Source organism: Bubalus kerabau, chromosome 4 (genome assembly GCF_029407905.1).
Source record: "Bubalus kerabau isolate K-KA32 ecotype Philippines breed swamp buffalo chromosome 4, PCC_UOA_SB_1v2, whole genome shotgun sequence".
NCBI lineage: Eukaryota > Metazoa > Chordata > Mammalia > Artiodactyla > Bovidae > Bubalus > Bubalus kerabau.
Window position 1 is genome coordinate 26,307,353 of NC_073627.1, and position 67,207 is coordinate 26,374,559.

General features: G+C 52.4%; 5 protein-coding genes and 1 long non-coding RNA gene across 10 annotated transcripts; 1 reads left to right on the top strand and 5 right to left on the bottom strand.

The window, feature by feature from the left end:
* Positions 1 to 3,684: 3,684 nt before the first annotated feature.
* On the bottom strand, positions 3,685 to 6,294 carry HOXB2 (homeobox B2). The gene is made up of 2 exons (XM_055576095.1): positions 5,770 to 6,294; positions 3,685 to 5,002 (listed from the first exon to the last, which is right to left on the bottom strand). The coding sequence occupies exons 1-2, from the start codon at positions 6,140 to 6,142 to the stop codon at positions 4,320 to 4,322; spliced, it is 1,056 nt and encodes a 351-aa protein (XP_055432070.1). The 5' UTR covers positions 6,143 to 6,294; the 3' UTR covers positions 3,685 to 4,319.
* Positions 6,295 to 7,487: 1,193 nt separating this feature from the next.
* On the top strand, positions 7,488 to 14,997 carry LOC129649096 (uncharacterized). Of its 5 annotated transcripts, none has more exons than XR_008712970.1 (6): positions 7,488 to 7,887; positions 9,586 to 9,669; positions 11,127 to 11,179; positions 11,589 to 11,639; positions 14,320 to 14,524; positions 14,722 to 14,997. It is a non-coding gene; the product is annotated as an uncharacterized LOC129649096 (long non-coding RNA). The 5 variants fall into 5 exon arrangements; XR_008712967.1 differs by having other exon boundaries at positions 7,489 to 7,887; positions 11,589 to 11,651; positions 14,301 to 14,524; XR_008712969.1 differs by having other exon boundaries at positions 7,489 to 7,887; positions 14,301 to 14,524.
* On the bottom strand, positions 10,825 to 25,123 carry HOXB3 (homeobox B3). Its single transcript, XM_055576098.1, has 4 exons — positions 24,904 to 25,123; positions 16,765 to 16,852; positions 13,257 to 13,852; positions 10,825 to 12,415 (listed from the first exon to the last, which is right to left on the bottom strand). Exons 3-4 carry the CDS (start codon positions 13,702 to 13,704, stop codon positions 11,583 to 11,585), a joined length of 1,281 nt encoding a protein of 426 aa, XP_055432073.1. The 5' UTR covers positions 13,705 to 13,852; positions 16,765 to 16,852; positions 24,904 to 25,123; the 3' UTR covers positions 10,825 to 11,582.
* Positions 25,124 to 35,935: 10,812 nt separating this feature from the next.
* HOXB4 (homeobox B4) lies at positions 35,936 to 38,778 on the bottom strand. Its single transcript, XM_055576097.1, has 2 exons — positions 38,238 to 38,778; positions 35,936 to 37,418 (listed from the first exon to the last, which is right to left on the bottom strand). Exons 1-2 carry the CDS (start codon positions 38,692 to 38,694, stop codon positions 37,120 to 37,122), a joined length of 756 nt encoding a protein of 251 aa, XP_055432072.1. The 5' UTR covers positions 38,695 to 38,778; the 3' UTR covers positions 35,936 to 37,119.
* Positions 38,779 to 51,442: 12,664 nt separating this feature from the next.
* On the bottom strand, positions 51,443 to 53,902 carry HOXB5 (homeobox B5). Its single transcript, XM_055579990.1, has 2 exons — positions 53,341 to 53,902; positions 51,443 to 52,661 (listed from the first exon to the last, which is right to left on the bottom strand). Exons 1-2 carry the CDS (start codon positions 53,900 to 53,902, stop codon positions 52,414 to 52,416), a joined length of 810 nt encoding a protein of 269 aa, XP_055435965.1. The 3' UTR covers positions 51,443 to 52,413.
* A 1,918-nt stretch (positions 53,903 to 55,820) lies between these two features.
* Positions 55,821 to 59,658, bottom strand: HOXB6 (homeobox B6). The gene is made up of 2 exons (XM_055576099.1): positions 57,872 to 59,658; positions 55,821 to 56,842 (listed from the first exon to the last, which is right to left on the bottom strand). The coding sequence occupies exons 1-2, from the start codon at positions 58,284 to 58,286 to the stop codon at positions 56,583 to 56,585; spliced, it is 675 nt and encodes a 224-aa protein (XP_055432074.1). The 5' UTR covers positions 58,287 to 59,658; the 3' UTR covers positions 55,821 to 56,582.
* Positions 59,659 to 67,207: the final 7,549 nt, after the last annotated feature.

Genomic DNA, 67,207 nt, shown 5'->3' on the forward strand with positions numbered 1-67,207 from the left:
ATGGACTACAGCCTGCCAGGCTACTCTGTCCATGAAATTTTCCAGGCAAGAATACTGGAGTGGGTTGCCATTTCCTACTCCAGGGGATCTTCCCGACCCAGGGATTGAATCCGTGTCTTCTGCGTCTCCTGCACTGGCAGGCAGATTCTTTACCACTGCACCACCTAGGAAGCCCTTAAATAAATAAATAAACATTAAAAAAAAATGAAATCTAGTACATCATTGCAAAGAAGTTTGGTGCCTCTTTTTTTATAAAATGTCCCACTTCTTAATACTCATATTCATTGAATACCTGGCGCCTGGCACACAGCACTACAGCTAATTACATACTTGTTGAAAAGGTTTCTCGGCCTGCTCACTTAATTAATGCTTGGGGCATGATTGTTGGTGTAAATAGGCAAATTAAAATTCATTAAAATGGCTCTACCAGATACTTGGGAAGTGGGTTATCATCAGACATCAAAAGTCACCACCTCCATTTAAAAGCACCTGACACCAGGTGCTATAATAAATATTTGATACGTTGTTTGTGAAGACTAATGAATATACTTTTGGCATATACTGATGCAGAGAACATTAGAGTCATTTAGTTCTTCCATTTATTTTACAGTTGGAGAAACTGAGGTCCAGAAAGGGGAAGAGACTTACCCAGGCATAAGTTTTTCAAAAGTGTAATGACTCAGGATTAGAGTGATTGCAAATAATTTCTCAATCTAATGGTCTTTTGCTTTCACCATAATATTAATGGGCCATTCTTCTTAAAAAATGACTCACCAAGAGTAGGGCAGACTGACCAGCAGCTTTCAGGACAGCACTGAAGCCTTCCCACTCCAACCACAGCCAATTTATAACCAGTCTGTCCTACAGACCACTTAAGAGGAGCCATACCACATCAGGATGGGATAACTGAGTGCAGCCACCTGGCACTGCCCTCTAACCTGCCATTGACGGGGGGCAATCTGCTGCCTTGTCTAAGAACTCCCTTCTCTTTGCCTTCCTTCTCCATAGCCAGCCTGGAAAACTCAGGTTAAAAAGGATGACCCTAGAGATGAAACAAACAGAAGGAGCTAACTTAGAACACAACTTAGGCACCCTGAGTCCTGGTCCCTTACGAATTCTAAATTGCCATGCATTCCTTTGAATTTGAAATCAGGTGGAACAGAAAAAAGAAGTCATTTCTTTTTAGAAATGCCTTGCCTCTTTCTTCTTCTCTGGTGGCATCAAAGATGGTGAGTTTCATGAACAGGAGACAGGAGAAAGAAACAGAGGCTGTGTGTTGCCTGTAAAAACAGCTCTAACTCCTCTCTAATAAGCAAGGGAAATACTGGACCTTCTGATTTCCTGGATTGGTTGTTTCTCACCCCCAGGATGCAAAAAGTACCTAGATCTAAGCAGGTAGATCGAGCCTTTAGTTGGGCCCTCCCAACTCCCACTCAGTTGGGCAGGGAAGATTCAGGAATGATGCAGCCTCAGGCAGAAGCTAAAATTCAGGGCCCTTTGGGTCTCTGGTTTGGGTTGGGGAGGATTGGAAGGAGGTGACCAGATAAAGTGGGTGAAAAATTGTTAAACATGGAGGAAGGCAGGAAGCAAGGTGGCACTGTGATCCAGCAGTACTTCCCAGACTTTAGTTTGCCTGTAAGTTACTTGGGGATCAGCTAAATTGAGATTTTGATTCAGTAGATTTGGAGTGGGGCCTAAGAGTCTGCATTTCTAACTAGCCCACAGGTAGTGCTGATGCTGCTGGTCCATGGAGCAGCAAGTCTCTTAGAAAACTGGAGTCTCAGAGGCCCCTGAGTATTACAGACCAAGCCATGATTCCAGGAGGTGAATTCTCTCCAACGGAGCAGAGCCTGTATTTTTGGCATTGATGAAGTGTGCTCTCCTTTTGACCAAAGAAAGCTGAAAGGTGGGCAATTAGCAAGATCCTTCTGGTATTCTCCATCTTTGTAAACAATCTGCTATAGCTGAAAGAGCATTTTTAATTAGACCAAATTATCGTTTGTCCATAGAAATCAAAACCCCAGCTGAAATGTCTGTTTTATTTTGTTGGTGTAGAGATGGTTATGTGCTGTGATTTTAAAGAGGTTAAACACTGCCTATAGGCATATTTTATGGAGAAATAAACACACAGCCCAATGAGATGTATAGTGTGGTTTTACTATATTATATATTCACTTATTTATGGGGAAAATAAACACATAAGCCAACAAGCTGTATTATTACTTTAATATATTGAAATTATTTCATATGTATATATTTTATGAGGGAAAATAAACTAATAAGATACATGATATTATTATAATAACACATCTAATTGTTCTATATTAATTTATTTATGAAAGAAATAAGTGCAATTTAACATGGCATAAGATTATTTAATGCAGGAGATGAATTCTATATTAAGACAGTTTAAGGGATTAAATTCCAGCTGAATAAGTTGTGTGTACTGCCCATACTGAAAGACCAGATTTTAAAAAAAACATGCAGGGGTCTGTTTAGTCCTGTATGTCACGACCTGTGTTGGCTCCTGGCTTTTCCTGACAGTTGTTGCCTTTGAGTGCCTGGTACTCCAAGTCCCCATCCTGCTGGTTCAGGGGAAAGTCTGGGAGGTCCGGGAATAAACTGCTTTTCAAGAACAGCAGCATCTGCTGGGGAGGTAGCCCTGCGGTGTCTGTTTCTGAGCCCGAGAAGTATTAAATAAACCTAAGGAGGATGGATGGCTTTCCAGGGCCCTTTAAATCTCCACGTTCCCCGGAACAAACCAGGAGGCAGGTGGAAAGATCGATCCTTGCCTCCCGCTTACTGGGTTTGCAAGAAACCTGCTAAGGTGAGGTGAGGGATAGGAAATAGTGCTGAGACGGCAAATGAAGTTGTTGGCAAAGACAGGAAGGTCTGCATTTGGAGAACGCTCTAGCCGGGCATCAAATCCCAGAGCGAAGGATCAAAAGTCAGATTTGGCGAGGCAGACCCAGCCAGAAAGATCCGCCATTCACCCTCTCCCATTCCCACCCCCTCGCGGACTATCTGTCCGGCTCGCATCCTCAGCATCCATTGGGCTGATTTTTCAAACAATACAACACAAAAACAAAAAAGGAACCCGTGAGACAGGGCTCCCTGTCTTCACAGGCATCGGGATGGTCCAAAAAGGTGAAGGTGGGTACGGGGATGGTCCCGGGGCTGGCCGCGCGCATCCTGAGGCGGCTGTCATGGCGGCCACAGTCTCTTCCCTCCCCTCCCTGCCTCCCGACCCCAGCGCCATTTTGAGCATCTTCCTGGCTTCCCTGTCTCTCTCTCGCTCTTCTCGCTCCTCCTTCGCTTTATACAAGCCAAGCGCCTCCCAACGCTGCCCGGGCCTCCAGGAGCTTGTCGCCCCGCAGCTCCTCGGACGCTCCTCCCAACCCCAGGAGCCTTAGGGTGACCCGAAGAGCATTAGTGCCCGCTCCCGCTACATTTTCCACACGGCCTCCTTTCTTGTCCACTTGGGAGGCCAGTGACCATCCCTGGGTACGGGACCCTGCTTCTCAAGAAAACTCCCAACCCTACCCCACTCCTTGGCCCTGCGCATGACCCCAGACCTCGAGTTCCCCAGGCGTCCGTCCTGCGTCCTGGAAAAAACTCCTCCATTCCACTTGGGGCACTGAGGCGAGAAGCCTAGGAAGCCCTAGGCACCCTCCCAATCTAGCTGAACCTCCTCGCCTCCCATCACAACTCTGAAGCCGGTGCCTGAGATCTCTTCTTGCTCTCACTTCAGTTGGCAGCACACCCTCTTCCTCCAAGGGGCCCCTTTTGTAACACCCGGACCTACCCGGCTCAGGGCAGAGCCAGAGACAGAGAGAGGGCGGCCTGGCCTAGTGGGTGCGGGGAGGAAAGGGACTGGGTCCCAACACAAACACTATCTCGTTTCCGTATTATAAAGACATTTATTTAATCTATGAAAATAATGTACAATAAATACTTTCCCCTTTTCCTATTAGTAAAGAATTTTAATAAATAATCTACGGCTTAAAAAAAAAAAAAGACAGAGGAAAATAGGTTCCTCTAGTTCTTAAGAAAGCACACCCCCGCTCCCCAGAGTTTAATTATTCCTGAGATTTCGTTGGAAAGACTCTACCAAACGGATTTTTTTATGTGTAATTTGTAAAAGACGCCCGTGTGTCCAATATTTTAGAGAAGAAAGGAGGTGGATTAAACGCTAATTCAATAATACCTGAATTTTAGCAAAACACATAAAGAAGTCCATACGACTTGGGGAGGGGGGTCCTTGGGTTTCCCCGCAGGCTGCTGAGGGGGGCCGGGGGTCGAGAGAAGGAAGTGGGTTATTAAGGGAACTGCAGGTCGATGGCACACAGCGTGCTGGTGAAGAAGTCCAGCTCTTCCTCGGAAAAGGGAACCGGGCTGTCCAGAGAGCCCTGCAGACTAGGGGAGAGGCCTCCGGACAGCTGGAGACAGGAATCGGCGGCGAAGAAGCTGAGGTCGGGCAAGAAAGGCGAATCCTGCCGCTCCGAGAAGGCGTCTTCTGGCAACGGCTCGGGCTCCCGTCCGCCGGCCCCGCGCAGCGCGCCGCCCGGGCTCCGCGCGTCTGCGCCCTCCACGTGAGCGGCCAAAGGCCGGGGGCCCGAGGCGCCCGGAGGCCCTTGCGCGACCTCGGGCGGGAGACAACAGGCTGCTCGCGAGGCCTGCAATGCGGAGGGGCGGCCCGGGCTAGCCACAGGCTCTTCGGCTGGCTCGCCGGTGTTCCGCAGCGCGCCGGGGCAGGCTGGCTCCCCGTCGGGCGGCTCTCGGTGCTGCGTCTGCCGCTTGTGCTTCATGCGCCGGTTCTGGAACCACACTTTCACCTGCCTCTCGGTGAGGTCCAACAAGGCCGCGATCTCCACGCGGCGCGGCCGGCACAGGTACTTGTTAAAGTGGAATTCCTTCTCCAGCTCCAGCAGCTGCGTGTTGGTGTAAGCGGTGCGCAGCCTGCGCGCCCCGCCGCCGGCGGCCTCCGGCAGTCCCGGCCCATCTGCGGGGAAAGCGGGCTGGGCGTCAACGCGGGCCGTGTCCTCAGCCCAACCTCAACTCGGCTGAAATAAAAGACTATCCCATCCTCCCAAAACAATGTCAGCGGCACCCCCAACCTGCCCGCCTACCAAAGCGGCTCGCTCCCACGGCTCTTGCCTTTTTTCTCGTCCCTCTCTCTCTCCGCCAGACCCGGCCAGAGTCAGCGCGCAGCATTCAGAGAGCCGCCCACGGACCATGCAGGGGTTACGGAGCGGCTCCCCTTCGCCCCCAGAACCTCAGAGCCCCTCCCAGGTCCTCCGAGTGGATCCCTCATTTCAGCACTTTCCAACTCAGCCTGGGGAGAGGATTCATAAAGAAAGATTGTTCCTCACCTCTTCTCCTCCCTAGCCTCCAGCTCTCAAATTCCCCCTCTTCTTCTAGAGCTAGATTAAATGGGATAGAATCTTTTCCTGCCTCCAGATTCGACCCCATCCAACAATACTCCTCCACACAGCTAAATGTGAAACCTCAATCGAATCCTTTTCTCTTAGCAGAAAAAGATGCTCTTCCCCAACCAGCTTCCAAAATCTGCTGTAGGGAAAGGAAAAAACCCAAAATGCTGGCAGCGGCCAGGCCTGAACCAAAACGATCTTTTCTGCTTTCTCGTCCCTGGAATCGACGGGGGCAAGAAACCCCAACAGGCTCGACACCGTTTTCTACCTCCCCATCGCTCTTTCTCCCCCTTTTTTTCTAGCTGCCCCTCACCCAACCCCTATCACGCTTACCGACCTGCCGGCGATCCGACCCCGGAGGCCGGGACGGAGGAGGCGGCCGGGGGAGACGCGGCGGATTGGCTGGGTTTCTTGGCGGATTTCTTCTCTTTCATCCAGGGGAACTCGGGGGCCAGGGGGGCGGCGGGGAGCGGCGGCAGAGCGGGCCCATCTTCGGCTCGCTTTTGGCTCCCGGGTCTCTGAAGGGTGGAGGCGCCGGGCTGGAGGCTGGGGAAGGTTTGCTCGAAAGGAGGAGGAGGAGGAATTAATGTCGACTCCTTGATTGATGAAGTTTGAAATGTCTCCAAGACAGCGGGGAAGGAAGTCAGACACTCGGCGAGCGATGGCTGGCTGTTTATAAACCCAATCTCCCTCTCAAATTCAAAATTCATGGCTTTCAATGGTGGGGGAGGGGGCCTGCTGGGGGGGCGTCAGGAGGGAGGATCGGAAGGGCCCCCCCCCTCCTGCCCCCCCCAGGTTTGTGTGATGCAGCGATTTTGGGAGGGGCAGATTTTGTTTTCTCTTTTTTGTTTTTTTAAATTTTGGGCCTTTATAATTGTATATTGCTGATAAATACAAGCGTATGGGGACTCTCTCTATTAAACCCAGGACTCCGGCGAAATTGCAGGGAATTGATGGTCACGGGACCCGCCTTGGCCAATCACTCGTCTGGGCCTGGTAGAAAACAGAGCATTATTTGCTTTAATTGATTCAAAAACTCTAGAGGACCATGACCTGGACACCATGAGCTCCCCAGTCCTACATGCCTGCTCCCCATGCCCCGCTTTCTCCAGAAAAGCTAAAGGAACCTTTTATTCATCCCCTTCAGAGGAGGGGAGGTTCTAGAACCCAGGAAACAAGAGAACCTAAGGGAGAAGTCTTCCTCTTTTTCAAATATTTTTAATACAGTAAAGCTTTCTTTATAAGGCCAGCAGCATTCCCTGCCCCCACCCCGGAAAAAAAAGAAAGCTGAGTGAGGATCTCAATATGGGAGGAAGAGGTAGTAGAAAGAGGTTTTCCCCTTTGGGAAAGGTCTGTGTTACAATGCAATAAGGAAGAGAAGAGATTTACAATCATCAGCATCACTATACCCAACCCACCCCCCAAAAGCAACAGATAAATCTTAGAAAATCGACAAGCACTCCTAGGCTGACACAGAGGAGTGAGATAGACAGTGAGGAGCCCTTTTGGGCCTCTGGCCTGTGGAGCTGTGAAGTCTTCTCTGCCCAGCATTTGCAGCACTGCCCCTGCCCCTATGTCTACCTGCCTCCTTACCTGGAGGCATCAGCTCCTCTATGACACCCCAGCAGACAGGGTCTAAGATGCACATGCACCCTCTCAAGCCTCAAGCCTGTATCTGCATCTATATCCAGGAACAGGACCAAGGTAGCCCCCAGTTCGACTTAAAGTAACTCTCAAACCTCAGGTCAATGTATTGGAAGGGGGTACTCCCCCCCACAGGAATGCCCTTGCCCTTTTCGTCATCCCCAACAAGATAGAATTCTCTGAACATGGAGGGGGTGCAAAAATAATGATCAGAGATGATATCTCATTTCTAGCCCCTGGGGAAATTGTTGTTTTTATTTCTTTTCAGAAGTTCAAGATAGTATGAACTTTAGGGAGTGCTGTAATTTACTGGAGGGACTGACTGGGTACAAGACTCACGGCCCCAAGCAATCGTTGGAAAACTAGATCTCAAAGCAGAAAATGAAAAGTCGATCTGGGGTAAGATTTTTAAGTAAGTGGGTCAGAGGGACCGAGAGGAGATGAGGCGATCAATCTTAGCCCCCTGACAGCTCCCTCCGATGGCATCAAAGAATTTGTTTCTTTGGGAAAGCAGAGGGAACAGCCGAAATTCCCCATCCCTTTAAAAGGCCTGGAGGTGGGGGGTGTTAGCGAAAGAGAAAGGTGATTCTGGGAGAGCAGGGAAACAGATGGGAAATGGGGACAGAGGAAAGGCGCTGGGTTGGGTGGAAAGTTTTTCTGGAGAACTCCCACGACTCCGGCCTCCCCTCCCCCTCCTTGCTTGCTGCCGCGGAGCAAGGAGGAGAAGGCTGGTTAGCAGAGAAATGGCAACTACTCGGCCGGGAGCTGGAACTAGAAACTTTCTGTCAGTGTAACAGCCGCGTGGGTGGTGGTAAGTATTCATCCGTGTGGGTGGTGGGGGGGGGGGGTGTGAGTGTTTAAAAAGGACACAGAAATCTGAGGAGAAGGGTGGGGGTGGAGGAGAGCCAGGAGGAAAAAGGGGGAGCTGGACGTGGGGGCTGCAGGGACAAGGGACGGCAGGCTCTGGAGGGCTCAGATCCAAGGGAGCTGCTCTGAAAAACTGGGCAGACTAGCCTGAGACGGTTGTGTCCAGCTCGGCTCCAAAGAAAGTAATTTTTGCCACTTGGAGGTGAGGACGGGGGTGGAAGTGGGGAGTAGGCACAGAAGAGTAGTTGTCTGCAGGATGTGCAGGGAGGCCTAAGAGGGGTCTCCCTCCGGCCCCCACCTTGAGAAGCCCTGGAAGTTTTTTCACAGCCTCTCCAGCTGGCTGCAGGGTTGAGCGATTCTCTCCGCAACAACTCCGGCTGTCCCTGCAGGAAATACGGCTCTCTCTAACCCTGCTGACAGATTTTACGGCCAGATTAGAGAACAGCAGAAAACTTGGGTGTTAAAAGGGGCCAAGAGAACCTTCCTTCCCAGAGTCGCCGCTTCCCCGCCCCCTTGTTGTGTTGTGAATCCTACTGTACAGATATTTTCCCCTCGACTTTGGCTGCTTAGCTAGGGGCGGAAATCTCTAAGAGAGAAGGGAGGGGGACACCAAGCCAAGGTGGCCCTGATTTTTCTTGTTTGCAATTCCAGTTTCAAGCCAAAGCTCTGTTTTCCAAACTCAAGTTAAACTTTCTGACTTGGCCTGCCTCTCTCCTGCTAGATAAATAATCAGTCCACTCTACATCTAGAGCCAAACATGGCGCTTCATCTAGTTACATCATTCAGAAAATGTTATTCAGGGAAGAGGAAGAGAGAGAGAAAGAAAGAAAAACCCTTGAGCGTTGTTATTTGATCCCAAACTTTACACGCTCTTATGCCTTTAAATTATAGCCTGACCCAATGCTAAATTGCTTGCTGCTTGGATGAGCCTAGTCCAGTTAAAATCCTACTTGGTGGTGGTGTGGGGGATGGGGTGAAGAATTCAGGTTGCTTTTTTATTGTTATTTATTGTTGCATAAAGACTATAATTACTAACCTTGGACTGCCAGGATACAACATAAAAATGAAAATCAGCCCTGGCTTTAAGGCTGAGGGCCTGGAACGATTCTCACCGACACGCCCCCCACCCCCCCTCCACCATCTCTACCACCAAATATATGCTCCTAATTAAGCAATGCGAGAGCATCGCTTACAATTAGAATTATGCAACTCTTCAGCAAGCAGCCATCGCTTCTCTTTCAACGAATTAGCTCCATATTTCAGCTTCCCTGTCTCCTAGCTCTTATCGGCTTCAGCGACGCGGCGGTGACATTTCATCTTTGACAGACCCTCTCTATCCTCGCTCCAATGTGATAAAACTTTTATGGAACCACGACTAAGAAATGAAGTTTTCCCAAGGATCGTGGAAACAGAGCGGCACATTAGCCTGGGGACCGTTTTATGTATACTTGGATCCATAGCTTCTCCCACCCTCCTCCTCTCCCCTTACCCTGGCAGGGGAAATCAAACAGGCCTCCTCTCCCTCTGCCCTGAGTTTTATTTAGTGATTTAATTTCACTTTAGTTTTAAGGTTTGACCTGAGAAGTCTAGGCCTCAGAATTTTTTTTTTAAGATTAATCATTTTCCTTTGTTTTCATTTTAGACCCAATGGTGGTTGGGCTTCGGGTCACGTGACGACTTCTTTGTAGCTCCGGAAGAGAACTGTGAAGTTTAGGTTGAAGAAGCAGTAATGGGCCAGATTTCTGTTGTTGTTGATGGGTTGGGGGGGGTGGGGGGAGGGGGCAGCGAGGAGGCTGTGGCCAAAGCAGCAAAAAGACAAAAGGTCAATCAATGAGGAAAAACTGAGAGGCAAAGAAGCCAAACAGAAAAGACCTAGAGAGAGTCCCCTAGTCTCCCTTTGCCCCAAACTTGTTACTTAAATCTTAAGAAGTTGGCAGAATGTTCCAAGCTTGTGTGAGAAAAACCAAATAAACCTGAGACACAGATGGGCGAGGTAGGGCCCTGAGCAGGGGAGCATAAAAAGGCCAGGATAGGGTCTTCACCATTCTTCTTCCCTTGGGGAAATCTGGCAGTCAGAAGCCTGCTGCTCTGCTATCTAAATTGGACCACCAAGACAAGATAAAATTGATAACAGAAAGTTTATTCAAGAATTATATGACAGACAACCCTTTTAAGTAAGGAAAAAAAGTAACTACAGAAGAACAAAGAAAGTTCCAAGAGGGAATTAACTCTAATTCTACAAATTCAGGACTATACAGTGACAATTAGGAGCTGAGTTCATGCCTTTTAGAACTAATTACAATTGTTCATAAGTACAAGTTTAACATAAATCTATAGCTTTTTTCTAGAGTACAATAACTAAAATAGCTGGTTTTACATGACAGGGAACACAACGTCCTTTATAACAATACTAAAAAAAAAAAGTACAATTTTTTCCTTTTTTCCTCATATAAATACATAATATGGTAGGGGGATAAATAATACAAAAAAAGAAAATATTTTAACAAGCTATAACCAATAAATATATATGAAAATGTTCACTAGAACACACGTTTTTTGAGCAATGCTGGACTCCTGCAGGCCCAGGCATCTCTCACAGTTGTTTTTATATCCATTAAAATGTAAACTCTAAGTGCAACAAAAGTGTCCTGCCCAGGGTTGAGCAAGGCACACAGGCCCAGCTGCAGCCCCCGCCTGGGACAGTTTGTCAAAATATACCCTGTTTTCACGTTAAGTCAAGAGAGCAACAGAAGAAAAGAAAAGTGTAGAACCTCGCTGTCACCGACTGCTTTCTATGAAGAGAGGGGGATGGACCTGGTGCTGAGATGGGAGACAGCGGAATGGGCAGACCTTTAGTCCAGCGGAATGGGCAGACCTTTAGTCCTGACAACTTGCCTGCCCTCACCTCCCAGCTTTGCCATAAAAGAAAATATATATATATATATTTATAATATAGACAGCTCTTTCAGGATCTCTCACCATCCCTGAGCCCTCTGAAGAGTGTAATTGATAGGGGTGGGGTATGTATATTAATGTCCTAGAGCAGAAAAATATGGGACTAGAAATGGAGTGCCCAATCAACCTTCTCCTATCATGGGAAGAAATCTGAGGATTCAGGAAAGTGGGAGGGGGACATGCTTTGTGCCCTTGGTTTTGAAATGTATTAAAAATTTTTTTTTAAAGGAGAATTGCCAGGAAAGAAAAATCAAGATTTGGGGGAATTAACCACATGGAAGGTAAGTTGGTTGGTTGGCTGGTGATGGCCTAGCCATCTTGTCTGTTTTTTAAAATGTGCTTCTTTGCCTGTTTCCCTATCTCCTCTTCCTCTACCCGACTCCCTAAGGTGGAATTCCAACTGGATATTGCTGGAGGCCTAGGGTTGATGGGGTCATCTCCAATCTGCTGTAGATTCCTTTCCAATGGGTTGGCAGGCAGACTAAACAAGAGCTGCAGGACTTAAAAAGCAACCTCTCAGGCCAGGGGGAGGGGAAGGAGCTCCAGGCCCTTTCTTCCCAGGAAGCCTGGCTGCCATCTCCCTGCCTCCTCTTTCAGACCTCCCGACTGCACCCAACTCCACAGCCCCCGCCCCTCCTGGGTCTTCTCCACCCCAAGACCTGCCCCTCAGCCGTCCCTCTCCCATCACAGGTGTGTTAACTTGGGCGCTTCTTGGATTCTACCCTGAGGAGGAGGCGCATGGTGAGAGGAGAGGTCTGTGTAGGTGGGGTGGGGGTCGCAGGGTCCGTGGTGCTGGCTGGGGGCCATAGGAGGCGCCCCGTTGTAGTCCAGGTTCCCCGAGGGGTGGTGGGAAAGGTGGTTGAGGCCGTAGAGGGAGGGGCCGGCAGGGGGCGGCAACGGATCCGCGTAGCCGCCCCCGCCCACGTACACGGGGCTGCCCTGCATGGTGGGCGTCCCGTAGGCGCCCCCGTTGGTTTGAAGGACGTGAGGCTCGTAATCGGGCGCCGGGGTCTGGGGATACTTCTGCGGGGCGCCGCAGCCTTTGAGGGGGGGCTGGTAGTTGGAGGGCAGCGCATAGGCATTCTGGTGGGCTTTGCCGAAGGCGGGCGGGGACGGGCTCTCATAGCTGGGGGTCATGGAATGCAAGGCGTTCATGAAGCCGGCCGTGGACTGCATGGGCTGCGAGGGGCTGCCGGCTGGAGAGGGGCCCCCCGAAGACGAGGCCAGGCCCTTGGCCTTCTGGTCCTTCTTGTATTTCATGCGCCGGTTCTGGAACCAGATCTTGATCTGTCGCTCGCTGAGGTTCAGCAGGTTGGCCATCTCCACGCGGCGCGGCCGGCACAGGTAGCGGTTGAAGTGGAACTCCTTCTCCAGCTCCACCAGCTGCGCGCTCGTGTACGCCGTCCGCGCCCGCTTGGAGGCCGCAGACCCCGGGGGGCTCTTGTCCCCTCCTCCGCCGCCGCCCCCGCTGCTGCCACTGCCGCCGCCTCCTCCGCCGCCGCTGCCGCAGCCCTCCGCTGGACCCGAGGGGGAGGGATGGGAAGGGGAGAAAATGAAATAAAAGATAATTACTGAACACGCCGAAATTGAATGCATCGTTTCTTAATAAATCCAGGCCTGGACTCGGAGGCCCCGCCGCCCTCCCCTTTGCGTCCCCGCCTCCTCCTCTCCACCGCCCCCCGCCCCCACCCGCCGCATTAGCGGACACTCTATAATAGTGGCATTTATTAAGAGACCTGTTCTCCTCTCACTGCCCCAGCTTATGAAAATTTGATCATGTCACGCAGACAGAGCCGCATGGCCATTTATTTAGGGCTGGATTTTCTCGCACACGCTTTCTCCCCCCTTTTATCCCTAGTTCCAGGTGTAGAAGACACTCCTCCGCCCTCCACTGCGCCCCGTCCTGTGGCCCAGACAGGTGCTTGAGGAGAGCCCCTGGGCGAGTCTGGACATTCTGGGCAGGGCACGGAAATGGGGGGGGCAAAGAGGTTGCCATGCCTGGAGGCCAAGACCGCGGGCCGCCCGAGCGATTGTGATTAATACCCACAGTAGTAATACTTAATAACAATCAATCGTTGACGACTCTGCGTCTACTGGCAGCGACTCGTGACTCTGCGGCCTTGCAAAGGGCTGAGGCCGAGCACCTGGCCTTCTGGACCTCTCAGAAGTTCAGGTGGAGGGGGGCAGGACGGAGAGGGTGCTGGCGGGGTCAGGGGTCGCCAGGTGGGGGGGGGGGGGTACGGGAAATGCGCCGTAGCTACCGCCGCCGCCTGGGCGCCTAGGGGCTGGGTGCTAGAATAACAGTGACATTCCTGGCCGGGACAAAAGCTGACGACGACGAAGCCAGAGAGCCGGTACCTGTGCCAGGGGAGCTGTTTTTCAGCTTGGACGTTTGCCTCGACTCTTTCATCCAGGGGAATATCTGTTTGGTGAGGGTGGAGTTGGAGCCGGCACCGCACTTGGGGGGGCCGCTTTTGCTGGGACCGCCCCCGTTACTGCTGTTGCTAGTGGTACTGGTAGGTGCGGCGCTGGGCGGGGGCGAGCCGGGCGGGGCCGGCAGGGGCTCCGAGGCCAGGCCCGGCCTCATGCAGCTGCCGTTGAGTTCCTTGCCCTTGGCGTGCGGGGCGGCGTTGCCCAGGGACTGCAGCGAGCACGCTGAGCGCTGGTAGTCACTTTCCAGGTGCGTGGCGGCCTGGAAGGGGGGCTGAGGGGGACCGTCGTAGCCGAAGCCATTGCTGCCAGGGTATGAGGGGTAGCCTCCGAAGAGTGCGGCGGCGGTGTTGTCGTAATAGGTGGCTTTCTGCATCGCTGGGTGAGGCCCTGGTGGTGGGTGGCAACTTGCAAGGGCCAGATACCCTCACGACCGGACATTGGCACCCCTTGGGGTCACGTGGCACGCCGGACCCCCCCCCTTTCTGCCCCCCTCCTCCCGGGATCTGTTCGTAGCGGTTGACCTGCGGGGTGAGAGAAGAGACACGGGGAGAAGAGGACTGGGGCTCGAATCCATCTTAGGAACTGAAAAGGGAACTGACATCAATAGGGTTTTTCTTCTCCCCCACCCAACATCTTCACAGCAGATGCTGAGGCCACTTGCTTGGCCTGAAATGGATTTTTCTTATATCAGTGCTTTAATTTTAAAAGAAAAAGCCCACCAGTTTTCATCTTCACTTAAAAAAAATAAGGACTCCACTCCTTTGGGAACTCCCTGGATATAGAATCTTACTATGGCAAGGGCCATGGCTTCTCTCCTGCCTGCCTATTAGCCCCTGACCTCTCTTCTCTCTCCCTACACCCGCCCCCCAACTCTGGGATAGGGTGGCTCAAGGCGGGGGACTCCAAAATAAAAGCATCATCAACACCCTCCTCTGAGCTGAGAGGCCTCCTGCCTTTGCCTCCATCTAGGTCCCTTTCATCCAAGCAGAGTCTAACCTGGAGAAAAAAACTGAGGCTGAGGATCGCTGGAAGAGGCAGCAGGAAGAAGCAAGTTGAGCAGGGAACCTTCTGGTGTGAGGGAGCCTCTCCTTACCCTCCCATCTCAAGAAGCAGCACCCTGACCCAAAACTTCCTGAAGATTTTTAACCTCCAGAGCCAGTGGAACTGAGCCGCCTCCATGGCCTTTGCTGCAGGTACCGTCACCTCCAGTCTGAGTGTTTGCTAACCAAGTCTGGGATCCCACAGCCAGCGGCCCCCATGGGGCCCCCAAATGGAACAGGATTGTTTCTTTGGTGGGACTGGTTGGTGCTGTGACCATTTGGCTAGGTCTTCCCCCACTCTGTTTTTTTTCATCAGGCATAATTTTTTTTACCCACCCTTTCCTTGACAGTCTGCTTCCTTTGATTTTTCCAAAAGAAGAAAAGAAGAAAGAAACTGGGTAACTGCTGGACTTTTCTACAAAGAGATGGGAAAGTGCTTTCTAAAACAGAAATTTTTTTCCCCTAAGAAAAAAGAAAGTAAACAAAGCAATCTAAGCAATATTATCTGGGCTGGAAACTGGGTGCCCCTGTTTACTGAAGTTCTTTGAGGCCAAAAAAAAAAAAAAATCATTAGTTTAATGCAGGCTTTTAAAAGTGTGCTGGAAAAATAAAGGTTCAAGCTGTCACAGGATTTTGTGTATTTCTTCCGAAACTTCTGACTACATCCCCCCAAGCTCACCAAATCTGTCTTCTCAACTCCTCACCATCACTTTTCATAGAATCTTTAGATTGACCCTCTCTTCTGACATATGAGTTTGGACTAGTTAAATCTCATTCAGCCCAGCTAGTCAACTCCAAAGAAAACTAAAAATAGGAAAATAAAAAGGGAGTCCAGGTGAAAGAAATCCCTCCCACACATAAATCCCCTTCTTAATGGCACAGATTTATACTCAAAAGGGAGCTGGGTAACTCTGAGTTCCGATTGGTTTCTGGGAAGAATTTGTTTCTGGGAAACACACAGGGGTCTGCAAAGCAGGAGGTCCTTCCAGGGAGGAGAACTGGAGTTCAATTGACCAGGCTGACCCAATCCCTTTATTATTATTACCATTAGCCTCTGATGATTTAACCAAAATTAGCCTCGGAGCAGCCCTGGTTGAAGGGGGAATTAATTAACAGGCATCAGTTGAGTTTGTTATTAATAGATAAGAGAATGAAATAAAAACGTTGGAGGGGGTTGGCTGGCTGGGCCCTGGCTTTATTTAGTCTAAATGATTGTTACAGCAGTAATGATGATGATGATGATGATAGTTATAATAAAACAATAATTTGACTAGACGCCTGGGGCCGAAATTCCTGTCGCTCCCCCTGCAATGAACTCGCAAACCATCACAGAAACGAGGCCAGGCGAGTGTGGGAAGCAAGAAGCTAGAGACGTGATAGGAAAGAATGGAGGCTCCACCGGCAGCCAGAAAGGGCCGGGAAGGTTTGTGGATGGAGTTAGTCCCTGGCTGCCGCTGTCGCCGCCGGGCTGTCTCGGCTGCTGCTGCCATGGTGCCTGGCGACAAGCTATGTTGGCCAAGGAGGAGAAGAGAAGCGTTCAGGACGCAGAAACGATTAGCAGCGGCAGGTTCCAAGCACACCCGGCCGAGGACCAGCCCTAGGGCGGCAGCAAGTTTGGGCGCTGAAGGTAACTAAATTAAAAGGCGCCTTAGCAACTCCACACCGGGACTTTGTCAGGCCCGGCCGGCCGGAGGGCGCACACAGAGGCCCGGCTGATGGGACAGTGAGAAGAAGGAGAGGTGCCCAGGGGATCCGAAACCTGGGGATCGAGGAAAAGCGGGGTGGGGTGCAGTTCTACCAAGCCAAACACGTCTATTTCCCTTGCCTCCATGTTGAAAAAATCCAGGCTCCATCTGGCTCCTCGGGAGAGAGAGAGGGAGGGAAGGAGACGGTGGCTCCCGGCTTCCCCCCAGGGTCTCACTGGAGAAGGGCGGTGAGCCACCCCAAGAAACCCACTTTTCCAAGCAACCCCCGCCCCCAAAAGCTTGGGAGAGTAACAATAGCTGGGAAGACCAGGGAGAGGGGCTAGGCCACCTTTCAGGACTTAAAAAAAAAAAAAAAAAAAACATAGAAAGAAGAGAAATAGAACAAAAAAGGAAGAGAGAAAAAAGGTTAGGCTCTTCTTAGCAGCCGGGCGAAAATTCAGTCCAGATCTGGCTGCTGAAAGAAAAGAGAAGAGAAAAGGAAAGAAGCAGGAAGAGAGAGGGAGAGGGAGAGAGGGAGGGAGGGAGGGAGAGAGAGAGAGAGGGAGAGAGAGAGAGAGTCGCTGCGTGGAAGGAAGCTTAAAGCTTGTGAACTCTTCTTGAACCGAGATTGGAGTCATATGGGCCATAAATCATTGAGACATACTCTCCGCCATTCACAAACTGATAGCCTATTTCAGTCCAGCTTACCTTAGCCACCGACGAGGGGAGAACAGGCAGACATAATATATATTCACATCGAGCCCCAGCGCGAGCGGCAGGCGAGAAATCTCCCCTCCTTGAAGGCAAAGGAAAAAAAGACCACTGTTTAAAGCGGCGTCGCCCCCCTCCCCAATAGCCACCCCGGCTGGGGAGCCCGAGGGGCAGACCGGCTGGAGAAGCCGCTCGGCGTCCGCTTCAATTCACTCGGCTTAGGAGCGGGGGTGCGCAGGAGGGAGGGGGTAGGGGAGCGGGAAAAAAATAGAAGATCGAAAGGTGCTCGGGCGGCTCAGCTCGCCGAGAATCCAGCTCCAGGCTCCGGCACGGCCAAGCCGCCACAGTGCGGTTGCCCTATAAGACTGGTACGCCCTACTCTCCGTAACAATGGCCTCTGCTTTTGCACAGGGAAAAAAACCACACAGACACACACACTCACACACACACACACACACACACACACACAAGCTCTCACACACCCCCACCTCTCCCCCTTTAGCAAGCTTAGATGCCTGATAAGGAAGGAAGGTGATGGTGGTAATGGGGGAGGGGGGCATTTTGAACGCCCCCCCCCGTTTAAAAAAAAAGACTGAGAAAGGAAAGAAGGTAGAGCTTTTAAGTTTTGCTTTTGTTTTTTAAGGACAGGTAAATTTTTAAATTCAGATTTTGGTGGGGGGGGAAGAGGAGCGCAAAGACAAGGCAAAGCTGGTGGAGTTCACAGCTCCCCACCACCACTAGTAAACCCTTCTGTCTAAGCGGAGAAGTAGCTTAGCCTTGCGGGGGTTGGGGGATGGTTCCTGGGTGCCCCTCTGCATTCATTTGCAGTGGGAATACTAGGACTTTTTTTTTTTTAAAGTAGTTTCACTCTTGCGGGACTGACTGGTGGCTGAGTCTCAGCAGTCTCTGTTTCTTCTCTCCCCCACACCCTCTATTCCTCCTCTCTCCTGGCAAATCTCCTGGCCCAGTTTCCAACCTGGGGTGGGGGAACCAGACCTTTCTTTTCAAAAACCCCCTCCCATTTTTGAGAACAGACAACAAGCGGTGAGTGATTATTTCAAAAATCCAGACCATCTTGTAGGGGAGGGGGGTTGAGGAGAGGGTGACAAAAGGAAGACCTTGTGTTTAGCTTGAGTTCCAGACACTGCTGGCAATAGAGAGGCTGTAAGAACTTGACGAAGAAGTTTCTGTTAAGATTCTCACCTCCGGATAGGCAGAAGGGGCTAAGAGGTGATAAGGACATTTGTACTTCTAAGAAGATTCGAAGAACCAGCAAAATGCCTTAATTTTTAATGCACTGGCAAAAGAGATGGAAGATAGTTGTTTTTATTATTATTATTGTTCAGAACAAACAAATCTGTTTACTTCTCTTAGCTCTGCAAGATTTAGGGCTCTTGAAACAAGTGACGAAAACTACAAAAGCTCAAGTTGTCTTAGAGTGCATTTTAGAAGGGCAGGGAAAGGCTAGGAGGCCTGTAGGAGGAAGACAGGAGGCAAGAATGTAGGTGTCTGCAGATTTAGGGCGGGGGTGGGGAAGAGCCATTCCTGATGGAAGAAAAAGACAAAAAAAGCACCAGGACTTTTCCAAAAGCAGGAGTGTTTGCAACTTGGCAGAACTGCTGACTCCGGGCTTAGAGGATAAAATAGAAGTCCGGCAGTTTCTCTTTTCTACGAAGGCAGCTTGGAAAACTTGTTCTCTTAACTCTACATAGACAGAGCCAGCTACTACCCTGTGATGTCCTGGTTAGAATCCTTGGCTTTTGCTTTTTCCCATCTGGATGGACCAGGAGAGAAGGGACTGGGAGAACAAAGGTGAGAGATGGTTTCCAGCTATTGTCTCCCTTCCAGGAGAGGGTGGCGGTGTCTGGCAAAGCTTCCCTCACACCCCATAGCTCCCCACTCACTGGCTTTGCTTTGGGCTGAGAAAGGGTCCTACTGTCTACTCTCATCAGGTGTGGCCCCTGGCCTCCTCCAGTCCCCACTTCTTTCAAGCCCACTAAGTCAGGCTTACTTCGTGGGCTGGAATAGCCAGTTTCCTGGGGCCCTGATGAACTGGTGTGGAGAGGGGGACTCTGGCCTTCTTAACCTCCAGCAAGGAACCCATTGAAGAGTCTCCTATTGTGAGGTCCCTAGGATCCTAATGCCTGCCTAGAGAGTTGGTGGCTGAGGGTTGTGGGGAGGTGAAGATGGAAGGTGGAAGCCATTTTTCTATGTTTATTAGTATCAAGAAAAGAAAATACCCAAGCTGGACCCACTGCTGGGGCTCAAGCCAGGACCCTCAGAGAAAGCAGTTAAGGCTACAAAGAGTCTGTCCTGAGATCTCCAGACCCTGGTTAGAGACCTGTTGGATTGGACTTTATGTAGCTCTAGGCCTGGTGGGTCAGTGACTCACTCACCCAGGCTTCTAGAGGTTTAAGAGACCAGCACCTTTGGATCTTTTCCTCTCCCACATTAAAAAGTCAAGAATGTACCTCAGACCCTCCAACTCTTCTAGCTGTTACTGCCACTAGAGAGAGAGAGTCATTGTGAAGTTAAGAGGAGGATCTGGTCACTTGTGGGACCTGCACGGCTTCGCCACAATGAGTAAGAGAGAACCCAGGGACATCCAGTCAGTTGCGGGCCTGCAAGAGGATCAGCCTGGAGCTAAGCCAAGGGCAGAGGAGTTTTCCAAACACAGCAGTGGACCCCTCCCCACTCTGAGCCTGGATTCTTGTGGTCCCTTCTGGCTACACAAGGAGGTGGAGTACAGGGGAGTGGGAGCGGAAAAAGAGGACTGGGAGAAAGAAAGCTAACTTGGAGCAAATTTTGAGAGGACATGCACCCTCAAATGCAGTAGGAAATAGAGTAAGGACTTCTTAAGTAATTCTGAGAGCAAAGCCCCTTCCAAATGCTTGAGACACAATTAGATCCCAGTTTGGTTTCCTTCTGGACTTTATTATTCCTTTCCGGAGATTTCTGGTTGGCAGATAGCCTCTTTTGGGGGCTGGGAGGATGGGGGATGAATGGAAGAATGGCAGCTCCAGGGCACCCTTTTCCGAGGTACGTCTGCAGGCTAGAGACCTTCCAAATTTTAAGCGACAGAGTGGGGCAGTGAGGAGCCTGGGCAGGAAACTTGGGGTAGGAAACACCAGCGGGGCTGGAGGGAAGACTTTGAGGTCTGGAAGAGGAGGAGAGAGGGATTTATCATCCCTGATAGTGAAGTCATAATTTAGGGGGAGACTAGAGAGAGGAGGGAACAATCTCTCCCTGGATTTGAGCGGAAAAACTTGGGCAACTTACCGTGTTTGTGTCTGTGTGTGTCTGTGTATGTGTGTGTGAGAGAGAGAAAGAGAGAAATTTTTTTTTTAATTTAAGAGAAAGATTAAGACACAGAAACCTTAGAAATTAATAATAAAGGCAAAAATCAGAGAAAATGCCCCCCCCCCTTCATAGACATTCTTTCCTGTTTCCCCAGAGCTAGACCACTCACTCCTCCACTCCTAATCCATACCCAGTACCAGGACACTGGGCCCTTAAAATCCCCTTGAGCAATCACGGGGAGGGGGGCATCCTTGGAGGCCACTGGAGATGTCTGTTTCCCTCTGTGCCCAAAAAAACATTAAAGAACAAACGAAAATTCTCCTCTCAATAAGGGCAAACTGGCTGGTTCCTTTAAAATCGATTTCTGGTATCAGCCGTGGGATGACCAAGGGATTTTCCCCACCCCCTGCCCCAGCCTAGCGCCCAGCTCAGCCAGCCCCAAATTTGACTTGCCCACCAGGCTCCCTGAGAAGCCAGGACCTGGGAGTGGGGCTGGGGGTGGTGAGGCGTTTAGCAATCTCTTTCTGGCCCTGTCTGGGTTCCGGGTCCCACACTCTTCCAGATTCACTGTCCAACTCTGTGGCCTCAGAGAGTCGTGAAAAGTACACACGCACACGCGCACACACACACCCCTGAATCTCCATCTCTTTTAAATATGAATGAAATCTCAAAGATGGGGGCTATAAAATGGGAAATGCTTCTGCAAATCGCTCTTGGTATTTGGATCCTGAACTCCCACCTTTCTAAGATGCCTGAGCCAGTGGGAACAAAGGGGCAGAGGAAGGAAGATTTCCCGCCTGGGTGGAGGCTGGTGTAGACCCAGCTCAGTAGAAGCCAAGATCCAAAGAAGAAAAAGGCCGCCGAGACTGAAGTAAATTGAAGTAAATTCCGAGTTGAACTCTCCCCTAACCCCAGGCGTGAGGGCAAGAAAAAGAGGAAGACAAAGCAAGGCTCCCACCAGGGTTTGCAAAGTCTGCTCAGTGAGCAAGGAGGCCAAGCCAGTGGCCCTATGCTGTGGACCAAGGCGGTGAGCAGCGCCCAGTTGAGTTTGAGCTCCACTGTATCAGGGGTCCCGCCTCACCCAGAAGCTCTGTCCCGGCCTGACAAACCCCACCCCTGTGGATGTCGAGACAAAAGGTGGGCAAGGCAAGAGGGAAAAGGGCAAATCTTGGACAGCTGGGGGCCTGGGGTCAGGGGTGGGTTGGGGGGTTTGGAAGGGGATTGCTGGGGAAGGAAGAGAGAAGCTGACGAGGGAGGTACAGGGCCCAGGGAGTTGCTGCAAGGGACTGACTGCGCAGGTCTCTCCTGACAGATCAGATGCCTCTCTCCCACTGACCTCTGTTTAGCAGACAATAACTCACGGGATTAATGACCAATCAGTAGAAGGCCTCCCGAGCTGCCTCCAAATATAAAACTCCAAAGTCAGAATGGGATAGGCCCAGAATCTGGGCCTGCTGGCCCTTTCGTTTTTTTCTTTCTCTCAAATAGGGTTTGGGGTGAGACTTTAAGAAGTCTCCGGCAAAAACAGACTCTTTCCTCTCAGGATTATCTGGCCAGGAGCTCTGATTTCCAGAATCCCCCCAAAATGAATTTGTTTCTCCTCTCTTCCCACTTCTTCCACCAGAATTCATATCCCTGACAACACTTCCTAAAGGCAGTCTGGAAGCCGCCCCTCCTCTGCTAGCCTCCCCATAGCCCTGATCCTACAAGAAATCTCCCTTCTCACATCCAGGCCACTTCTGAGAAGCCCCCACCTCTTTTGAATTTTATCTTTTTTTCCCTCAGTTGGGAGAAGAAATGGAAAATAAGAGCAAGAAGACAGGGATCATCCACCTTGCAGGACTTCTGTCCTGGCTTCCCTGGGAGGAGATCTGGTGTAATGCCATGGCCCCCTGTGTCCAAAGGCTCAGGGGGGCAAAGTGAGGCTGGGAGTGGTGATGGTGGTCTCCTGTCTCAGATCTAAATTCTGAAACCATAATTTGGTCCCTGGCCTGATGCTGGAGGGACTTCAAAAGCTGTTCCCAACAACTCCAGCCTCAGCTCCGAATCTTGGCAGAGAAAGTGCTCTGCTCTTTGAGGCTGAGCCCCTCCTTCCCTAGCTCCCCTCCAAATGCCAATCATGGCCCAACCCAGCCAGCTAGCCCCACCCACTGCGTTCTATCTCCAGTGCTCTAGGCTTGGGCTTCTCCTCTGCTGAGAATAAGGACACCTTCAGGAGGAGGAATAGTCCAGATTCCAGTGGATTTCCTCGAGTCAGTCTGAATAACCATGCACTTCTCTGGACATATACAAACTTCATGTATACTGCAAATATGCATACACATAGTGACTTCTATACTCAGATGCCCACAGAACCCCAGAAGCAACAAAAAGGAGTTGCTCCCAAGCACTAGAGAGTTACTCAAGGTCAGAATTGGGAAGAACTCAGGGAGTGTCCTGTCCAATGCTGCCACGGCCAAAGACAGAGAAACTGAGGTCCAGAGCCAGGAAGTGGCTTGCCTAAAGTCGTACATAAAGGATAGGTTTGGGAGTCAGGAGGCTTGGATTCTAGGTGGTCCAGATTGGCTGTGTAATCTGAAGCAGAGACTTCACTGGGCCTCAGTTTTCCCCATCCCTAAAGCCAGATCACATGTGTGGAGGGGAGGGCTTGGGCTAAATGATCTTCCCTTTTGAGCTGACAGTTTGTGGTTCTCTGTGTACTGATGTAAAAGTGAGTGACAATAAGCAATCATAAACTGATTTCAGATAATAATGGGTACCATCTCATCCAAAATCAGACTATTTCCTCTTGGAATTTAAATGCTTACACCCCCACAACTGAGTGCCAACCCAACTCCTGAACCCTCAGAGGCTAGTGCACTGGTTTTTACTGCCCTTCTGTGTCAAGGGTGGGTTATTCTCCACCTTCATCACCAAATCAAAAGTACTATTTTCAGACATAGCAACCTGAGCAGTAAATAATTAATTTGTGTAATTAGAGGAGGAAGGCTTCAACCTGGCAATTTTTAACCAGGAGTCAATGCACCCATTGTACCAGCCTGGCCTTCTCACCCGACCCCCAACTCTACCCACACACCTACCAGCTTCCCCAACTGCCTTCCCCCACTGGGAGACCAGCATTCCCAGGACTGCCAGCCAGGGTTCATGGAGTCAGACAGTTCCCTCCCCAACAATGTTCCATTCTCTGCCTTCTTCCCTACAGAAATTGGTCTGCCTGCAGCTGCCCCTCGAAGCTAGCTTTCCCGACCCCCTAAAGCTGTGCTGGGCTCCAGGTACAGGCTCTCTGCTCTTGGGACACATGTAATCCACCTCCCAGCTCAAAATGCCCCAACAATGCAGCGAGTTTGCATTTCAAGAAACTCCCATTAATATCAATTTACTTCACTGAAACCTCGGGTTCTTCATCAAGTTGATGATTTATGATAAAATCAATTAAATTACAGCCACTTAGGGCCCAGCCGCTTCCTCTCAGATTTCATTGGTGCGGGGCCCAAGTGTCTGGTGGAAAAATGCAAGTTTAGCTGGAGGCGAGGAAAGATAATTCTGCGGCTGAGAAAATTTAATGCAAAACAATTTCCAGGCAAAGCCCGGTGTCTGGACAGAAATGCAAGAGCCACCGGTTGGCTGGCCTGCGGAAATAACTATCTGGGGGTCAAAATATTTTTCTCCCACCCCCATCATCCTGCATGGCTCCTTTCCCCTGGTCCCCTTTGTGCTCACCCGTCCCCTCCCAAAGAGAGATTTTGGGGGAATTTGAGCAGTACTAGTGGAACCCCCACCAGCCTCAAACCACCAACAGCCCCTACCACTTCAGGCCTTTTTCTCCCACCCCCTTCCCAACCCAGCTGTGCTCACTAATTCCTTAGTCTTGCATGGCAAAGTTAAAGGTTCAAAGTGAAGATCAGGCAGCGTGGGCAGATGACACAGAGGGGCCAGGGACCAGGCCAAGTGGGCACTGCTGCTTGTGGCTGTGGGAGGAAAGAAAGCACAGACTGCAGCAGCACTCCCCCACGGCGAGGGTACGAGGCAACAGAGAATGTCCAGAGCAACCAGGTCCTGCGTACCCAGACCTGAGAACACCAGGTCCCCATGCAGCTGCCGATGTGCTCACTTGTAAAGCAATGCTATACCCGACAAACCCCGACCCGAATGAATACACATGTGCACTCACACAAAACACACCTACGTGTGTGTGCTTGCACACTCTCCTTACATCCTGCCCCTGCAAAGAGACAGCTCCCACCATTTCCCCACATCTGGAAAAATAAATCCCAGTGAATCAACCTGGCATCGCCTTCCACTCCAAAGACAGAGGCTTCTCCGGCCTCTGTTCTGTTTGGTTTTTGGTTTCCAGAGGAGGCAGGGAGTAAACACAGCTTCTCTGAAGCCATAAATCACCCCGTCTCCTACCTTCTCAGTTTAACACCCGTCCTTAGCGCAGCCCCTTGTAGTTTCAGCTTCAAATAACCCGCGAGGTGCTAGTAGGCTCTGACCATGGTGGCAGCTGGACTTTGGGAGCAGGACCCAGCCGCTCCCCCCTCCCCCCAGCAGCTGCCCCTCACATTTGCCGCACAACCCGGAGCTCCCAATTCCCCTGGAAAACTCCCCGCAGCTTCCACCGCCCTTCCTGAGCCCCAGCGCTCCCCAGGCCCTAGCCGGGTCCTGTCCACACCCCGCATTCCTGCACACCGACCCGCACCCTACGCCCGCCCTCACTGCCTCTTCAACTCGCCCCCATGTCTGTCTCGCACCGATCCGACTGTCCTCCCAGACCGGGGCGCGGGGATCTCGGGCACCCCGCTCTCACCCCGAGCCCGGCCCGGAGCCCGCACCTACCTGTGCGGTTCTGCTAGGGCGCGGGCAGAGGCAGGCGGCTGGCCGGGCCTGGGACCCGGGGCGCCAGCGGGGGCTGAGCGGCCGGCAGCATCCCGGCCCCACCGGCCGACGCGGGGAGAGGCCCGGAAGCACTCCCCCAGCCCGCCTGCCGCGGCCGCCGCTTTGTTCGGCACTCGAGGCGGCGCGCGGCCGGCCGCGTGGGGCTGCGGGAGGCTGGCGGGCCCGGCGCGGAGCGGGGTCGAGGCTTCGAGGCGTGAGATGGCCGAGCGGCCGGGGGAGAGGAGCGGCGACTGCTGGGGCGCGGGGAATCGGGGGCGCCATGGCGGAAGGCGGGCGCGCAGCGGCTCTTCAATGTCACCGGCGAAATGGGTTCCATATGTCCGGCCCGGCGGAGGAGGGAGGGGAAGGGAGAGCATTCTGAGCAGGACAGGACGGGAGCATGGGGGGCGCGACGGGGGAGCCCAGCGGCGGCCAGGGGAGGGACTGGAGAGGCGAGCAAGGTTTTCCATTTTCCCTGGAGTTGTCTAAGCTGCTTAGGCTGGTGGCAACTTTCCACTTTTCCTTTTCTTTCCAGAAAGATGGAGAAAGATCAGCGAGGGTAGCATCCATGTGTTCTGGCCAGGGCTTCAAGGGAGAAGATGTGGATTGGAGGTGAAAGGGAAAGTTCTCAAGCTGCTGGAAGATCAACTTCTCCCTGCCCCTGAAGAGGGAAAGAAGAGACCAAACGCAGGAGGGGGAAAGAGGCCAAGGAAGGAGTCCCAGGGTCCTGGTGTGAGAGACTGACAACAACCGGCAGCCCACCCCAGGGTGGGATTCTCTTTGGGAAGATTCCAATCTTTAAGTTACTGAAGATGGTGGTGGAAGAGGAGTTTGAAGTGCCCAAGACATCTTGGCCATTCTCAACACCAGTTCCTACCCCAGCTGCTTCACACCTGATTTAGCACCCCCAGGGCCTACTCTAGAGACGCTGCTTCTGGGATGGCCTCGGCTTTGGGCAGCTGCCTGTGAGAAGGCACAGAGCCTGGAGGAGCTTCCAGACCCTACAGTCCTTTCCTCAATGCCGCCCACCCCAAGGGGATGGGCTCTTTCTCTGCATGTCTATCTCTATTTGTTTTTCTCCTCTCTCCCTCCTCCCTCCCTCTCTTTCTCCCTCTCTCTGCCTTTTCTAACCATCTCTGTGGTCTCTGTCCCTTTCTCACAGTCTTTTTGTCTTCTTACACTCTGCTTCTCTCTTTGTGTTTAGTGAATTTGAATGGGGCTTTGCTAAGGACTTCAACTTCAGAGTATCTCCAGAAATCACTTCTGGACTCGATTAGGCTGCCCCTCTGGGTAATGTGAAGCCCTTGGTCTCAGGGCCCTGTCCTCTTGGGGGTAGGGGGGTACTCATCCTTCTGCCATGGAGACATCTACAGAGAAGGGGGCCAAAGTGAGTGGTTTCCTTTCCACTTCCCTTTTCACTTAACTCCTGTGTATGTACCTATCCAAATTGGGGGGTGCCTTCTGCCAGGACAGCCTCCCTGCCCCTCTGAGTGGCCTTTGTCTTCATTCTCCCTGTCATCCTCTCCTTGGGCTCTGCCTTGACCTCCCTCCTCTGAAAGGGAAACTGCTGCTGCTTCTCTCTCTGGAACCCTCTCTTTTTTCCTTCTAACTTTCTTTCCTCATCTTTCTAACTCCTCTGCTCATTAAAGCACTGGCAGCCCAGCTTCTTAAAAGGCACAGGAATAAACACTATAATTATACACACAAAAGTGGACTCCAGCAGAGTCTGGGGAGAAGGTAAGAGTCAGCAGCTTTCCTAAAGCCCCTTCTATCAAATACATTCTGCCCCATCTCCTGAACAGCACAAAAGCCAATGGGGTGTGTGTGTGTGTGTGTGTGTCTGTGTGTGTGTGTGTCTGTGTGCAGAACTGTAAGAAGCAGGGCACTTCATAGCTACATGAACCAAATGTTTAAAAAACAACAAACCTGCTGATCTGGAGGGTAGGCCTATATGCCTGGATGGAGGGCATCAGGCCTCACACAAGGAGATTTAGCAAGGGGCCAGAGACTGACTAAAAAATAATGGTAGAGAGGGATGTTCTCCCTGCTTTTGTCTCCCAGGGAAGAGAAGAGGAGGGGGTATCCCCAGGGCCAGAAGAGACAAAGACATGAAGGGGGCAGAAAGAATGGAGAGGAAAAGCGGGGGGGGGGGGGCCGTGGTGGATATCAGGCCTCCATTGTGACAGGGGGCGACACAGAAAGGGGAGTTGGAAGAACAGAGGCAAGGGCCTGTGAGGTTGGCTCCCAGCTCTCCTCTGGCCTGTCCCAGGGAGCAAACCCTTCAGCCTTCTTCTGCTATTCCCCACCCTCCAAAACAGGCTGAGCTCAGAAGCTACCAACACCCAACTGTTCCCTTCCCCCTGGCTCAGGGATTCTAAGACTTCAGCCTCAATCCTGAAGCACTGGATTGAGGATGAACTCGCCCCCATCACTTCCCAGGTGAGGGAGAAGGAAATAGTTGCTTCCCACACTTAGGGGTGGGGGGCTTCTCCAACACCAAGGATGGGGGGCCTGAAGCCCCCTATCCCTCAGGCCTCTCTGCTGCTCCTCCAGTCCTTCACACCTCCCCATGCTCTCCAGCCCTGTCAAAGCTGCCCTTGAATCCAGTCTCTCCCCAGCTCCTTTTAGCGAGGCCAGGTAACGCCCCGACCCATCCCAGCCAAGGTCTTGGCCTTCTCCTTCTCTTTCTCACTGAACCCTTTTCAACCCAGACTCCCAAATTGGGAGGCCTCACCTACCACCCACCCCAAACGCTGTCTGTTCACAAGGACAGGGCTCAGTACCCACTTGGACCAAAGCGTGGGAGTGAGTTCCTAGGTGGACTAGGGCCTAAGCAGCCACTCCAAAGCACAGCTGATGCCATGAATAATTAACACCTGGGCGCGGCATCACTCTAATTTTCCTGCTCAAAGGTTTACACTAGCAGGCAGAGTTAAGTATCACAGATAATAGTGGCTATAAAGTCAGTTGGCCGGGCTCCAGCCAGGGAAGGAGATGCTAGCAGCCCCAATGGGACTTGGCCAAGGTTCTGTCCCTCTGCCTCTCCTCCATAACAACTTTGGGGGGGGGGGCAGTGCATAACATCCCTAAAAGCCACCTCTGGCTTTGCTCTCAACCGGCAGACCCCTCCCCAGTGGGGAGGTACTGTGACCTCTTCCCCTCCCAATCTGTACCCCATTTGCTCCCTCTTTGGATGGGAACTATGGAGAGGAACACACCCTGTGTCCTGAAATGCTCTCCAACTTTCTGAGACCACCTGGAAACATTTCTCTTCTAGAAAAACTTAAGATAACTTTTCCCTCCTTTAGCCCTCAACACACAGTCCCTCACCGCTGAGGAAACTTTCTTTGTTTCAGGAGGTGGAAGGAAGGCTACTAGGGTGTGAATTCACTTCCTTGTTTTGTTAGATAGAAGGGTGGGGAGCCAAAGCTTTCAGCTTCCCTCCCTGCCCTTCAGCCTCTGCCTCCATTGTCTTCCCCAGCTTGGGTAGCTCCTATTCCACCCTCAACTCTCTGTCACACAGGTCAGTCCTATAGGTTAAGCTTGAACACTATAACCAAATCCCTCCAGCCCCTTCCAGTTGCAGAGGACTTCTTTTTGGTCCCCATGGATTGCAAACATCTTTGCCTTCAACTTCAGTAATTTCTTCTCCTGCCTCCACCTCTCTTTCCCCCAGGCTTCTTCTGCCTTCAGAGTTGGGTTCTTTACCCCTGGCAGCGTCGGAGCAGCCAAACTCCTGGAGGGGAACCGCTGAAAAATGAAGCTCTGTCTGCTGCTGCAGGAATGTTGGCTGTTATCAGGCTCACAAATATAATTTTTATATTAGGTCGTGGTCTTTGACTGGGTTTATATGCCAATGAGGCATTTCTAGTTTACCAAATTTATACAAATCTCGCCTTAATTGATAATCACAGATGCTGTAATTTAAGACCTCCAGCTATAGAGCTTTCATATTAACTGCTGATATATTACTGTAAATCGTCTGAAATAACCAACTCCTGGGAGCAGAGCAGAGAGAGAGGAAGTGCCTCCGAGAGTGACTCTTTCCCGGCCGCAGAAATAGCCCAGCTTCCACATCATTTTCTGTGAGAAATGATTTATCAAAGACATGGCCATAAACAACACAACTCGCTCACAAACACACGCAGACGCGCACGCACGCACACACACACACACACACACACACATACACACACACACAATGGCTGGCATGCCGGCCGAGAAGCTGACACCCATATTGCTATAAATCAAGAAAAAGGTTGGAGGAGAGGGAGAGGGAGAGAGAGAGAGAGAGAAGAGGAATATTCCTAAAATCTCTATGCAATGCCTCAATGGGTACAAACACACAGAGCACCATGTGAAGAGAAATGGCAGGAAATGAAGATGGCTATTTGTCACATTTTACGACAATAACATTAATAACAAACAATAAATTTACATGGACATATAAGACGCGGTAGGTAGTGAGAAATCCCTTCTACTTACAATACCCCAGCCCGCGGTGTGGCTCCGGCTGCGGGGCTGTTTTATTGCTGCCTCCCTCTCTTTTTCTCTCTCTCTCCCTCTCTCTCCCCCTCTCTTTTTTTTTCTCGGGGTACAGGCTTGTTTTTCAAAGGACAGTTGAATTGCACGTCAGAAACAGGGAGACCGAGCCTGTGATTTTCCTGACGAATACATATCTATTCTGCAACCTCGGCATTAATTATTTAATGAACCACGTGACCAGGAGGGGGAAGGGGGTCTTTCGATCTCAGGCTCAAAGGACCACTATGACCTTCCCCTTCAGGAGGAGAAATTTTCCTGCGAAATAGGTTCCCCCCAACCCACCAATGGAATAGTAGCCAGTTCTCTTTCCCACATTCATATCTGTATCTGCTGTTTCTACACTTCCTAACCAGCATCCCCCCAAGACACACACTTACCCACAGCCCACCTCTCCTCTCTCCCTTCTCCTCCTGCTTCTGCTTAGTTTGTGAAGGTGCAGAAATAGTCTGCAGGGGCGTCTCGGGGGGTGGGGTGGGATGGGCACAGAGTCCTTCTCCAAGCCCCTGGATTTCTCAGCATCCAGTTCCTCTCTCTACATCCTTTAACATTAACATTCTCCCCAACTCTATTTTACCCTTACTCCTAGGATATTTTAGTGGGGCATACTCCCCCTCTTCCTTAAATGACCAACAAAATTTCTAAAGGGACCAGCTTCAAAAGAAACATTTCATAGATCCAGATTATATGTGTATAAAGAAGGGGGTTTCTGGCTTTGATTCTCTTTTTTAAAAAATCTTTTGTGGTACCTTTTGAAAGGGCAGAAAGGGGACAGGGTGAAGAGATGACTTGGGAGCTTCCAGAGTTGAGAGTAACCACAAGGGGGACTTTTTTTCCTTGTGTTGTTACTGTTAGAGGGAACCAAATTCTATTGAGAATACGCTCTAGAGACAAAGACCTGGAGTAAGAAGATTCCTACACAAAAGAAGTGGGCGCTTAATCTCTGGATACTTATGTCACACCCTGCCTCAGTCACTCCCCACCCACAACACACCAGTGAAGATAGCTAGAGGTTTGAACTGGAGGGGAGGAGAGGGAAGAAAGAGGCTTTGAAGTTGGCCTGACAGCCCAGTTCCTATTTTCCAGGTGTTAGTACCCGGCCCCCCAGCTTCCAATCAGCACACAATGGAGACAGATCAATAGGAAAAAGATGAGGGGTTTCATATTGAAGGGTTAAACACCAGTGCTGATAGAAGAAATCCATCCTCTCTGCCTAGAGAGAGAAACACACACAGACTTCTTCATCTCAGATATAAACAAAACAAAACATCCCTCCAAACCTTCACATACAGCTTGGCGCCAGAAGGAGCAGACCAGATATGACCAGAGTCCCAGAATCGAATCGGAGTCTTTGGCCACGGTGTGGGATGGGGTTGCAAAGGGAAGCAGAGAAGACATTCCTGAAGGAGCCCCTCGTCCAGCCCACACTTCCAGCCTTATCTTCAGCAGCTCTGGGGCAGCCGCAGGGGCCGGCGGACAGGGAAGAACAGATGTGGTTTGGGACGGGGGCAGGGGGCCGAGGAGCCGCCAGCGGTTTGTCTGGAGGGGTCTCAACCAAAAGCGACTCGAGGGGGAGAAAGTTGAGGACCCAGGTGCCCTCACCACCCCTGAAGAAACCGCCAACCCAGGTGGTGTCTGGGTCCAGCGGGAGCGGCGGCGCGGGCCCCCGGCCGAGCACTGGGCCGGCCTGGTCCCCTAAGAATACCGCTCTCAACGCTCGGGTGGGGCGCCGAAGGGCCCGGGCTCTGTAGGGGGGTGATCGGCTTTGATTGTGCAGATACAAAACCCAGACTGGTATTGAATTCAGCCCGGCGCCCGGCTCCAGCGAGGGCAACTCCCTGCAAGGTCCTGGCCAGAGAAATCCATTAAAACTGCCCTCCCCCCAAGAAAAGCAGGCCACTAAAGTCTAAAAGAAAAATAGAGGGCGGGGGCGAGGGTAGCAGAGAAGAGAGGAGAGAATATGCGGGAGCATGGGAAGACACCAATCTCAAAACTGGTAAATTCATTTTAAGAACGAGCTAAAGAAAAGCCGGTGACACGGAGGCACGCCGGGCAGGTTCTGTTCAAATGCCCACACTCTTTTCGGATCCTGGGAATGTCCATGTTCAAATAAACAAGCGCTGGGGCGCAAGCAGAGAGCTTTCTTGCTGCCGATAAAGCGAACGTTTATACTGTGAGAAAGGCGAGATTGATTTACGAATCTGAACGCGCCGGTTTTATGGCCGATCACAAATCCGTCAGCGCTCAACTCACGCTGGGAAACTTCCCAACTCCGCTTTCGAACCAGACCCCCCTCCCGGGGCCGCCGCTTCCATGGGAGACCCACCACGGGCGCTGGGGCGGCCCCAGCGGCGGCGGCACAGGCTAGTCGGGCAACCCCACTTTGCCCAGGCGGGTGCAAAGAGGAGGGAGCGTGGGGAGGGCCGACGAACTGGATGAAGAGAGGTCCAAAGGTTCGGAGGATAGAGGTGGCCGCTAGAATTGTAGAAGGTGAGCCCAAGGGGCTGGGGAGCCTGCCGGCAGCACTCATCTCTACAGAGGTTGGGGGTCTGGCAGCGAGGGTGGTGGGAAAGTCCCTCAGGTCCCGTTTGAAGGAACCCCAGCCTTCTCTTCTCCTTTGGTGGACCTGTAATCCTCACATGGCAGAAAGTAGGTTGTAAAGACCCAGGTGACTAGATCTTTGTCACCTGAGCCTATAGAGGGCTCACAACTGGTTATCTGCTCTGAGGAGTTATAGGTGCACATCTCCCCTGAGTCCCAAATATTTTCATTTCAGGAGTCCAGCTTGCCTTTCTGCTGGCTCCCTTTTCTTACCAAGGCCACCAGCCCCTGCACTTGTTAAGCCACCCAGGGACAAAGGAGAGGCTGCCAACCAACACCAGGCCAGTTATTGCTTGTTTGAGACAGTCCCCAAGACACAGGAGACCATTTACAAAATGCAAACCAACATCCCACATATATCCCAGCAAGGTTCTGTTTCTCCTAGTCTTAACTCAAGGGAACATTTCCTCTTCCCAGCTGGAGTCTGTCTGTCTCTCTCTTTGTCTCTATCCCCTCCTAAGAGGATGGCTGCTGGTATAGATTTTTTAAGATACAGCAAGTAGAATTCAGATTTGGAAAGGCTCTCTGTTGAGTTCACATCTTAGCAAATGCTCCATGCATCTCTTAAAAGTTGTTGGAAACTTTGGTTAACGTGGCACAGCTGTCCCTGAAAATGATCAGACAGCCTACACTGACCCTTCTCCCATCTCTCTTGCTCCTTTGGTGGGGAGGTACTCTGTGGGCACTGTGAGTAGCTAGGATGGGATTGGAGAATGGGGAAGTGGGTGACAGTGATTATAGAAATAGCTTTCTAAACAAAGGGACTTCAGAAAATGGGTCAAGAATCTGTGGATTTGGAGAACAGACCTCAAGAGACAGTAACCACAACGAGGGCCCTCTCTCTCCTTAGGACCCAGGGGCTTGTTCCTCTAGCCCTCTGAAGCCCCTGGACCTCTCATATCTGTCTCCTTTTGTCTTTCTTCCCTCAGCCCCTCCAAAGGGACAGGAAAGGAGGAGGGGTGAACTGGACATGGATGGGGGGGCTGAATCTGCCTGAGGAAAGGAGCTCTGCACAGAAAGAGAAACCAGCACCCTACTTCCCTCCCCCAGCTGAGCTATTTTTTTGTGTGTGTGCATTTTCTCTTCAATGGACTGTAATAGAAAAATAATCCAGAAACTTCAAGATAGGAAAAGAAACAAAAAAAAACGGTTGGAGTCTAATGGGGGGTGGAGATGGGACATGCAACGGCCCAAGGACCCCTCGCTGCAGAGGTGTGACTTTCCCTTCTGGGCAGGAGGCAAGAGCCAACACAATGTCCAGTCTCAGAGAGGTCAAGGGGCTTCCGAGGTCATTTTGTGGTTCTAATACTGAGCTAATCGCCTAGAAAACGTGGCCTCTCCATGAACTCTCTCTCCTGCCGGCCTCCTACTTCCAAACCCTCAGTGAGTCCCAAGGAAAAAAGGCCAGCACATTCTGGTCTGAGGCAGAGCCTACTGGCTCCTTCACCCTTAGAAGCAGGGCCCCTGAGCGAGGAACAGAGCCCCCAAACCACGAGAGCAAAAGGAAAGCAAACTAAACTCTGAGCCTTCAGGAAAAAGGGAGGGGGCAGAGTCGAAGAGAAAGATTCTGGCGTCAACGAACCTTGCCTGCAAACAGAACAGTTTCCTGCTCCAGAGAGTGGCAAATATTTGTCTAGAACCCCAAGCTAGACACACAAAAAAACTGAAGACATCCACCTATACCCATTCCGAGGTTGGGGCATTTCATCCAAAAGCTGCCTTCCATTTTTCCAGGAGGTAGCAGTGACAACAACTCACCGGTAAACAGACCTGTGGGATACCAGCCCCCAGGGTAGACAAGCAGAGTTATGGAACCCACAGGCCACATGTGCACCTCAACTCAGTACATACACACACACACATTCTGGGGCTCCCCAGGCCCTGCTGCATTTTCTAAAACCAGAAAGCACTTCTGAACTGCCTCCCTATCTTTTCTGGGGGCTTTCTGGGGCCCTAACACCTCAGTCCCAGTCAGTTCAAACACTCTCCAGGTGTCAGTCCCTGACCCAAGCATCTGTCATCATAAAAGGCATCAAAACCGGACCAAGAATCCACCATAAAAACCCTGTGAAGATAGTTGAAAAAGAAAAAGAAGGAGGCGAGAGAGTATTTCTTCTTTCCCTTGTAAAAAGAGCTCATAAAACGATTAAAAAAAAAAAAAGCCAACCCAGGCGGGGGCTTTGTTACCTTTGCGCCTCTCGCCTCCTCTCGCCTGAACTCCACGGATCCCATTCATGACGAACAGCTTCTTCCAAACTGAGAGAAAAAAGTTTTCAACTTTATGGTTCCAAATTTTTTCCCCCTTGCAGATCCGGGAGTGGCGGCTAACACTTTTTTCCCCCAACAGCCGGTCTGCGGAGATTTGCTGTTGAATAATAACAAAGGAGAGAGGATACGTATTTAAAGAAAAGAAGTGATTAATGGTTTTCTGTATAATTCTCACATTTTTCTTAGCTCTTGTCTACACAGAATGGCTGTGAACTTTAAGCTCCATAGAAATCTTTTTTTTATTCTATTCATACCTTCCTAAGAGCAGCTTTGATTTGGTTCTATAGAGACATTCCTGGGGGGGGAGGTGGAATATGCTTTTTAGGAACTATTTTCCCCCTCTAGAAGGGAAGGCCGGCTGCATCCCTGGGCAGCTAAACATCACACCAGCGATTCTACTGAAAACAAAGCTCCGCTCTCAACCTCCAGGTCCAGGCGATTTGCTATGAGTCTCCCAGCAGCATTGAAACAGGCGGTTCAAACACCCCTTCCCGTGCGGTGGACCCCAGGCCAGTCTGTCCCGGGGCCCTACCCAGCCTCAAACACCCGGGAGCTGCACACCGGAGAAATGCTAAAGAAGTAACAGTAAAACGCGCTGGTGGAATTGGCTATTTTTATTTTCTGAAGGCAGATAGGACTGTAAAACGACTTTGAATTGCATTTGCTCTCCAGAGCCCTGAAATTTTGGGGGGCAAGATGGCTGTACCTGGGGCCACCATAGGACCAGAGTCCAAGACCAGAGCCTTAGAACTTCTCTTGGGCTTGACCCCAAAGTGGCCCAAGCCTCCCCAGAGCTTCTGAGGGTCACTTGCACCCTCTTCCCCTTCCCCCATTCCATTCTAGGGGTGACTGGGACCTCAGAGACATAAAGCTATTTGGTCCCCAGTCATACTTTCGATACTTTCTATGAGAAAGAAAATGAAAATTAATACAGGAGCAGGGCTTCACAAAAGAGGCCATTTGTCTTCTTGATTATCTATTTGCTTGTCAGAGTTTGAGCTATGGCACCGGCTAGCTCCTTTGTAATATAAAAATACTCTGAAAACCTGCAAACACCCAGAAACATCTGTGCAAAAAATTAGACTCATTAAAGCCTTAAACACCTCAGAGGAAAAGGATACCTTCTAACGGGGAGGAAAGAGGCCAGCCGGGCAGAATCCTCCCTCGCAACTTTAATAAGCAAAGAGCCGTCTGTCTAGAAAGAGACAGCTTTAACCGCATTTTATTTGCTTATGACAAATAAATCACGATATGAAAGCTTTTGCCATACTTAAGCCTCTTGTGTCCTACAATGAAACATTTTCTCCCCATTAGGGATTGGAGTCAGCCCTCCCAGTCCTTTCAATCCATTTTTGGACTAGAGGGAAAAAATTTAAAACCCCAAACAAAACACACCCACCCCAAAAGGAAAACACACCAGCTACCACAATTTGCAGTCCTCTGAGAAATTCCCATTGGATCCTTTGAAAAAATTCCTCAACCACATAAATGTGAGGCTGAATGGACTGGGGTACTTAAAATATACACTGGGTGGCATTGGTCTGCATCTTTACATCAAGATTTTAACAAAAACACGCCGTGCTGATCACAAGAAACCAAACATTTATTTCTATTGTCACTCTGTACATGACACACATTTTCACACCAACGAAGGGTTCTAGACTCAAGCAGCCCCAGGACTAGGAAGGGGCCTGGTTTGGAATGTCAGAAAGAGAATAGGAGAGAGGACAGACGCACATAACATAAAATAATAATAATAATAATTAATAATCATCATCATCATCAATGCAACAATGATAAACTATGGGAGAGGTCTCTGTAACCTTATCTCCCAGATGGGAAGGGCATTTTATTGCCTAGTTTCACATTCACTTTCAATCTAGGAGAAAAGGCCTCCACTGCACAACTCTAGATTGGGGAGAGGGTTGTGTCCAGCTCCCAGAAGGCAACTGGCCTTTCACCCCGCCAGGCATGGCTTGACCTTCCAAAGGAGGGCCCTCCCGGTCTCTGGGTCCTCTTTTTCTCTCGGACTCAATTACCCTGCCCTGCTCCTGCGCAGCCGAGGCACCCTACGTCCACCTGTCCCCAGCCTGTCCTCCCTACCCCGGTCCCAAGGTGGAAGGGGGGTGAACGGGCATGGAGGGGGAAGGAGGTTGTGTGCGCGTGTTTGTTACCGTGGCCAAAACACTGTGCTATCTGGCAGTCAGAGGATGCTTTCGCTGGGTTTCAGGAATGAGGGACAAAGAAAGAAAATCCAGACTGTCTTCCAAGAGCGGCAGCAGCAGAGGCGGCGGCGGCCGAGCCGGGCCTCATTTGTTAGCCGGGTGTCGAGGTAATGGTCGCCACCGAGGCCCGTCCTCTCCTCGGCAGAGTAAACAAGACAGATGGGCCTGGGCCTGGCGTGATTAAAGATGAAACGTGGATCCATCTTCGCCAAAGCTGAAAATGAGGAGTGCAGCCTCCTCCTATTTCTCTTTCTGTCTTTTTCTTTCTTCCTTCTTCTTTTTTTTTTTTTTTAAGGAAGAAAGCAAGAGACTTGAACCTTGCTTCTGGGGGTCCTCGCCCGGCTCCCTATTGTCATTTCTATAAATAAAGCTTCCCCTCCCCCCTCCTCCGCATTTATTCGTGTAAATAGACAAAGTGGGGGGAGGGCAGGTAGGCTTTTTCGGGCCCATGCCCCAGGGTCCCCTCCCTCGTCTCCCCCAACCACCCGCGAGCTCGCAACCCACCCCCGCCCCGAGGTTCGCGGCTCCCGCAAGGGGGGCACTAGAGCGCGAGGGGGCCTCCGTTGGGCCGGCCAGGGGGCCCTCCGGCTGAGCCTGCGGTGCCGCCCGAGCGGATCTTGGTGTTGGGCAACTTGTGGTCTTTTTTCCACTTCATGCGCCGGTTCTGGAACCAAATCTTGATCTGGCGCTCTGAGAGGCAGAGCGCGTGGGCGATCTCCACCCTCCGGCGCCGTGTCAGGTAGCGGTTGTAGTGAAATTCCTTCTCCAGCTCCAAGACCTGCTGGCGAGTGTAGGCGGTCCGAGAGCGCTTGGGCTCCCCGCCGGCGTAATTGGGGTTGACTGGACACACACAGAGAGAGGGAGAAAGAGAAAGTTTTATTGCCCCGAAAGGGAGGAGGGGAGCCCTTTCCTCCAGCTAACGCAATGTCTCCCTCCCTCTCCCGCCACCTCTTCTTCCTCCAGAGGGGGTGGGGACGAAGGAGAAAGCGGGACTCCAGGAGGAGAAAGAGACCTCTAAGTTTTGGACGACTGTGCGGTCACGACGTTGTTGGTTGGGGAGGGGGCAGGGAGGAGTGAGGAATCTTCACAAGGTTTTAATCGCTCATCTCTCCCCCTACTTGGCCTGGGGCCCGGGATGGGAGAATGAAGGGTGAAAGAGGGAGGGGGGCTTCCCTAAACCTTTCTGTTAGTTCCCACCCTCAGTGTTCCGATTCCAAGTAGTGCTGCCCCCAGTAAAAACTTTTGCCCACTAGCCAAGAAGCCAGACTAGAGGAAAGAAAGGAAAAAATAAATACTGGGAGTTGACTCAACTCTCCGCTTAAATACAGATTACCTCCTCCCCCTTCTCCTCCCCCACCTCTCACACCCCTCCCCAATTTCCAACTTCACTGAGACTGCATCTCCCTGGCGAAAAAGTCGCTGGTGAGAACGGCAGAGGATGGGGAACCTACTTCAAAGGCGCGGGGCCCAGCAGGCCATAAAAATTTATGGGGGATGTAATTATGTGGCTCTGAAAACAGGCGACCGTAAATCTCCGGCAATGGCGAGTTTATAGCGGGGACAATTGGTTTCCCCTAGCTCCCCCCACCCCCATGCCTTGAGGTCCCTTTGGTGTAAAGCGCCGGGGGTGGGAGGGGGAAGGGGTGCCCACGCACTCACCCGTGCTCACGTGAACTTTGCGCATCCAGGGGTAGACGACGGGCTCTTTGCACGCGGAGTGGGACGGGCTGGGGTGCAGGGGGTTCTGGGCGCAGGGAGGCGGCGGGGGGCTGCTGCTGACCGCCTCACAGCGCTGGCCGGGCTCCGGGAGGAGGGCCCCGGACGGCGGCTGTGCGGGAGCCCGAGGGGACAGCCCGGGCGGTGGCGGGGGCGGCGGGGGCGGCGGCTGAGGCGGCGGGGGCCCAGGGTCCCGGCAGGCCGCGTAACGCTGCACGGTGCACGCCGAGCGCCGCCCGAAGCCCGCCTCCGGCTGGAAGCTGCTCTCTCGCCTCTGGCCGCCGGCGTAGTACCCCGGCGAGTGGTCGCTGGGTAGGTAATCGCTCTGTGAATATTCCTCGCACGGAGGGAACTTGGGGTCGACATAGTTTGAGTTGATCAAAAAAGAACTCATAGCCATTAATTTCTGGGAATTGTCCACAAAATATACTAAAATTTATTCCGACCCCTGACTCGTTTTCCTGTTTCCGAAAGCCCTCCTACTTACTGTCAAGTGAACAAAGTTAGGGGCCCACGTGATCCTCGGAGCCAATGGCCGCCCCGCCTGCGATTCCCGGATAAGGAAATCTGCTCACCCGGACCCTACTCCAGCCAAAGAGGTTTATTTCCCCTTCTTCTCCACCCCCGCTCCCTACCCACCCAACACCAGGATTTACATAGGGCTCCTGCGGGGCCACCGCCTCCTCGCCTCGCCTCGCCTCTCCGGGATCGCGGAAAGGGAGGGAGAGAGAGAGAGTGAGCAGGTTGCCACCCGAGGGCCTGTTGGGGCGCTGGGCGGAGCGCAATCCCTGGATCCCCTCAGAAGTTGGGGCTCTGAATGTGGCCCCTCCCGTCCTGCCTCCCTCCCCCAGGCCTCCCTTAGGGTCTTAGCCCCTCTTATCGATGGGGGTATGGAGCATCTGCACCCAGCGTCTAAGCAGGGGAGTTAAGTGAGGGGCGGACTAGGGGCTCCGCCTGGAGAGGAGAACCCACACACAGGGGAACGAGGCATCAAGCGTGGGCCTTTTCTCTGCAGCCGCACGGGGAGGGGTAGTGAGTGAAAGAAGAGGCGTCGGAGCAACCAGGCGGGTGTACGGAGGGACTTGTCAGAGATGAATGGAACCACGGGCGGATCGATAGGAAATTCATGCACTAATTCGGGGAGACCTCGCCTTCCAAATCGCATTTAGCTGCGCTATTAGTTTGGCTGTGTCAGTCAGTCCGTCTGTTCCCTTCTCCTCTCCACTCCTCCCCTTATCCCACGCGGCCCAAGCCGGGAGAAACGAGTTGGTTTCCCACACGGAACATGAACACTGGAGTAAAAAACCTCCAACTTCTGAGAGCACGTTGAATAGCAATTTGCTAATTCCAGAAACACCGGAGCAAGCCTAACCGCAGCGGCGAGATGTTCTAATTGCCGTTAATGCCGCGCCTCAGCAGCGAGCAGAAATCTCACATCCTTGTGATGCTAAGGATAGGAGCCTGGGTGATCCCCACACAATAACACCCTTTGGTAATCGCGTGCTTCCAGGGCATCTTGTTCTGCACCCAAACGGAAAGGCGACCTCTGCATCCGTTTGAAAAGTGAATTTCCTTTCCCTTCGCACACTGAAGACAATAGTCATTTTTACCAGATTTTCAGTGAAGCCTCCCTGAACCCAAAATAGGGAATAGCTGGACCAAAGGGAAAGGACAAAATAAAAACATCAGCAACAACATTAACCTTTTAAGATAAGTGAAAAAGGACTAAGGCTCCCAAGGGCAGGCATGGGTAGATTTCAGGTAGATGATTCCTCCATCTCTAACCAGTTGAGGGAGAAAAAGAAAAAGGAAGAAAGAAAAAGGAGTCTTCGTATCACCGGATGGTCCTCATTTAGGAAAAAAAATTTTGTCTTCAGAAAAAAAAATGAGCGGAGTGTTTATGTCAACTACATATTCCCCTAGATACGAATTTGTGATCACAAAATTCCTTACACAAATTCGGATCTACAGGGTATATACAGAAGACAGACAGATCTTCTTGGCCCAGAAATTTTCCAGTCCTCCTATTTTCCGCGCATCCTTCGTTTGGGGTATGGTTTCAGTGCTTTGATTTTCTTTTTCCCCCTAGTTTTGAGCTCTGGGAGCAGGAAAAGGCACTGTGTGTCCATTCCTGGGATTACAAGGTTTTCAACCCTCTTCCTCTTCTATTAGAGAGAAACAGAAACAGCAGGTCCCGCAAAGGGACGCGAACCTTGGGGCTGCTGTGCATCTCCGCGGCAGTGCATGAATTATGAGATGTAAACATTAGCTAAGCACAAAAGGAGGAAGGGTCATCCTGAGGCTGCAGCATAGTCAGAATCAGGCCCTTCTGGGTGCCCTCCAGCCCCTCCCCTCCCCCAGGACTTTTTTTTTTTTTTTTAAGAAAAACAAAACCCCAATCGGCAACTCCGTGTTCTTCTGCAGCCTTTAGTTTGTGATCAAACGAAAATCTAGATATTTTCCAAGGGGCCTCTCAGCAAAGGGAAGAGGGATAGGCGGCTGGGTGTGAAGAGGGTGTCATAAAAGTCCTTTTGGAAAAATTCAATGGTAAAAAGAGAAACAGCTGTAAAGAAAAATGCTGGGAGACCAAGCAGATGGGGCCCCAGATATTTAATGATGGGCAATTCCATTTACAACCTGAGAAAAAGATCAAAGGCGTTTCATTTCCGAATAGAGGGTGAGGAGGAACCGTAAAAGATGCAGCCAGATGATATTTGGCCCCTCCCAACCTCCCATACCTCCTGGGGCCAGGAAAGGGGGATGATAGCTGAAGTGTGAGGAGGAGTCCCATTTCCCCCACCTCCCTAGCTCCTGGCAGGCTCTCTCCATCTAAACTTGCTTATTCAGCCACCTGCTAGGGTTGCTGGCAATGGGACCTAAATGGGGATCTGGGAAACCTGGGGGATCTGGAGTTTCGAAGGGACTTCCTGAGGCTGCCAGTAACCTCCAAATTTACTAAGCTGGGAGACTGGGGATGGAGCTGAGGGAATGGCATCCTAGACTGTGAAAGCTAAGGGCCTTCAGAGGGTGATGGGAAGGGTGCACAGAACCTTTTCTCCACCCAGACTCCTCACTCATCGCTCCAGGTCTGAGGAATATTTGCACCCCTAGTGATATAATAAAAAATTCTTTAATAAATACATCAACCAAACAAAAAACAACCCTCTAACCACCACACTCTAAAGGTCTGTGCCCATACCCAGCCCTGGGACCCTTGCATGTGGGTAGGAGGAGTTTTCACCTACTAGCCACTGAGTCCAGAGACTCTGATTTTTTATCCCAAATCTAGCTTGCCAGGTTTGGCTTCTAAGCTTGATTTCTAACACTAACACCTATATTTGAAAAATCACACACACACAATAATATTGCAATTATTTTTGCCAAGAGAGGGTCCAGTAAGTAATCTCATACCTCCATTTGGGCACTCGGGAAGACTGGCACCTGGCCCTGGACCCACAGACAAAATGTGTGGATAGATGCACCACTAGCCCCCCAGCGTCAAGCAAGGACCTTTCCTAGTCTTGTCAAAGGCCATTTTAGTCAGGGGACCATTCCAACTGGCCAGACCACTTCCCCTACCCCATACCTCCTGTCCTTCTCAACTCGCCACCCTAAAACCTGTCCAACTCATACGCTTTTCAGAATCGGGAGAGGGCCTCTGTGCTGCTCTACACTTTCTTAAGAGATGGAGTCCAGGTGCCCCCAAGCACCCCAAGAGGGAGGGTGGGAAGCAGAGCCTGTGGGGTTGATCCTGGGGACAGAGAGCAGAGATTTTTCTCCTCTGTGCGCTTCGAGCCGCCACCTGCCCATCCCACCGAGGGGTCGCACTGCCCACCCCAGCCAGTCCCGCCGCGAGGTGTGGAGGACTGGGTTTATCAGCGACTTTCGAGACAAGGTTGGCCAGAGCAGGAGGCTGCCTCTCCCCTCCACTCGCGAAGAGCACTAACATCAATACGCATACTAAAAATAAGAAAGAAAAAGCCAAGGCTCCGCGCGCTTTAAGAGCCACCTCCCCCGCTCTCCCGGTGGCTCCCTGGCCCGCCGGCCGCCTTCTCCCGGCAGCCACAGGTTGCCGCAGTGACCTCTCGCTGCTCAGGCCCTCCGCCGTCCCGGGCGTGTCCAGCGCGCGCCACCACCGCTACCTTTTGTCGGCGGGGAGGGAGGGACAGAGCGAAGGAGGGAGTTCGCAGGCCGGGGAGGCGAGCCCCCGGGCGGCCCGCGTGGCAGCGGCCCGGAGGAGCGCCAGGCCCGGAGGGGCGCGGGCGGGAGTACTCACCGGGCCGCTCCCCGCGCCCTCCCGGCCGCCGGCCCGCTCGCGGGCCCGCGCGGCCCCCGACAAGCTCGCTCTCGTCCACTATTGTGTGTTCGGAAAACCGAACCGCCGCGGCGGGCAGAGGAGCTCCGGGGCCCCCTTGGTGGCCGGAACAAGACTTTTTTTTTTTTTTTGGTGTGTTGTTTTTGAAGTGCAAGTTTTCGTATTAATCTCATACTTTGGCAGTCTTTGTTAAACAGCTAGGCGCGTCACCAGGCTCTCGAACATTTTAATAATTTTTAGACGCCGTGACCTGAGGTTCACCCCCTCTCGGGCCTCCCCCACGAGCAGGCAGTTACTATAATACGCTAGCGCAGTTCGCTGGGTCATATTGAATTTTGCGCAGGTCATTACTTGGGAGAAAAATGACAGAGCAAGGAATTTGATTCAGCTCATCCTCTCTAGCTCTACTTTTTGCCAGAACCTTCCCATCCCTTCCCCCAACTCCTACCCGCCAAAGTCCCACTAGAATAGGGACTCAGCCGGTCCACCCCCCCTTTGATATTCCATCAATATTTTTTGTCAGCTTTCCTTCTGGGGGCAAAGAGAGTGGGTAGAACTCTACAGGGGTTCACTTTGCAGCCCGTGATGGAGACCAGCACCTGGAGAAGTGGAAATGTGGGGATCTGGGTCCTAGAGAGCAGACTTGAGCCAGAACCCCTATAAATGGCCGCATTGACAGGGCCTGTATTCCCACTCAACTGCACACTCTGCTTTGTTCTGCCCCTCAGTGCCAGAGAGATCCCCATTTCGGCCTGAACTGAAAGCTCTCCTGGTGCTGAGATCTGGTCCACAGGCCAGCATGTTTGGGGAAGATAGAATCCTGAGAGAAGAAGGGCTGGGCTGCACTGGTCCAACCTGGGGACTTGGCTTTCAGATGCTTTAATTCTCCTTTAAAAATCAAACAGTATCCTCCCCACCTCCATTTTTATTTAGAATTACTTCTCATCTATACTATAAGTCTTTGCCTACCCCCAGCACCACCACCAGGAGGTTCAGGAACAAATCAAAGAGGTGCTTAAAATACTCAGATTTTCTTTGGTTTATCCCTCCAGAACAGGACTAGAAATTGGTGGCATGCCAGCAACACATTTCAACACATTTCAACCAGCAGACATAGATCAGGTGATTACCCCTCCACCCAGCTCGAGTCTCAGGCCACTGTCTCCAAAGGGGTATCCCCCTAGTTTGGGGAGGTTGGGACTAAGCATCCCAAGGCACCCAGCTTGGCTTGGGATGGCAGAAGTCTCCCATTCCCCATTGTGAGGCCCCACCAAGCCCAGGACCCATTCTACTCCACAAAACTATCAACTTGCTACACTCTGTCCTGCAGTGGAGGGGAAGAGACTGAGGAAGAACAGATAGAAATAGATTCTCGAGTTCAGGCTTTGACCTCTACTTCCTCTGGAACCCAGGAATTCCCTCCTGGCCTGACTCCCCAGAAAAATCTGCCTGAAGGCCAAGTAGAAAGGAGGACCCATACCCAATTGGTTTAATTAAAAAACAAAACAAAACAAAACTGGGGTCAAATTGATTTGTTATCTTTTCTGGCCATGTTTCAAAAGGCATTGATATGAAAACTCTCAAATTATCTTTTTTTCTGGCAGGACAATCACCCAGAGAGCACCTCCAATATTAAATGCTTAGAAGAGAACGATGACATCTCATAATGCAACAAACAGTCATTTAAAGATCCAAAATAAGCATATGTCCTGGTGTTATAATTACAGTGTCTCTAAGCGTTATACTTATGAGCTAAGCCTAATGCATAGATTCAAAGTTCATTTCAGGTCGCCAGTTAGAAAGATCTCTGTGAGGCCATTCAGTATTTTTCCTTCTCATTTTCCCTCCCTCCTTGAAACAGGAAGAGAGGCATTCTGGAAGAACACAGAAGTGTAGGTTTGGGAGAGAGTGAGAGAATTAAGGTAACCTTCTTTCAATATCCAACTGTTTAAACTCAAGCACTTTGCAAGGAGGGATAGGAGTTTTTAAACTCCCTCTAGTCCTGGCCCATGGTTACTGGACTCCAACTGCCTGGACCCCACCTGAAGGTTAGGAATCCCTGAAAAACTAGCCTGCCTGGAGGGAGAAGGAGCTGGGGGATCCAGCTATTTTGCCCCTTTAGAGGAAGCCTGGTGGGGCTGGTGTGGGTGGGAATCAGGATGCCTTGGAAGGCTTCCTTGGCCCCACCAAACGTCCTACAAGGACGTGTGGGTAATTGGATTTTTAAAATGTGTGCGGCTGGGTAGGTTTTAATTAAATTTTATATGGCGACTCAAAGGTTATCTTTAGGAAAGAAGATTGCGTAGAGGATTGGCCATGCCCAGAGCGCTTTCTTTTGTGCATCTCCCTAGCCCACGAGAGCCAGTGTGGGGAGGAGGACTTCTTCCCTCCGTTCTCCTTCCCCAGATATCTGCCTCTCCGCTCTCAGCGCCGCTACCCCACTCCCCGAGCCCACGAGTCTTCCTTACCTCGAGCATCCCCAGCTCGCTCTCTTCTCTCTTCACACACACACAGCCTCCTCCCCTCTCCCACCCCTCTCCCACCCCGCCCCCGCCGCGGCCGGCTCACGCACGCTTTAAACTTTTGACCCTCCAACTTCGCGACCCCTCCGGCAATAACACTGGCCTCACCGCCCAGGGTCTCATTCTGCCGCTCCGGGTGCAGAAACCCAAGCGCAAACCATTTTCCCTGCCCTTCCCCCGTCGCCCCCTCCCCCCGGACCCCCCCCCCCGTACTACCCCCACTAAGGGCCTTAGACCTGGGAAAAAGGAGTCAATCTTTTTCCATTATTAAATAACTCCTCCTCGGGAAAAGATGCCAACTGCACTTCCGACTTTTTTTCACCACTTCCCGCATTTTCACCATCTCTCATGTTAGATGCCTGGAAGAGATTCTGACGACCCACCCCTCTCCATTCTTGTGTCCCCCAGAGTGGGGGCGCCGTGGCCGTTGCCAGGCGAAAGGACATACGGCAGCCATAGAGTGGGCTGACCGAGAAGGGTGTTTCTGGGCCGAGGAGTGGAGAGAGCTTGGAGGAAGGGTTCCTTGGGACCGAAGGGGGCCCAGGCCCCAGAAGGCTGGAGAGAGAGCTCAGGGTCCAGGCTCTGCAAGACCCAGCGGGCCCCGGGCCACCTTGCCGGACCGCTCGCTGGCGCCTGGAAGGCTCCAGCCTGGCTGTGAACTTGGTCTAAGGCGGACTCTGCTGGCAGCTCGGGGACGTTACAGCCTCTGCCTCAGCTAACGCAGCGGCCGCGCAGCGACCTGCCCTCTTTCGCTTTCCTTTGCTCCCAAATATCACCTCCCAAGCCCCCAACTCCCACAGAGAAGGATTTTGTTCCTCCTTCCCTAGGGACCCTTGGGGATCTGTAAACAGAAAAGAGAGAGTTAAGGGACATATTCGGAGAAAAAGAGACTAGGACAACCAGAAGCTCCGATATATCGGGTTTATGCTCCATCGTGTCCCCAAGGCCCCAAAAGGAGATGTTTCCATATGCAAGGACTTTCCCCCTTCTGCTCCCCTAAACGCTCCTTTTTCAGGCTGAATCCACACTCCCCTCCACCGGGACTTCTGGGTCATCTCTTGACTAGGCAAGCGGTGTTGGGGCCTTCGAAGTACCTTCCTCTCTAGACACATTCGTCCCTACCCTACTCGGCTCCGGCTCCGGGGGTCAGGGATGGTCAGCCGCTGCGTTCAGAGGCCGCAGCGGGGCCGCAGCTAGAGAGGCTCAGACCAGAGCGTGGCTGTGCAGCGGGGGCCGGGGGGTGGGGGTGAGGGGAAGCTAGAGGAGGCCAAGAGGAGATTTAGGGAGAGAACAGATAGGGCAGAGGACGCCTGAAACATCGAAGGAGAAAGAAGCGGGAAAGAGATTAAAACTTGGGAACGTGCTGATCTATTCGGGGTCCGACAGGTCCAGAATGGCCCGAAGTCCAATCCTCTCCAGTCTCCTGAATCCCCCACTTTCTCTTGAAGCCGAAATCTAGGTCTCAGTAAATTCGCCAAAAGGAGGAAAAAATCGGCCTAAACCTGTAGGAGCGCTGAAGGTGACGGCGGTGCGGCCGGCGGCGCTAATGTATGCGGCAGCGGCTCGGAGCCCCAAGTAGGCCGGCGCTCGGCCCGTCTGCTGACCTCTGCGTGATCCCGGACTCTATGAATTATTGATGAGATATGAGCGTTGATTTCCCCTTTCAGGATGCAAACTCCATTATATTGTTAAAATGGCGATTTAATCGTTGAGAATAGCTTTGGTGTGGGTTTTTTCCCCCAACTCATTTGCGCCTCCTTCCTTTTCATTTAATTCTCTTAATTAAATCCTTTAACAGATTTTAATCCCTTTTTGGAGGGAGGGATAGGAGGAAGGAGAAGGCCATCACTACCACCACCAACAAACACTAAACACAACCCGGAAAGCCATAAAAAGCTTCTACCTTGGGAAAGTTGAAAGGAAGGTGGGGAGGGGATGTTAACCCCTCTAAAAATGTCCTGCTGGAAACAACCACCATCGGAGTGCTGGGGCAAGCTAACTCTGAAGTGTTTGGGCCTGGGAAGTGTTTAATTCCACCCTGAAGAAGTGTGTAGTCCGACTGTGAAGAGTAAGTCAGACTTACCCTTCTTGCTAAGTCAAGGGACATGCAGCTTGGGGAAGACAAGTGTTTCTTGTGGGGAAGTGATTCTCCAATCTGAGCCCCAGGGCAAGAATTACTGATAAATGTCCGTTTTCCTTAAAGGCCCCCAATTTCTCCCCTCCCCCATCCCAAACAGCTTGGTTTCCAGGCGGTGTCTGGGTTAATTAATATGGATGTGTAACAGCGCTGCAGCAATCGATAAATCCCGCTGTGGGCAGATCCCAGCCTCGAAATCTGATTATTCCGAGAAACTCCAAAAAATGGAGACAGTGACCAGTGGGCTCTGCTCTAAAAGAGGGGAAGTGTTCTTGCTAGCCCTGTTCTCCTTGCTTGGATGGGCTGATCCCAAGCTGTGAAACCCATACAGGCAATTGCCTTCTCTGCTCTGTCCCAAAAGGGACTGAGTTCGGGGGACTGTGCTGAGCGGTCTGCTTCTCCCTCATTTGGAATCCTTGGCGTCCACCTCAGCATTCAAACCCCAGGATAAAGGAGCCATCCTAAGAGAGGAGCTTACTCTTGGATCCCGCCCCCCCACCCCCCCCCACCAGACCCCAGTGAATACTTGTCACAGCCAGGGAAGAGTTAAGTGTCCCTGCAGCAGTTACAGAGAGGAAGCCGCCAATGAAATATGGGCGCTTGGAACTCCAGGCCCGGCTGGCTTTCCTGTTTACACTTCTTTATACTTCCTCCCACACCACAGCCTCAGAGAAACAAAACAAAAATAATAATAAAAAATAACCAAGTAAAACAAAAAATTAAATTGTCTATTGAGTGGTGGTCAAGCTGGCCTCAGAGGGAAAAGGGAATCTATAGCCTTACCCTCCGACTGCCAGTCTTCTCTATCCTGCCCCAGATGGAAGGTACCACAAATGGGCATGAGGATTTCGCTAGTAAGTTCCAGCCTGTGGCTCAAAAAGGTTGGGGCCTGAATGCAGTCAGGGAGAGGAAAGAGAGGAACAGCTTTCTTGGAGAGTGTCTTGGGGAAGGCTGGAGAGCAAGACATGGCCTGGGGCAGAGAGAGCTCCTTTGCACGAGAAATCCCTGGGAAGCTCTCATCTTCTCCCCCAACAGATCCTTCCTGGGGTTCAGGGAAGACAGTTACCCAGAGAACCTGAAGTGGGGAAGAGGAAAGCCCAGCTAGGATGGGATCTTCCCCAGATAGGATCTGCTCAGAGCAAGAGGAGATCCTCCAAGAGTTTTGGCTAATGTGGCAGAAGTGGGCACCCCCTCCAGAGCTGCCCTTTGCCATTCCGGAAAATCTCTCTAGATATGCCGAACAGATGTCCCTGGGCTGCTGGACCTATACATTCTTTATCAGAATTTGCAGAACTGATGTGGAAGGGGGCCAAAAAATCTTTAGCGGCAGGCCTGGTGGTCTGGGGTTTCTGAGAGGGTGGCTGGTGGCATCAGAGTGAGACCAAGGGCACCATAGGAATGGAGTCCCCTCATCAGATTCTGTGCCCACTACACTCTTCCTTTGCATCTTATTTAACTCATTTGCCTTGTCCAGAGTGGAAACCTGTGAAAGTCATGCCTCCGGATTTTACTAGTATTTTAAATGGTGCTTGATGTCCTCTGGGAACTGAGCAGAATCTCCTTTCCATGGGACACAGATGCCCCAACATTCCGGGAGAGATGTGTCTTCACACCAAGGGGAGGACACCTTTGCACTCAAAGCCTCTGTCCTCTGTCCTCTTTGCACTCAAAGCCCATGAAGGGTGACCAGTAAATTAGGCCTGATCTGAGAGCTCAGGGAATAGGGAGCAGCTGCAGGAGAAAGCAGAGATGGGGAGAGAGTGTAGATGTTCTTTAATGTGAAAAGGGGAGGCTCTTGTGACCCTCTCCTGGTCCCAAAGATCAGAAACCCCTTAAGTTGTCACAGATCCAATTCCAGAGACAACAGGAGTTGGTGAGCTATATCTAGAGATGGCAAAAGCAGGCATGAGAGGATGGTTGATCCGCATGTGTCTTAAAAAATGGAGAGGTCGATTTGGTGAGGAAGAGGCCTCTAGCTTTCAGAAAGAGGTGACTTATCCTTAGAAAATAACGGGCCCTCTGGGGGTCAAATAATGCAATCCTTCTGGTTTGTGGTGCCACAAAACAAAGGGCCTCTAGGCTCTGGTAGGGAGAGAAGAAGAAAGGAGAGGAAAGAGAACACCTTTCCCATGTTCTCTCCCAGCTCCTGAGACCCTTTTACTCTCCCGACAGTTGGGAACCTGTGTTCTTCAGCAACTTTTATTTTTGGAGGGATCGCTAGGGATCTGCTTAAACACACAGATCCTCTAGACATAAAAAGAAGCTCTCCCCTTCTCCCCACTCCTGGCCAGGAATTAGGTTTTGGATTTGAGGGAAATGCCCTCCTCTGTCTGCTCCCCACTGGGACCTCATGACCCTACATAGAGTCAAGTCAGCAGGTTGGCTTGGGACCAAAAATCTGAAGTTGGGTGCAAAGGCAGGCAGGCGCAGCGCACCCCATTCCAGATAGCCCTGATGAAGGCATGGAGAACTCAGGTACCCCCTTTCATGGGTTCAAAGATCTAAAAGCCAGAGAGTGCGCCAGTGCAAGGCAGCCCACAGCAGCTGCTTAGCCTTCCCCAGGCTTTTTCTCAGCTCAGATGTATCCAGATAAAAGTGCCTAGCGGCGCGCCCCCACACACCCCTGACAAATGAATGTCATAAAGTTTCTTTCCTAGGGGTGGGGAGGCGTCTGTTTGAAGATGGCCAGTAGTGGAGTGCCCCCCGCAACATGGGGCCCTCCTATCAGCAGTACACACCCCTCCTTTTTGCCCCCTAAATTTCCAAGAGGACTGAAGGAACCCACACAAGCCTTTTGCCCACAAAAAGTCAGGCACTCCTGCAAATAAAACCAGGCACCCAACGACTGCGGAGGCCTTATCACACTGAACTAGATGCCCCACTTCAGACACCCAGCTGGTCAGAACTTGGTGCAAAACCAGGCTAAATTTCTCCCACTTATTACCCTATAGCCCTGCTGGAGGCACGGTTTCCTTCCCCTAGTTTCAAGCCCCACAATTTCAAGGGGAAAAGCGAAAGCTGGAAGCAACTTACTGCGGGAGAGCTGGGCCTGGGCTGCCGCCACACCACCGCCTTCTGGGCCCGGAGAGCGCTCACCTACCTCTGCCCCCTTCCCCACCACAGCGAGCAGTTAAAGTGTCACTTAACATTCTGGAGAATGTGAAATATACCGCGCGGTGTCAACTCCCCAAAACCATAAAACTAACTTTATGGACCTCACGTGACTTTCTCGAGCCAGTGAGGGGTATCTGTCTGACTTCTCCGCGATTTTTACGATCTAACTTCAAGATAAAACCCCTATCCATTTGACATCTAAATGTCATAGCGACTTTTGGGATAGTTTGCTATGGACAAAGGGGGACAAAGTCAAGGGGGAAGGGGGAAAGAGGGACCAATAGAGCCTCCAAGACCCTCGGCTGCCTCCTCACCAGCTCCCCCTCCCCCCCAGCCTTGTAAGAAGTTGGGCCAAGCTGGAAGGGACGGACTGGGTAAGTGTCCAGACTTGACTCTTGTACTCAGGGTGGAGGCTGACTTGGATGGAAGAGGACTGGGCCCGGGCCCTGGGCCAGTTCGGCTGAAGGGGAAACCAAGGGCCTTCTAGGAGGGACCCCAGCTCCTAATCAAGAGGGCAGGTCAGTTGGGCCCCTGGAGAGAGGAAGCCCTTGATAAATGTAGAGAAGACTGAGGGTAAGAGGAAACCTTTGAAATTAAGCTGATTTTTTTTGGAGGGGGTGGGGGTTGCCTACTGGGTAACAGGGTTGAGTTGGGATTTAGACTAGGGGACCAGGGGGCTGGGCAGGCCTGTATCTCTTCCAAGACCAGGAGCCTCCTGCTTAGGGCTTAGGCCCAAATTACTTTTCCTGAAGAGGTTTCCAGAGACTTTTCCGGCCAGCTGGTGGAAGGCCAGGGTGGAGTCCAGCTCAGCCTTTCCCTTGTCCCTTGCTCCAGCTTCAGGTGGGATTTCTGGGCCTCTCAGTCCCCCAGGCACGAAAGCCTGTCCCCTGGCCCAAGTACCGCTGGACTAAGCAGAGACTTAGGAGGATGAGAGGGGCTGCTGGGGAGCATCCTACTCTCCCTTCCCCACACCCCAGATCTATCAAGAATGGTCTAGGGTGTGCCTGGTGATGGGAGAAGCAGGTCCCCAGAGAAAAGACAAGTGGAAGGGCAGTGGAGGAGGGGAGACATTTATTTGACTTCAAGGAAAGCTACAAACAAATACCAAAAGCGAATCACTGAGACAGGCCCGGCAAAGACAGATTTCACACGTAGCACAGCATCCACTCGCTCACTACAAATGGTCTTGGAATCGAAATGGGTAGGGAAGAGGGGATAGGTCTGACCCAGACTATCCCCATATTTACAAGCTTTGGGCCCTCTATACCAGACCCATGGATTCACAGAGAAATACACAAGACATTTTACACTGAGGATTATTTTTGTTTTCTGAGGCTCCCAGGCCAGGCCTTGTGGGGCCTACCCAGGCGGCAGGAACTTAAATCTCACTATGTACCTTCCCTCTTTTCAACATCACCTCTTTGGTCCCCCTTAGCTCCCTCCCACCTCAGGACCAAGCCTTAGGAAACTTGGGCCTGGGAGTGGGGAGAGAGGAGGAAGAGGAAGGAGGAAAGAGACACAGTCATGGACTCCCGGTCTCCGAGGCCAGCTCAGCTGGGCCCGGCGCTGCGGCACTATCCCACCTCAACTGCTGCCCCTTTTAGAGAAGTTTCCAGCTGAAACTCAAAATACAGCGATCATCCTTTTATAAATAAGTTATAACACAGATGGGGAGGGGAAAGTTCACATTAAACATGCGAGTTTCTTTTTTTCCTGGGGGAAGGAGTGCAACCACAGACACGAACATTCAGAAACACTGGCGGATTGGGGGTGAACGCAGAGGAGTGGGGAGTATGGAGGGAAAATAATAATTATCATTATTATTACAATAATAACAAGATTAACCAGTCCAGGAGAGAGGGAGCCACAGGAAGACCTAAGACCAAACGAAAAATCGTAACACAAGGCCCGGGCTGAGGCAGGCTCGTGGGAACCGGTTCCCAGCGGGCGGCGGCAGCGCGAGGAGGCTTGGAGGGGCCAGGGCTGGGGGCGGCATGAACTCTTGGGCCGCCCGGGCTCCTCCCGGCGGGCTCAGGGCTGGAAGGCGCTGCCGGCTGTAGCCAGGCTCATACTTTTCAGTTTGTTGTCTTTCTTCCACTTCATGCGCCGGTTCTGGAACCAGATCTTGATCTGGCGCTCGGACAGGCAGAGCGCGTGGGCGATCTCGATGCGCCGCCGCCGCGTCAGGTAGCGGTTGAAGTGGAACTCCTTTTCCAGCTCCAGGGTCTGGTAGCGGGTGTACGCGGTTCGGGCCCTTTTCCCGTCCGGCCCGGTCATGTCTGGAGCAGACAGAGCAGAGCGGCGAGGCCGCGTTATTCTGGTTAAGGGAGGGGGCACTGGGTAGGAGGGGGGCGTGGAGCAGGACCCAGGCGTCCCCGGCACCCAGCTCACCGCAGCTCCGATCCTCCCCACTCCAGATGCCCGCATCCGAGCTTGCTTTCTGATGCCCCCTTCTCCTACAGCCCCCACTTCTGCCCGCAGCGAATGCGCCCGGCTTTGTCTCTTGCTCCCTCCCTGTGCCTCACCCTTCGCTGGGCTCAGGCGGCCGCTCACCCCGGGAGGGAGGAGAACGGTTGCACTTTTGCCCTGGAAAGCTCGTTTTACTGCTCGCCCCTCCTCTGCTAAAAGCAGTCTCAAAATTTCGGGGGCAAGCAGGACCCTTCCCCATGTTACATAAACCCCATCCTTCATCCTAAAGCTAGTACAGCTGGGCAAATAAAACCTAAGGCGAATCTGTGAACAAATTATTAAAAATACTCCTCTTCAACCCCCCAGCTAAGCCCTCTTTTGGCTCTGTCCCCCCGAGCTGTGAGGACCCTCTTAGAGTCTTCTCCCCCTCCGAAAAAGAGAAATCTATATTTGAGGAAAAGCCAAGCTCTCCTCGCCGACTCCCCCCACCCCCAAACGCGGAGAAGGAAAAGCCGAGAAGACAAAAAGGGGAGCGAGAGCGAGAATTACCATGGCTGATGTGAAGCTTCCTCATCCAGGGGAATATCTGCGGAGTCTGCCCCTCGGGCGCGGCTGTGGAGGTGGCCATGGGCTCTGGCTGCGCCCGAGCTAGGCTTGGGCTGCTTAGCTGGCTCGCTGCTTCCTCAGGCTCCGAGGACGCGCTGGCCTCGTCTATTTCGGTGAAATTGGCGCTGGAGCTGGCCGGGGTCGCCTGGTCGGAGGGGGACGAAGCAGAGGGCTTGGCGCCGTGGCTGTCGCCGTTGGTGCAGGGCAAGGACTCGGGCGAGGACAGGGAGCAGCTCGACGCCGCTTGCCTGAAGCGGGGCTCCTGGGCGGGCGCAGGGAAGGCGCGCGAGCTCTCGCCCACCGCCCCAAAGTGGCTGGAGGAGGCCGAGGAGCGGTTGACGCTGAGGTCCATCCCATTGTAATTGTAGCCGTAAGAGCCGGTGTGCATGGCAGCGGGATCCCTGTAAGAGCCGCTCAGAGAGCTGCCACTGCCATAATTTAGCAACTGATAGTCCGGGCCATTTGGATAACGCCCCGAGAAGGAGTTTACAAAGTACGAGCTCATTTGGGTGATTTTGGAGGGCTTGATTTGTGGATCGTGGTCGTTATAACCCTGTGCTTCACGATTTATGATGTATTAATGAATTATAGCGATGCACTGTACTTCGTTTTGCTATGTATGCGGCCAAATATGGGGGGGGGGTTGGAAGGGGGATGGGGGGGCGTTAGGGAATCACGTGCTTTTGTTGACCAGTCGTAAATTCTCGCTGATGACCTCAAGAGGTAATTCATGCTCTATGGTTACAAATAATGACGATCCGAGAATCGTTAGGGCCGATTCAATGCGAGCCTCCGAGAGAGGGGGAAAAAGGAGAAGGGGGAGAAACAGGGAGAAGGTTGGTGGCGGCCTCTGAGCAGAGCGCGCCACCTCCCGGCGAACGGCGGGAGCGCGGGCAGCCGACCGGCATGGCGGCGACGACTGCCTCCCTGCTGGCTCCGTGCAACCGCCGGGCTAGAAAGAAACCCGGCCTAGGCTCACACGAAGGGTTGAGTCTTTTAGAAGAGAAACCCGATTAAGCCTTTACCCACTTTCTCGTAAGTGGAGTTTGTCTATCGTTCGGTACTTCTCCCTGTCGTCGTCGTTATTATTATTATTTTTTTAACTGAAGATGACCAAAGCTTGATTTGCTCTTCCTTTACTCGGGCCTTGCAAGTCTCCGAGTTGGGGGCAAGAAATGGGGGAGAGGTTGGAAGATGTGTGTGAAAAACAATTATTGCAAAGGGTTTCCCCTGTGAGCCCGGCCTGGTCTGCTTCCTGACCCGGCTGCAGTGGTCCATCCACAGCATCCAGGCCAAGCCCGTGGGGCAAAGCCAAGGGTTCGAAGGAGAAACTTTAGCTTCTCCGGGTCCCCTGAGAACTTTGAAATACTCTTCCTCATCCTTAGCCCAGGACGGAAGGATGGCAGAACAGGATAGGGACCCCAAAAGAAGAGCCTAGCTGGGGCCAAGTGGCTTAGATGGGAGAAAAACGGTAGAGGCCACCGCATCAGGAACTCGGGTTTGGCTATAAATGTGGGCCTGAGATTCTGGGATCAAGGAAGAATCCTTCCGCTTTCTCACCAACTGCCTGCTATTGCCTTGGGAATCCCTACTTGAGACCCCTTGCTGGCATCTGGGTAGTTTCAGAATTTGCAGGGCGGCTCACGCCTTCCCGGGAAAGGAGTTCGGAGGACCAGCAGCGCCTTGCTGAGCGCGCTTGGCGGCCAGAGACCGCCACAGCTGGGCCCCTCTGCCGGATGGCTATTTTCTTTAAAAATAAAAAAAGGGAAAGAGAGGGAGGAGGAAGAAAGGAAAACAGTCTCCTCATCTTGTCGCCTGGGTGAGGGTGAGGGTGGCGGTGGGGGTGGGGGTGGGGGGGATGGAGTGGGGACAGAATGGGTCCGTTATAGTTGATGGGATGTGACCAAACTGCCCCATCACCTGGCTTCCTGCCCTCAGGTCTCCAAAGAGCAGGGGAAAGTCTTGCCCTTCGCCCAGGCGCCTGCCGGCGGCTTCACATCCCCCTACTTGTCGCTGATCCGCTACTTGAGGCAGGAAGGGACGCCTGGAGACTGCAGCTGTGGGCAGGGAGACAGACACCCGGTGGCCCCCATTTAGGCCAGGAGCCGAGGGCCAAGGCCGGCGGAAATCAGGCCATGTGGGCAGGCCAGAGATCACCGGCCTCAGGGATCCTGCGGACATAACCCAGCGCTGAGGCACAGAGACCAGCCTGGTTCAGTCTCTGCAGGAGCTCCCGGCTAGGGGGCCTCGGTGGCGTTCCCTCCTGCCACGGACAAACGAAGAAAAGCTAGAGAATAATAAGGGAACGACTCTTCTCCGTCCCCCAGTTCTGCACCAGAAGAGGCCGTTGTGAGCCTCAGCACCGGCGAGGCGCAGCGTTGGAGCCTGGGCCGGACCGCTGCAGCCTTTATCTCAACTGTAACTTCCGAGTCGCGTCTGGCCCTCTGGGGCCGACCAGAGCTCCGGCCTTCGCTGCAGAGTTTCCGGCACCGGGACGCAGGGGTGGCGGTGGGGAAGGGGGAGTGGCAGGGCAGGAGCAGAGGTGACTGAGCAGCGAGGTTTTACGTCTTTATTATTATTATCATTATTAATAATATTAATATTATTACCGAAGTATTTCACGTCCAGAACTAAGACACGACTACAAACACAACACATAGAAAATTAATAAAATAGAACTTTGTTTTCTTCTGAGGCTCCTCTTCTTACTTCTAGGTAGTATGTGCTCCTTCCAGTGGCTTTGGGGAGGGGCTGGGAGAGAGGTCTGGGGTCAGGGAGTCTTCGAGGCCCCCGCTGAGGGGACTGCGAATCTACCATTGAACCGTGCACGGGCGACATGGACGAAATGAGACGCGACACGGACAAGAGCATTTTGCTCTGCTTCCAGGAAACATCAAGTGAGTCCGGTCCTCAGTTCTCACGCGGGAGCCTGTTCGGGCGGAGGCGGTTGTGCGGGCATGGAGGCTGCGCTGGGGTGCCGGCTGGGCTCAGGCAGCACGGCCTCCCAGCGCCCAGGGAGCGCTCTGCGGGCGGGGGCGTCCAGGAGAGCGCGGGGCCCCGCCTGTCGCGCTCTGGAGAGCAGGTCCCCAGGCTCCCCCGCCCGCAGAGCCTTTCCCGGAGCTCTTCGCTGCCCTCCGTTCCCCGCAGGCCTCTCCCTCGCGTCCCCCCGCCCCCTGCCAGCGCCTTCATTCGGCCGGTTTTTCTTCTTCCTCCTCGGCACTGAGCTGAGACGCGCTGAGCAGTTTGCTCTCCTTTTTCCACTTCATGCGCCGGTTCTGGAACCAGATCTTGATCTGCCGTTCCGTCAGGCATAGGGCGTGCGCGATCTCAATGCGCCGCCGCCGCGTCAGGTAGCGATTGTAGTGAAACTCCTTCTCCAGCTCCAGCGTCTGGTAGCGCGTGTAGGTCTGGCGGCCGCGGCGGCCGCTGGGCCCAAAGGATGAACCTGTTACGCAGAGAGGAGATGCTGAGGCCTGGGGTTACCAAGGCCAGAACCCCCCCTCCCCCATTCGACCCTCAAACGGGGACTCTAGCCTGTCCCGGGATGCCCTCCACTCTCCCTGGTTCCTTGCCCCCCTCCCCTTTCCTCACTCCTCCAGCGCCCCCTCCAGATTCCCTCCAGGTCTCCTAGGCTTTTGCCTTCTGTCTAGATTCTTGGTGGGGGGGTGGGAGGAGCAGTTTTAAATCCCACCTGAGCCTAGGGGGAGGGGCTGGAGAAGCACTGGCCAGGTGTGTCTCTTCCTAGACGCATCTTTTTTTTCCCATCTGGCTCCCCCACCACCCCGTGATAGATTCCGGCCCTTAATCTGTAATGACGTGGATCGATCCATAGTCAGCATTAAGGGCTCCTCACTTTCGTGTCCCGTTAATGGACATCAATTTGGGATTTAAGACCGACAAATAATCCAACCCGAGACCCCGGCGCCTGCTTCTCCCTCTCTCCGACTCCGCCCGCTCCCTCTCATTCTTCCCCTTATTCTCCCCCCCCCCTCCTCTGACTACCACCCCTTTCCGGGTGCCTCCTCTTTCCCCAGCCCCCGACCCCCAGGGAAAACCAGTCCGGGACAGACTCAACTCTCCCTCGCCAGCGTCACGCCGCCCCCCTTCCCATGACGTACTCCGTTTTTAATGAACAGTCTTGGGGTGGGGGACCGGGCCAGAGCTGGGGGCGCCAGGGAGAGCCCAACCAGTGGCTGCGCGGGCTCTGCCTGCCTCCCTGACCCGGATCTCGGCTGCGGCCTGGCCCTCGCAGAGAACCCACTCGCTCCCCCTGGCTCGGAGTGCATCTGGGACTTTGCAAACTTTGCAACTCTTGAGGGCGTGAGGGCAGCGCGGGAGATCGAGGCAGGCGCCCAATCTTCCCTAAGCTCCAACCCGAGATGCTTTCTCCGTGGAAAAATTGGGGCTCTCTAGTTCTGACTCGGGGAGGGGGGAGCCCGCGGGGGTCGCGGCGGTCGCAGCAAGTCTCACTCACTGTTGCATGAATTCATCCGCTGCATCCAGGGGTAGACCGGGGTGGAGCACTTCTGCTCCTCGGCCTCGCCGAACACGCTCTTGTCCTGCGCACAGTCGGACTTCCGCGGCTCCGGGTGGAACGCGGGCGGCTCGTCGGCGCCCGAGAGCGCGCAGGCCGACTCCTTCTCGCGGTAGAAGGCCGGCGCCGGCCCGTAGTCGCAGGGCGCCGCCCGGCCGTAGCCGCCGCCGGCCGGCGGGTAATAGGAGGAAGAGGCAAAGCCCTTGTCTTGGCCGGGCCCGGGCCCGTAGGGCGCGGGGTAGTGCCTCAGAGGGTCCGCATACCCCGACGAGTAGAGAGGGAGCTGGCCCAGGAAGGACTCCTGCCCGCTGGCCAGAGTGACGGGGAAGGTGGAGTTCACGAAATAGGAACTCATTGGGAGGGGAGGCGCGCGCGGCCGCTGCTGCTCCGCCGGGTTTATGATTTGTTGTGTTTTATAGTCCGAGCGCCGCGCCTATTAGTAGTATATCTGAGATTGGGTTTTAGCTGAGGGGGGATGGCGAGGTGCCAGTGAGGGCCAGAAGGAAATACAACCATCTGATCCAACACTGACCAATGGCAGAGGCAGGAATTGTCAAATAGCACCCAGGAGGAGCGCAGCCCGCGCGAGGGACCCGCGCACAAACCTATCAACCTTTTTTCCTCCTTCTCCTTCTGCTTTCTCTCTCTCTCTCTCTCCCCAACAGCACAACGCGTCCCGTTCCACCTACGTAGGATCTGCGAAAGAGGCGTCTGTGCCTTTGAGGGAGGAGGGAGCACTTGGATTGAGACCACCCCATCCTCCAGTGATTAAATAAATATATCCCTCCCCTCCCCACGCAGAATAGGAAAAAGTTAATTGTGTTTTCAGAAAAGTTAACCCCTGACTTGCTTGAGCCCCATTCCCTCAAGGGAAGGTGGATAAATATCTCGGAATCTGGAATCTCAGTCTCCCTAGAAGAGAACTAAAGGAGAAGGCTGGTTTCTCGGGTTTTGTGTTGGTAGGAGGAGAGAAGAGTTCTCCGCTGATTAGCATCGCTTTCAGAAATCGAGAAGCAAAAGAAGAAGAAACCGTCTCCTTCCCAGGTTTTGAAAACCGTTTTTCCTGTTTCTCAGACCTACTCCATCTCCTCCAAGCCTGGGCTTATTATTCGTGCCTCTTTACAGCTCTTGTAGTCTGAGAGGCAGGCCAGAGGACCCAGAAGACTGGGAATTGGGAGGAGGGTCTGAGCCTAAAAGCTTCTCCCTTTTGCTATGCGGCTAGGCTAGGAGCTTCTTGGAAGGCTACCGCTGCGGCTGCCCAAGATATCTTGCCTGCTTCTAGTATGTATTGCTTGCTCTTGGCACAGGAAGGGGCACTGGGAAGAAGGGGATAGGGAGAAGAGGGGTGAGAGGATTGTCTGATCCCTATCCTGCCTGAAACCCTCCCTCCACCCCACTTCCTACCCCAAAAGACATTAGAATATCCTGGGCTACAAATTCTTAGGTATCAAAGGTGCCTCAGTAAGTACAGGAAAGAAAATTTTTCCTCCTCCAGTTTCAGGTCTTCAAACCTTCCTGATTTTGGAGACAATGATAAACCACTGGGAAGAGAGGAGCCATCGCTCCTTTCCCAGGTCTCTCCAGAAGCTGACAGTTCTTTTTTAATTAATTCTTTCTCAAGACGGTTTTTGTTTCGTTTTATAAAGGGGAGGGTTGGGTCCTCCTGGGGCCGCAGCAGGCAGCTTACCACTATCATTCCGTATCCCCTCTACAGATGCTCACTACCCTTCTGTCTCTCAGCATCTCTACAATCCCTCCCACCTCTCATATATGTATCACCAGCCTGCTGCCTACAAGCTTTGGTGTGAGAGAGTGTGTACATCTCTGACTCTTATTTTAGGAAAATGAGCATTGGAACCAGACTGGAAGACTGAACCACAGTGCATTTTCAACATTCTAATGTGCATAAAGGATGACAAGCTTTGGACCTGGGGCCAGGAATGGGCCAGAATGTGGGACAAAACCTGATGATGAAGGGACCAGGCTGACCCTTCTCTGACTTGTTCTTTGGACTCCTTTTTGTAGGCCAAATCTGCCCACTGAAGATGGCACAAGACACTAGGAAAAGTGGTAAAGGATTGAGGTTAGTGACCAGGGATGGAACTTGGTTGTTGCAAAGTGGCCCACAAGGCTCCCTAAACTTAGGACAACTTCTCCGCTGTGCCTTCATGGTTAAGTGGCTATTCCTGGTTGTCCCATCAACCACTTCCTAGCCCCTCTTTGGAGGGGAGGGTTGTCAAGATTTTAAAAAATAAACTGTAGCCTCCTAATGATGCAGTCATAAGTGCTCAAATCCAGCTGTGATTAGGCCCACTCCTGGAAAGGAATGGAGAACATTTGGGCTGGAGGAGCAAGGTGGAGAGAGTGCCTTGTGTACCTCCCTCCTCCTTGCTACTGAGGCTGGGCCTTGGGCCTCAGCCCTCCCTTCCTCCTTTCTGGTCACAGTGTCCTCAAACTAGGACTGTTTGGTATGGCCTTTCCCATGAAGCCTGGATAACATAAGATTCAGTAAGGGAGAAGACTTCCCCTATGATAGAAGCACAAAAACAATTGCCTTATCCTTAGAGTCATAGCCCCAAATTAACCTCACCTCTGCAGGTTGCCTGTCGTGAGATGGAGCCGCAAAGGCAGGGCCTGGGCGCCTGGAGTCGGGCATGAAAGGAAATAGCGCCTCATCGCTCTTATCTAAGCCCAGAGGTATTTATGAGCGTTTATTCGTCTGATCCGTTTGTTTGGGAGAAAGAGCAGGCAGGCAGGGCTGGGCCAGAGGCTGCCTGACTTCTGGAGTCAGATCTCTATGAATCTGTCTGTGGTTGCATCCACCGTCGTCGGTCTGTCTCCAGGAGGGAACATATAAATACACAGTGGGCACAGCCATCTGCTGGTCTGGGATGTCTCTCCCTGCTCAAGGAGGAGGTGTGTGTACAGAGAGGTGGATGTAAATGTGTTTTAAGTCTTGCCTACACAACAGAAGGATTGTATAGAAATCCCATTGGCAGGACTTATAACTGTAATTTCCTGAGCTGTGAATCTGTGGTCCTGTGGACGTACACACATTCCAGCTCCCCGGTAAATGTCGAAGTTCTGTTCAGCTCCAGAGTAGAATTCTCCTGCACTGGTAATCTCAGGGAGGATATTTGCCAGTAGGTGTTTGGAGGGGAGGGGTATTAAGACATTGTCCAGGCTTCCCACTTCCTCTTAGCTGCAAAGCTCCCTCCCACTCCCAGCTCTTAAGAGTTGTGGGCAACTTCCCCCACCCCAATCTCAACTCTGATTGGGGTGGGGTGAATTCAAACATCTCAACCCAATTCTTCCTCTAGATTCCACGATTCTCCGGGTTTGGGGAACATATATGTTCCCAGAGGAGCAGTGTGGCCTCTCCCAATCTTTGAGAGCAATTTACAGGGAACACTGCCTTAAAATTGACTCCTCCAAAGCAAGGTACAAAGACATTTCCATTATGCAAATGAATGGCATCTTCTCTGTTGGAGAGGGGAGCAGTGGCCCTCAGCTCCCTCTCCCCAGGCCCATGGGCACCCTAAGAGCCCTTAAAGGTTTCAACCCTCTGTACAGCTGCCTTCCCCTCTCCATCTGTCCTTCCGATTGTCGGCAAGAAAAACCTCCGAGGGGCCCAGGACTTTCAGGGAGCACTCCCCTGGGGGCTCCTGCACTGGGCCGGGCCTTCCAGCCGCCAGAAAGTCACTCTCTGATGAACAGCTGAAAGGGCTGCTCCTGCGAGGCAGACTCGCAAGGCGCCAGAGCCTCGGGCCGCAGAGACCCCGCGTTTGCCCCTAGTACCGCTGGGCCCCTCGACTTCGGCAGCTCCTCCAGCTCCAGACCCCGCAACACCTAGGCCTGCCTGGCACCAGAGGCAATTTCCTGGAACCCCTCGCCCAGGAACTGGGGCCACAGCACCTTGAAAGGAGCGGCCAAAGCTTCCTCCTGCGGCTTGAAAGCCCGAGCTAATCAGTAACCCGTGAGACGGGCCAATATTCAAACTCGGCGGCAGCGGCGCGTACCCTCGCCCTCGCCACCCCCTCCTGGGAAAGCAGTCGGCTTCAGCGGGTGTGAGGAGTAGGGCAGGAACGGAAATTACAATGGTTTGCTTCCTTAATGATTGATCCCCTCTCCCCGCTTTTTCCCAAAGCATGTTTGTGTCGATTTCGCTTGAAATGATTGGGAATGGGGAAGGGGACACACACTCACTTGCAGACACCAACAATTTCCAGAAAGCTCGGTTCAGTTCTTTCACCATACACTCAACCGGCCAAGGAACTGGCAAGACCCACCAGTCAACCCGGAGAACACAGACTCGGTTTGTCTTTTGACAACCGAGTGGAACTGCCCGGACCGGCGCCTCCCCTGCAGAACTCCTCCCTTGGCCGAAAAGAAAACCAAATAAACCTTGAACAGCCTTGGCCTCGGATGGATCTCTCTAGCGGCCCTGGTGATCCCCTCCTGAGTTTGTCGGGGACATTGGGGAGAGGGCTCTCGACTCTGATCCCCCAACCCTTTGATTCAGGGCCCCGTGCCCGCCAGATGCAGTATTAGTCCTTTTAAAATATGCCCTAGAAAAAAGCCGCTTCCCCCAGCCAGCCGCCAGGTTTGGAGCTGGGATGGGCCTGACAAGAGAGAGGGATCCTCGTTTTCCAATCCACATGTGGGCAAGCTGGAACCAAGATCCAGCGGAAGGTGATAATCTGGCCCGAAAGTCTCCAGAATCCCGCCGAACCTGAGCGGCTGAGGGCTCCGAGCGTGGGGCCGGGTTCAGGCAGCGTCGCCGGGCTTGCGGCGCCGAAGCCGCATGTCTCCAAACCGACGGTAGATGGCAGCAAACCGCATAATTTGGGTCAGAGCGAACTGTCTAAGGGATGATTTATACCCCGGCAAGACTACAGGAGAAAAAGACCTTTAGTCTGGGTAGGTTTGGGGAATTTTTCCTTTGAGAATAGGCTCCGAGTGCCGCGGGTGCTGGCCGAGAACTTCTCTGACTTCGCAGCCGAGGGGTCCCTTCAGGCACCCATACTGGGCCTGCTTCGAGGGCATCTACCTGTGCCACCAGGGGCCCCCTCCCGCGCCACAAGTGGCTTTCTCTCTTCTCAGCTCAGTTTTGAGAAGGCCAATATTCCCCTATGCGCATCCAGACCCTGCAATCCCTGGGCCACCAGAGACCCGAGATTGAAATCTCTGCATCTGGTCCTTAAAAAGAGGAAAGCAATCACCTATTTCTGCAAACCAAACTAAATCACAGTCTCTCCTGCTCTCCGAGCCCTAAGTCCCTTATCTCTCAGCTGGCAGCTTCCCCAGAACCCCTCTCTATTTTTAAGTTTTCACCTAGGGACTGGCGCCTTCTTCAACCCCACCAGCTACTTTAGGAATCTAGGCTTCCCGCTCCACGGTTCTTCTCCCGGCTCCCCCCACCCCCTACCCCCCACCCCCTACCCCCTACCCCCTACCCCCTACCCCAGGCCTGGCTGAGGAATGGAATCAGGCGCCTGAGGGACAAGACTAGCTGTCTGAGCTCATTGCCAGGCAGCTTTCTAGTCCAGGCACTATCAAATCCCCTAATGGGAATTTCTTTTAATTTTCTTCTCTTTATTTTTCTTTTTTGTTTCCATACCTAAAACAACAACGTTTTAAACAGCTTCTTCACGATCACATTTGGATCCAGGAAAGTTTGAAACGTTTCCACATCAGACACACATGGCAATTTTCTCCTCCACAGAAATCCACACATCCCATATCAATAAAACACAAGGTACAGAACCAGTATTACACAGAAACCAACACGCTGTAACCTACCGCGTTAAAAAACACAAAATTGTCTCCTTGCAGAGCGAGCCTCCCTCCTACGGGAGTGGCCAAAGAGCTGAGCATTTTCAGGCAGGCTTCTTGGGAGGAGGGGGTTTCCCTCAATTTGGGTGCCTCCAACCACAGCCCTTTAATTTCAGAAATGTTTCCGAAGGGAGATAATGAGTACTTCTCCGTGAATTGTTCTTTCTCTATCTCTCTAGCCGCCTGCTCGCCCTTGCTGGCCTCAACGGAGATTCCAGGCCCTCCAGAGACCAGGACGTCTCTCAGCGCCACCGCCCCTCGTGCCAACGGTGCCGGAAAGCCACGGATACCCGTACCCGCACCGGGCAAGAGAACTGCGCCGGGGCAATTGGGGGAGGCCGGAACAAGGGAGAGATGGTGGGAGGGGGAGGGGGCGCAAACCCACAGAGGCCGTAGCAACCGGCTTTATGCAGGCACCTCAAGTCCAGACACCCCCTATCTTTTCTTTCGCAGCCCTCTAGCTTAAACGTCTTCTCTCAGCTTAAAAAGGCCACTTAGAGCTCGCCTCCCGTGGCCCCTTTCGGTTCCTCCGACCGTCTTCCCTGCCTTGCTTCTCCTCCAGGAAGCAACCATCCCTCTCTCAGCCACCGAATTTCCTAGGAAGCCTCTCCCTGCAGCGCCCAGAGGTGGGGTTCAGCCCTGTCTTGGAAGAGGGGGGAGAGAGACAAACCCAAGCCCCACCCCCTACAAAACCGGTGCAAAAGAATAAGAAGAAAATTGTAGAATCTCCCTTACCTTTGCAGACCTTGGGGTTTCTTTCCTCCGATTGAAAGGGGTGGGAGAAAGGGGGGCGGGGAAGAGCGTTCGGTTTCTTCTTCATCTTCCAGATAATATTGTCCCAACCTGAGAGCCGTTGCTTCCCCTTCTCTGACTTGGGAGAGAGGGTGTTTCGCTTTTCCGATATTTGCATAGAAAATGGAGTAAGTTCTGGCTTTGAAAAATGGTATCAGGCTGCAGTCCTGGGCAGATTGTCCATTTACTCTCCATGATGACTAAAATCCCAGATCAGCAAGCAAATTAACTTAGAAATTAAAATTATTTTTGGTTCTCTCTTTTGTGTAATTCCCACCCCTCCTTCTCTCTCTCTCTCTCTCCCGCTCTCTCTTCTTTTCTCTCCCCCTCGGTTTTCCTCTCTCTCTTTTGCTTTATCGAGCTGATACTGAAGTATAAAAATATCAAGAGGCTGGAGCCCTGAAGGACGACAGTGCTCCGACCTAGGTGTGGTGTCCAAAAGAATGCTGCATTATAACCACCAGGGAAATGATAAAAAGTTCATGTTCACGATCGCCCGGCCACATGACCGGCGCTGGCCAATCGCTGGATTCAACCACTCATAAACTTCTATCACAAAGTTGTAAATTTTCATAAAACAACAAGGAATTTATTGCATTTCTTCATGGCTGCTCCACCAGCAACCCTTTTCTCAGTCGCCATCTTCTTTTCTTCTCCTTCTCGATTTTTGGGGAAACCCCAATCTGAGAAGGTGTGAGTTTTGGGGTGTGGGGAATCAGATAGAGGAGGCACAAGCATCCATCTGGGAAGGGGGATCTTTTTGGAACCTCCCTATTCTCACTGGAGCTCTGTCCTTCTTTTCTAGTAAAAATTCACCCCAAAACCTCCACACAGGGTCTTTTCTAAGGCAATTTGGGGGTGAGTTGGGAGCAACAGCCAATGTCCAGAGCTGCCACTAGCCTCAGGGCAAAATGAAAGCGTCAAAGCCCCCTTTCCCCCTCTGAATGCCCCCCTCACTCCCAGCCCTATAGATGGCAGGACCCCACCTGTGAGGGCTTGTAGCATTGCGGGTGTGGGGGCCGTAGATTCCCCTAGGGCCTAGCTTTTGTCCCAAGAAAGGTGGCCCTAATGGAGGCCAAGGCAGACACTCTGGCCACCGAATGATTGCCTCTGCATCCCAGGAATTGGAGGAGAGCAAAGCCGGACCCAGACACTTGGCTCTCTCGCCCAAATGTGCACTTGCCCAGGTTCCCAAGGACAACTCCCCATGCTCTCTGCCGGGGGAGGGGGTGGTCTGCGGTCCTTAATGTGGGTACCACAGGTTTAGGAGCCTTTTGCTTACAAATTTAGAGTAAACAGATTCTCCTAAACCTTGCTTCCTTCCAATCCTCTTACCCTTTCAGTGCCCGACGCCTGTTTTTTAAATTTAAATAAGCCAGGATTTATAATCGAATAAATACTAAAAATCAGCTCCGAAGGTCTAGACGGCATCCTCCGGTATTTCTCAATCAAGGGGATGTTTTGGAGCCAAACAACCCAAATTCACCCCGGGTTTCCCAGGTCCTCTGATATACGCCGGTATTTTGAATTGAGCTACTAGTGCCCAAATTCAGGAAAGGAAATAACCTCCCTCGCAAAATGTTCTTCTTTTTCTCTTTCTCTGTACCCCGGAGAAGATTTCCAGGTTGCCGGCAGCGCGGACAGCGGGCAGAAAAGCGCGGAGGCAGCCGGCGGAGCCCGGGAGGCCCGGCGGCCGGGCGGCCGGGCTCAGAGCGGCCGGGATGCGGCCACAGCATCCGGCTAACTCGCACTGCTCGGCCTCTCGCTCCCGGCGCTCATTTTTTTCTCCCCCAATTTTAAGTTTTATTTGGGTCCGTGGATCAATTTAAAATGAGGTAAATTAAATGAAAGTAAAATAAATTGAAATAAAATAACCGAATAGCTCTTGCAGAAAATATTTGCGGGCTGAGCGGAAAGCCGGGAGCATCTCGAGGTTGGAGGCCTGTCTGGGCGGCCGGGAGGTTTCTGCTCGCCCGCCCGGCCTGTGCCCAACGCTGCCTGCCCACCCACTCGCCGGCCGGAGAAGGAGTGGATTTGGGTGGTCACCTTCCCTTTCCTTCTGCTCTTCCTTAGCTTGGGGACTAGAACTTTGGATTTCAGCTCTGTATGTTTGTGCCCCGTGGCGGTGCCGAGCCACAGCCTGGTGTGAAGGCTTAGATGAGGAAAGGTCTGTGGAACTCTGGGGTTTGGTTTGGCTTGGTTTTGTGAATGTGTGTGACTGAGCATGTGGACTCAAGGACGCGTTTACTAGGGGGCAAATGTGAGTCTGTGTGTTTATAAGCCAATGTGTGAGTGTTACCCTGGTATGTATAAATGTGTCTGTGAGTGAGTGTGAATGTAGGTTTACTTGTGTGAGTGAATGTGAATACATGTGTTCTGGAAAGGGTTTAGGATGTGTGAATGCTTGTATATTTATTTGTGAACATAATGAATATGGGTGTTTGTGACTCTGTATGACAAGGTATATATTTATGTGCAATGTCAGCCTGTAACTAAGAGTGATTGTGTGCATTTGTGTGTCAATATGTGTAAAAAAAGGGGGGGGGCTACATATGTGTGGTATCTGGCCAGAGCAAGGAACCCAAGGAAAAAGAGAGCAGATACCAGCGCATTAAGAAATGAGCCGCAGCAGAAGCTGGGCCCCGGTAT

What these genes read in the sequence shown, in the direction of transcription:
- HOXB4 (XM_055576097.1), bottom strand. Translation starts at nt 38,694, where the DNA reads ATGGCTATGAGTTCTTTTTTGATCAACTCAAACTATGTCGACCCCAAG. An exon ending in CAAAGTTCACGTGAGCACGG is followed by an intron (nt 37,419 to 38,237) that starts GTGAGTGCGTGG and finishes GTGTGTGTCCAG; the next exon opens with TCAACCCCAATTACGCCGGC.
- HOXB6 (XM_055576099.1), bottom strand. Translation starts at nt 58,286, where the DNA reads ATGAGTTCCTATTTCGTGAACTCCACCTTCCCCGTCACTCTGGCCAGC. An exon ending in GCGGATGAATTCATGCAACA is followed by an intron (nt 56,843 to 57,871) that starts GTGAGTGAGACT and finishes TCTGCGTAACAG; the next exon opens with GTTCATCCTTTGGGCCCAGC.
- HOXB5 (XM_055579990.1), bottom strand. Translation starts at nt 53,902, where the DNA reads ATGAGCTCGTACTTTGTAAACTCCTTCTCGGGGCGTTATCCAAATGGC. An exon ending in GAAGCTTCACATCAGCCATG is followed by an intron (nt 52,662 to 53,340) that starts GTAATTCTCGCT and finishes TGTCTGCTCCAG; the next exon opens with ACATGACCGGGCCGGACGGG.
- HOXB2 (XM_055576095.1), bottom strand. Translation starts at nt 6,142, where the DNA reads ATGAATTTTGAATTTGAGAGGGAGATTGGGTTTATAAACAGCCAGCCA. An exon ending in CGGGGTCGGATCGCCGGCAG is followed by an intron (nt 5,003 to 5,769) that starts GTCGGTAAGCGT and finishes CTTTCCCCGCAG; the next exon opens with ATGGGCCGGGACTGCCGGAG.
- HOXB3 (XM_055576098.1), bottom strand. Translation starts at nt 13,704, where the DNA reads ATGCAGAAAGCCACCTATTACGACAACACCGCCGCCGCACTCTTCGGA. An exon ending in AAACAGCTCCCCTGGCACAG is followed by an intron (nt 12,416 to 13,256) that starts GTACCGGCTCTC and finishes CCTCGGGTCCAG; the next exon opens with CGGAGGGCTGCGGCAGCGGC.